Here is a 72089-nt window from a genome sequence, read left to right on the forward strand (position 1 = left end):
TAAAAGATAGTGTAATAGGAACTCTATATTTATAATAAGTTTTTAAAAAATCATATGTAGCATTTCATCTAGTATCACATTATTCAGGCATCAATATCGGTGCAAGTCTATTTTGTTCACATTTAAGTTTAAAGTCCCTAATTCTTGATCTTCAATTATTTCCTTGAATTAAACCAACGGTAAATCGGATTTTTTCAATATGAAACTCAAAAAACTCAAGACCGTCTCTTACAATTAAATTATATATATGACAAGCACACTTAACATGAAAAATTTCAGGTAACAACGGAGATAACTTAGATTTTAACTTTGTTATAGCAGTCTTGTTGTTAGAAGTATTATCAGAAGCAATACATAAGATTTTATTTTCGATACCATAAAATTCAGCAACTTTAGTAATCGAATCAGCAATAAAATCTCCAGTATGTTTACGATCTTTATCATATAAAAAAGTAAGAATATATTTTTGCATAAAAAAATTACTATCTATCCAGTAGCAAGTAACGGTTAAATAATTATTTTTATTTACAGCACGACCAAGATCAAAAGTTAGGGACATTCTACATTGAATATTTTTTTAACAATGTTGATAAATAAAAATAATATTGTGAATGAAATCTAAAAATATCGGCCCGACAAGTACTTCTAGGAATACCATTAAACATAGGATTATAAATTATTTGAATATAATGAATAAAGGCATCAGAAGAAGGAAAACTAAAAGGTAAACAACCCACAGCTACCATTTTAGCTATTTCTTCCCGATTCCTCAATTTATTATACTTCTTCATTACCTGACCGGTTGCTGGGTCCATTCTAGTTTGTGTTGGCCCACCAATATCCGCACCACCTTTTGCAATTTTTAACTCTCTATCGTGATTATCACTTATACGTCTCATTAATGTACATGTACCCTCTTGCTTGCCTCCTCTTTTATGTTTATATATTTGTTGACAAATATTGTATTGCACCTCAATATCTGATATACGTTCAAAAAATTATTATGCAATACTAGTTGGTTTACGAGCTCTTGGGGCACGGTGAGGACGATGAGGGAGATTAACCTATTCAGATCTAATGTTAGCATTTTCTACTGCAGGTGTCTCACCAGTATTTTCATCCTGTTCGTCTAAATTAACCGCATCTACTTCATTTTCTTCTTCTATATCGTAATTTTTTTGAGCTTCTACATAATCCATAGCGTGAGCACTACACATATTTCTTCCACAAAAGGTGGACTAAGCGGTACCGTAGGCGGAGGCACACGGGTATATCTAGTACTTGAAGTACCTCTACTGCTAGTAATTCATTTTTTAATACCACTACCACTTTTGGGATAAAATTTTTTAACACATTTAGTCGCAAGTATTCTTAATTTATCCATAATATAAATTAAACTAAAAAAATTCAAAATACACAAATATAATAAAATTAAATATTCAACAATTAATACACTAATTAAGATTTAAACATAAGAGATAGAACGATAATACCAAATTTTGGAAGTATCCGAAGATTGCGACTTTAGAAACTTCCACTCGTACTTTGTAATCGCAAAATTAAAAAAATTAAAGTGAGCACTTTAGAAATATATAGAATATTTGAGATTTGAGAGAGAATGAGATTTGAGAAAATAAAAAATTTTGTGAAAAATGATTTGAAAGTGTAGGGTATTTATAGAAATTTTTTTAGGTTTAAAAAAATAATTTAATTGAAAAAAAGTTTTTTTTTTTAATAAAAAGGGGATTTTAGCCGTTTTGGGCTCCCAACGACTATATTACCGTTGGGCACAACGATCTTTTTTTATTAAATCCAATTATTTTTTTTAAAAAAAATTAACTGGGTCGGGCTGGGCCGGGTTAATCGGGTCCAACTCAAAAAATAATTTGGCCCGATACCCGGGACCCTATAGCCCATGGACTGATCGGGTCGAGTCAAACCGAGATGGTTTTCTTAAGAGGGTCGGTTCGGGCTGGGTCAACCCGACCCGTTTGACAGGTTTACCTATGTACAACCATAACTCAGTAATGGATTCTGGGGTTACTTGAATAATTTTGGGGAACAAATAGACATGGTTGGACGTCCATTCTCAAGAAGGGCACATTGTGGATTGATAAGTTGGGAATATAGACTATTAATCAATAATAATAATATAATAATAATAATCTATCTATAATATATTAAAAGTGTGAAGACCTTAGAAAAGTGATTTGAACTTTTTTCCCCAGTTTTAGTAACAACATATGAGACAACAGAACGAGAAGGAAAATGCTGCACCTATGAGGCCACCATTTACCAGCAAACTTTTTGCTCCAAAGATTTATGATGAAAATAAGTATCCACTTAATATTACTCGACCACTTACTGAGAACAATTCCCACAAACTCCCGGTGGCTGCTGCTGCTGTGGATTGTCCTGTGAAGCACAATGACCTGACAGAAAAAGAAAATAAGGAAAATAAGTCGGATATTGATGAACAACCAATTGTTACAAAGAGGATGGGTAGAGATTCTATGTGCACTACTGCACAGAGGATTCTGCCTACACCTGCTCCACGCCGTAACTCTCTAATCCCTATGCGCACTATATCAGCTGTACCCAAGTTTCCGCCTCCATTTTTTCCATTGAGGCCAATTCAATCAGAGGAGGTAGAGGAGGATAGTAATCGGGATGGTTCAAAATGCTTACCTAAACTAACAGCACAGGATAGTCCGAAAGAGCTTAAGACAGCAAGTAAGAAGCTCAGCAGTGTCTTGAGAAGGAGTCTTCAGAAGAAAATATAGTTCAAGTCCCATATGCAGCAGCACGTCAGAAGAGTTGACGTTAACGTAGGAATGGAGAAAGTTAGAATCTCCATTGGTAGCAGGGGGAGGATGGCTTAATGAGTCCTTGGTAGTCCTAGAAGAGTTCCAAAAGAGAATCAACAGAAGCAAGATGGGATATTGGAAGAGCCAACAAAGTTGTTTTATGATTCTGTTTATTTATTTCTTGCTTGCACGCATTGTAACGACCCGTGAACCTATCCCGAGATATCACATGGTGCATAAGACCACATGTGGTCTCAAGCTAACCCTCTAAGCCTGTCATTACTTTCATAACTTACTATGACGAAAATCAAGCTAGAGTAAGAAGGAATAATCATTCAATGAACATACTAGAATATGAAGAGATACTGTCCTGTACAATTAAAATACTAAAGTTCTGCACATACTGGTACTCTAGTCTGACAAAGCCTCTACTACATAAGACTGAGGAGCCATTGGGACAGATCCCCCAACTGACTCGTACTGATCTGAAAGGAAACAACCATTTATTAACAAGACAGAATTAGGGACATAGGCCCTCGAACCATGAGGACTCACCAACTGTAGAAATGTAGATGAAGGTACTCGAAGATCACTGTCGCTACTGAGACTGGGCACCTGAACCTATATCACGAGGAAATATAGAACACAGAAGAGTATGAGAATCAGTACTTGGGAATGTACTGAGTATGTGGGGGTATATGCAATATTTTTCAATAATATCATAAATGTTTAAGAAAATCATGCATGCTGACAATAATGACTCTCTTCGCTTGAATTACCTAAAACGTAATTTCCATAAATCATCAATAGTAGTGGATGCTTCATAAATCTCATAAATCATTGGTCTCAACTCAAATTCTTTTACTCATGACTTAGAGTGAGTCGATAACTCATGAAACTTAGACTATTATGGACTTGGGAGTTTTTTATAACCGACATAAATCATGTGAGTCGCATGGAGTCCAACGTTTTGCCTTTCTAAGGAGAGAACCCCACATTGGCGGGAACGTCGTACTATTGCCAAGGAGTACAACCTCAACTTTGTGATCACAAGCTCATACTCGGCCTCTGGCCCACAATTATCAATATCAATCCTACAGTGGCACGTAGTTCTGGGGAAATATCATATTTCCCATTCGGTGCTAATTACTCCTCCCAGACTCAGCTCAGAACGCATTAGGAGATCCACCTTAATCAATATCAACTCATGGGTCTATCATAAAGACTAAAACATAAATATATCCCATCTGTAAATCATATACAACTGTGGATTCCTACCTCAACTCAAAATCAAAACAGTCTTTCTCAACACCAAGTACGCTTGCTTATCAAATCATTTCAAATATCAAAAACTTCAAGGAAACATCATAGAACTCATTCTTAACTCTCAAGCTCAATATCGATATATGTATATATATATATATATATATATATGTATATTCAATAATCAACTTCTCATGGAAAATCTTAAAATCATGACTCTTATCATCTATCTCCTGAAAATCGTCAATTTATAGTTGCACTATACCATTCATAGCATAAATTCTCAATTTAAGAAATAAAACAACGAAATAGTCATGTATATCAATCTTGAATAGCTTTATTCGCATAAATCAATGATAAAGTAATTTGGATATAAACCCGCTTGTAAAATTATGAAATTCCAATAGTAAAAATCAATTCTTTGGGCACAAGAATGAAAGAATATTCTTGTTCAAGCCCCACATACCTTAGATTATGAATTTGAGATGAAGAGACTTGATTGAAACTTCTTTCTCGCACTTTTGAGCTAAGTTTCTTGATGCCTTTGGCATGGAGAACTTAATTCTTGTACAACTTGGTGAAATCTTTAGAAGATTCTTGAGTTTCTTGGAGATGATTTGATTTAGGATTTTGGAAGAAACCCTAGTTTCTATAGGGTTATGGAAGAGAAAGGAGAAAAAATGAACTTTTCTTCTCTACTTGGATATATATATATACAAGACCAAAATGGGCAGAAAATATCAAAATGCCCTTTTAAAAAAGTTGAAAATTATTGATTGGGGTCTGTGACGGTCGAACTGATGGTCCGTCAGAGGAACTGACGGTCCAACAGATCGTTCGTCACTTGAGTGCCAAAACTGGGACATTCTGCCTCGACGTGACGGTCGAAGTGACGATCTGTCAGGAAACTGATGGTCCACCAGATCGCCCGTCACTTGGGGGCCAGAAATGGGACATTCTGCCTCGACTTGATGGTCTGTCAAATTTTTGGCGGCCCACCATTTCGGCCGTCGCACAATGGCCAGAAAAAGGGGTTACTGCCTTGGCTTGACGGGATAATTGACGGTCCACCAAGGACTTGGCGGTCCTTCAGGTCTACCGTCAGGCTTGGGCGATTCCGACATCGCTTAGTAAAATGGGCATAACTTCCTTGTTCGAGTCGGATTTTGATGAAATTGGTATCGATGGAAAGCTTATTCAATGCTATACATAACAAAAAGTAGAAATTAGAGAAATACAACATAATATAAACATCAATCACTTTGGAAGCTACCTCTATTCACTTAAAAGATAGATTTAGGCTTAAGGAACGATCGGGGTATTACAATATCTCCCCCTTGGAAACATTCGTCCTAGAATGTTGCTAGTTAGGCTCAATACCAAAGAGAAAATTAGAATAACTTTATGGGAACAATTTGCTCAATCGACTTACTTCACTCTAGATTTCTGAATACTTCATAGAATGCACGAATCATAGAATAGACATTTCTATAATTGAATACGCTGGATTAGTAGGGAACTGAATTTAAGAAGAATGGTACCTTTGACTTGATTCGAACTTGCGGAGAAGAGATAGGGGTACTTAACTCGCATATCTGCTTCTGCTTCCCAAGTAGCACTCTCAACTGATTGATTTCGCTACAAAACTTTAACCAAGGGAACTTCTTTGCTCCTTAGTCTAAGAACTTGATAATCTAAGATCTCGACCGGAACTTCATCATAAGAAAGGCTACCCTGAACATCAGAGCTTTCTGACAAATCAACAATAACAGAATCACCAATATGTTTCTGGAGCATAGAAATGTGAAAGACAGGATGGACAGCTGATAACTCTGCAGGCAAATCAATCTCATAAGCTGCTTTCCCAACACGTTCCAAAACTCTATAAGGGCCAACATATCAGGGACTAAGCTTTCGTTTCTTGCTAAACCTTCTCACCCCTTTCATGGGTGAAATTTTCAAGTCACCAAATCATCAACTTCAAACTCAAGAGCTCGTCTCCTCACATCTGCATACAACTTTTGACGACTTTGGGTTGTCTTCAAACTCTCCTTAATCAGCTTAACTTTTTCCATGGCCTCGAACACAGCATCAGGTCCAATTACAGCAACGTCACCCACTTCGAACCAACCTATGGGTGATCTACATCTCCTCCCATACAAAGCTTGAAACAGAGCCATTCCAATGCTAGCATGAAAGCTGTTGTTATACGCAAATTCAATTAATGGCAAATGTTCATCCCAACTTTCTCTGAAATCAAGAACACATGCCCTCAACATATCCTTCAAAGTCTGGATAGTCCTCTCAGCTTGACCGTCGGTCTGCGGAAAAAAAGCGGAGCTAAGATGAACTTAGGTACCGAGACCCTTCAAAAAGCCCTTCAAAACTGAGAAGTAAATTGGATCATGATGACGATGAGAAAGAGGTAAACTGGTTACGAAATCCATGTTCACCTCTTCCCACTTTCATGTAGGAATGCTAAATTCTTGCATCATCCCACCGGGTCTTTGGTGCTTTAGCTTAACTTGTTGGTAAGTTGAACACTTCTCTACGAACTTCACTATATCCTTTTTTATACCATTCCACCAATAAATTTCTCGCAAATTGCGGTACATCTTGGTAGCATCGGGATGAATAAAATATCGCGTGCCATGCGCTTCAGCCATAACTCTCTACCTTAAATTGTCAACATCAAGCACACATAATCTATTCTAAAATCTCAATACACCATCTCCCCCTTGGGAGAAAACCTCCACCTTTTGGTCTTTGACGGACCCTTTCAGTTCAACCAAACCAGAATCCATATCCTGCTTTTCCTTCACTTCCGAAACTAGAGAAGATTCAAAACCACTCTGAGCCCAAACATTACCCTCAGCTGAGTCAAGCAATGTAACACCTAACCTAGCCAAATGATGCATTTTGCAGGCCAACTCCTTCTTATCTTCTTCTATATGCGCTACACTCCCCATGAAAGATGTGCTAAGGGCATCTGCCACTACATTGGCCTTACCTGGATGATACAACACATTTATATCATAGTCTTTTAGCAATTCCAACCACCGCCTCTGCCGAAGGTTCAACTCTCTCTGAGTAAACACATACTATAAACTCTTGTGATCCGTAAAGACATCAACATGAACACCGTACAGGTAGTGTCTCCAAATTTTCAAGGCAAAAACCACTGCAGCTAATTTGAGATTATGGGTCGGATAATTCTTTACATGAGGTTTCAACTGTTGGGAGGCATAGGCTATAAACTTACCCTTCTGCATCAACGCGTACCCCAAACCAACTCTCGAAGCATCATAATACACCACAAAATTATCTACACCATTAGGCAGGGTCATCACAGGGGCTGAATTGAGTCGAGTCTTCAACTCTTGAAAACTCTTCTCACAGGAATCTGACCACATGAATTTAACTTTCTTTTGGGTTAACCGGGTCAAAGGAGCAGCAATGGAAGAGAAACCTTCCACAAAACAATGATAGTAACCAGCTAGGCCCAAGAAACTCCTAATATCAGATAGAGAGATAGGTCTAGGTTAATTTTTCACATCTTCTACCTTTTGAGGATCAACTCGAATACCTTCAGAAGAAATAATATGACCCAGGAAGGCAACTAACCTGAGCCAAAATCACACTTGCTAAATTTGGCGAACAACTAATGATCTCTAAGGGTCTGCAAGACAATTCGAAGATGATCTGCATGGTCGTTTTCATTTTGGGAGTACAAAAGAATATTATCTATGAATACAATAACAAACATATCCAGGTACTGTCTGAACACCCGATTTATAAGGTCCATAAAAGCTGTTGGGGTATTTGTTAACCCGAAGGACATGACCAGGAATTCAAAATGACCATGACGGGTGCAGAAAGCTGTCTTTAGAATATCATACTCTCTGACTTTAAGTTGGTGATATCCGGATCTCAAATCTATTTTTGAGAAATAACTGGTACCTTACAGCTGATCAAACAGGCCATCAATTCTAGGAAGAGGGTACTTGTTCTTAACTGTGACCTTATTGAGTTGATGATAGTCAATGCACATACACAATGAATCGTCTTTATTTCGCACGAATAGAATAGGTGTTCCCCACGGAGATACACTAGGCCTTATGAAACCCTTATCAAAAAGATCTTTGAGTTGCTCTTTCAACTTCTTAAGTTCTACGGGGGCCATACGATATGGAGGAAAAGAAAAAGGCTGCGTATCAGGAAAAAGATCAATCTCAAATTCTATCTCTCTATCGGGAAGTACTCCTGGGAGATCTTCTGGGAAAATATCAAGAAATTCATTGACAATGCTAATAAACTAAATAGTCAGAGCCTCGGACTTAATGTCTTTAACTCGAACCAAATGATAGACACAACCCTTGAATATCAATTTCCTGACTTTAAGGTAGGATATAAAATGACCCTTGGGAGCTACAGAATTTATGGACCACTTAAAAATTGGCTCGTTGGGAAACTAAAATTTAACCACATGGGTACGACAGTCTATAGACACATAGCAAGATGAAGCCAATCCATACCTAGAATAATGTCAAAATCAACCATATCTAGCTCAATCAAATCTGCAAACATGATTCTGTTAAGAAAAGTGATAGGACACTTCTTAAACACTTACTTAGCAACAACAGATTCACCCACTGGTGTAGAAACTAGAAAAGGCTCAAGAATCTTTTCAGCACAAATTTCAAAATTCACAGCCACCAACGGAGTCATATAAGAAAGACTTGACCCAGGGTCCATCAATACATACACATCGAAATAAAATACACGAAGCGTACCAGTAACAACATCTGGTGAATCCTTCTGCTCTTGGACAAACTAAAGGGGATGGAGCACTAATAGCCTGACTCTGGGGACGAACATCACGACTCCCTTGTCTGGCATATGGGCAATTCCTGAATCTGTGGCCCAACTTACCGCAACCAAAACAACCCCTTCGATCGACAAAGCACTCACCAGGATGGTCCCTACCGCACTTTAGACATATGGAAGGACGAGGTCTGTTACTCACACTGTCTTGGGACCTGGACATAGTAGGCCTATTACCCTGCTCCTGCCTAATTTTGAATGCAGGAGTACTAGCTGATGAAGGTGCTGACATAAGTGAATGACTTTGGAACTGAGGGAGGATCCCTCTCGAAAATCTAGTTTGACTATACCCCTGCTGGTCTGATCTAACCCTCTTATTTGCCCTTACTCTTTCTCTCTCCTTCACCTTGTCCGCTTCAATCTGCTGAGCATGTATCATTAGTTTAGAAAGGTCCATGTCCCTTTTAAGCATAGCGTACCTACACTCTCTCACAACATAACCAGATACACCAGCTAGAAACTTACTCATACTAGTTCTAGAATCAACCATCATACCGGGAGCATACTTAGATAACTGGTTGAACTTATGACAATTCTCCTTAACTGTCATAGAGCCCTGTCTCAAGTTCATAAATTCTTCTAATTTCACTTCCCTTAGTTCTGGGGGAAAGAATCTGTCTAAGAACGCGTCCTGGAACAACTGCCAAGTCATGAGGGCGGCATCTTCCGCTCTACTCTTCCTCCACATTTCCAACCAATCATAAGCAATATCTTTCAAGCGATAGTAAGCTAGCTCCACATTCTCTTCCTTCACTATATGCATAATTTTGGTGATATTTCTCACTTCATCTAAGTATATCTGTGGGTCTTCACCTACCTTCGACCCATATAACTCAGGCGATTTCATCCGCATAAAGTCACGAACCTGAGCTGCAGCAAAATTATTCCCTTGCGGAGGCGGAACAGTAGCCTAGGTGTTGGCTTGAGCATTGGCGGTAACTGCCTGGGCTAGCACCTGAAAAGCTGCCTGTAATTCTGCATGTGACACATGCTCGTTCAGGGGATCAATGGGTTGAGGTTGCTCATTGTTTCTACGAGCTCGACGAGGAGGCATTTCCTGTCATAAAAGAGCATGAATTAACAGCAGAAAGAAACAGTCATAGGCATAATAGATTTTTAGAAAAAAAAAATAGCTTTTCTAAAATGTCCTGTAGCCTCTTGCTCATAGATGTGGCACGCTACACAACGATGATCAAGACTCTACGTAACGTGGCTTGTCAGACTCCCTATGACTCTTTGAACCTTAGGAGCTCTGATACCAAGCTTGTAACGACTCGAGAAACTATTTTGAGATGTCACATGGTGCTTAAGGCCAAACGTGGCCTTAAGCTAACCCTCTAAGCCTGTCATCACTTTCAGAACTCATTACAATGAAAATCAAGCTAGAGTAAGAAGGAATAATCATTCAATGAACATACTAGAATATGAAGAGATACTGTCCTGTACAATTAAAATACTAAAGTTCTGCACATACTGGTACTCTAGTCTGACAAAGCCTCTACTACATAAGACTGAAGAGCCATTGGGACAGATCCCCCATTTGATTCGTACTGATCTGAAAGGAAACAACAATTTATTAACAAGACAAAATTAAGGACATAGGTCCTCGAACCATGAGGACTCACCAACTGTAGAAATGTAGATGAAGGTACTCAAATATCACTATCGCTGCTGAGACTGAGCACCTGAACCTACATCACGAGGAAATATAGAACACAGAAGAGTATGGGAATCAGTACTTGGGAATGTACTGAGTATATGGGGGTGTATGCAATATTTTTCAATAATATCTTACAATGCAACATTTTTCAATAATATCATAAATGTGTAAGAAAATCATGCATGCTGATAATAATGACTCTCTTCACTTGAATTACGTGAAACGTAATTTCCATAAATCATCAATAGTAGAACATGCTTCATAAATATCATAAATCATTGGTCTCAACTCAAACTCTTTGACTCATGAATTAGAGTGACTTGGTAACTCATGAAACTTAGACTATTATGGACTTGGGAGTTTCTTATAACCGACATAAACCATGTGAGCTGTATGGATTCCAACGTTTTGCCATCCTAAGGAGAGAACCCCACACTGGCGGGAGCATCGTACTCTTGCTAGGGAGTACAACCTCAACTTCATGATCACAAGCTCATACTCAACCTCTTGCCTACAATTATCAATATCAATCCTATGGTGGCATGTAGTTCTGAGAAAATACCACATTTCCCACTCGGTGCTAAATACTCTTCCCAGACTCAGCTCAGAATGCGTTAGAAGATCCACCTTAATCAATATCAACTCATGGGTTATCATAAAGACTAAAACATAAATATATCTCATCTATAATTATATACAACTGTGGATTCCTAACTCGACTCAAAATCAAAACAATATTTCTCAACACCAAGTACGCTTGCTTATCAAATCATTTCAAATATCAAAAGCTTCAAGGAAACATCATAGGACTCATTCCCGACTCTCAAGCTCAATATCGATATATATATATATATATATATATATATATATATTCAATAATCAACTTCTCATGGAAAATCTTAAAATTATGACTCTTATCATCTATCTCCTGGAAATTATCAATTCATAGTTGCAATATATAATTCATAGCATAAATTCTCAATTTAAGAAATAAAATAATGAAATAGTCATGTATATCAATCTTGAATAACTTGATTCTCATAAATCAATGATAAAGTAATTTGGATATAAACCCTTTTGTAAAATCATGAAATTCTAATAGTAAAAATCAATTCTTTGGGCACAAGAATGAAAGGATATTCTTGTTCAAGCCCCACATACCTTGGATTATGAATTTGAGATGAAGAGACTTGATTGGAACTTCTTTCTCGCACTTTTGAGCTAAGCTTCTTGATGCCTTTGGCATGAAGAACTTAATTCTTGAACAACTTGGTGAAATATTTGGAAGATTCTTGAATTTCTTGGAGATGATTTGATTTAGGATTTTGGAAGAAACCCTAGTTTCTAAAAGGTTATGTAAGATAAAGGGTAAAAAATAAACTTCTTTTCTCTACTTGGATATATATATACAAGACCAAAATGGATGGAAAAAAACAAAATGCCCTTTTAAAAAAGTTGAAAATTATTGATCGGGGTCTGTGATGGTTGAACTGACAGTCTGTCAGAGGAACTGATGGTCCACCAGATCGTCCGTCACTTGAGTTCCAAAACTGGGACATTCTGCCTCGACGTGATGGTCGAAGTAACGATCCGTCAGAAAACTGATGGTCCACCAGTGTAGTACCCCGAGACTTTAACCAATAGTGCAACCATGAATCAAGCTCATGAGAAATAAATTATAGGTTTTTGGTTGTTTTCTGGTCAAGGGTGATGTGTATTAAGGCTTTAAAGATGTCCTAATGATTGGGCGAATCAAAACATTCTTTACCGATTGAATTCTTAAGAAGGATTTTGGCATAGTTAACTTCAAATAATCATATCTCCTGTTGTACTATGAATTATTGAGCTCATGACCTACCAAAAGATATATAATTGAATTAGATTTCCAACGATACCTATTTCATCAAAATCCGATATCGGAGCAAAGAGTTATTCTTATTTTACTCCAGCGTGTCAGCCTGGAAAATCCGTGACGACCTTTTGTGACGACTCGTCACAAGCTTGATGGCCCATCACAAGATGTCATCACCTTAAGGAAGAAAGTCAAAAAATCCACCCCTTTTGTGATGACAATTCGTGACGGCCTATCACGGGCCCGAGGCTTGTCACGGATGTCGTCAACTATTTTTTCAGCTATTTAGAGATATTTTTGAAAGGGTATTTTGATCTTTTTTCATCTTTTGAAGGCCTCTATATATATGATAATCCTCATCCAAACACTAATTCCATCATTCTATCTTCCAATTCTCTTGAGCTAATATATCTAGAGTTTTATCAAGAATATAAATCTTCCAAGAATCATCCATAAATCTTTCAAATTTCTTCAAGGACCAAGTTCCTCATAGTGTGGGCTTCAAGAATTATTTATTTCAAGTGTGGAAAAATTTTCAAGCACTAAAGTTCATCCAATTTCAACGATTAAGGTATTTGGGATTTTGAACAAGAACACTTCTTTTGTTCTTGTGTCCAAAGATTTAATTTCTATTGAATTTCATGATTTTTGCAAAGTGGGTTTACACCCAAATTAATTTATCAAGGATTTATGAGATTTGAGCTATACAAGATTGACATATATGACTACTTCATTGTCTTATTTCTTAAATTAAGAATTTATTCCATGAGTTGCATATTGTTATCATGAAATGATGATTTCTAAGCGATTTATGATAAGTGTCATGATTTATGTTTTTCTATGAGAAGTTTGTCTATTGAACATATATTGATATTGAGCTTGAGAGTCAAGAACGAGTTCTATGATGTTTTCTTGAAGATTTTGATACTTGATATGATTTGATAAGCAAGTGTACTTGATGATGAGAAAGATTATTTTGAGATTGAGTTGAGTTAGGAATCCACAAGTTGATTATGATTTACAAATGAGATATTTATTTATATTTTGGTCCTAATGATAGACCCTTGAGTTGATTAAGGTGAATTTTCTAACGCGTTCTGAGCTTAAGTTTGGGAGTAGTATTTATCACCGAGCGGGAAGTATAGGTTCAACGCATCCTACTTCCCCAGAACTACGTGCCACCATAGGATTAAGATTAAGGGCCAAAGGCCAAGACAGTGATTACTAAAGTTAAGGTTCTACTCCTATGGCAAGGATAGAACGCTCTTCCCAACGTGGGCAAGACGTTGGACTCCATGTAAGCTCACATGGTTTATGTCGGTTATAAGAAACTCCCAAGTCCATAATAGTCCAAGTTCCATGAGTTACTAAGTCACTCTAAGTCATGAGTCAAAGAGTTTGAGTTGAGTCTAATGGTTTATGAGATTTATGAAGCATGTGTTATTATTAATGATTTATGGAAAATATGTTTCAGGTAACTCAAGAGATGAGAGTCATTATTATCAGCATGCATGATTTTCTTATACATTTATGATATTATTTAAATGTTTCCTGCACCCCCACATACTCACTACATTCCCAAGTACTGATTCCCATACTCTTCTGTGTTCTACATTTTCTCATGATGTAGGTTCAGGTGCTCAGTCTCAGCAGCGACAGTGATCTTTGAGTACCTCTATCTATATTCGTACAGTTGGTGAGTCCTCATGGTTTGAGAACCTATGTCCCTGATTTTTGTCTTGATAGTAGATGGTGATTTATTTCCAGTTCAGTACGAGTCAGTTGGGGATCTGTCCCAATGGCTCCTCAGTCTTACATAGTAGAGGCTTTGTCAGACTAGAGGACTAGTATGTACAGAACTTCGGTATTTTGATTGTACAGGATAGTATTTCTTCATACTCCAGTATGTTCATGACATGATTATTCTTCCTTATTACAGCTTGATTATTGTCATAGTGAGTTATAGAAGTGAAGATAGGCTCAGAGGGTTAGCTTGAGGCCGCGTGTGGCCTTAAGCACCGTGTGACGTCTTGGGATGGGATCTTGGGGAGTTACAACCAGATTGTCCGTCACTTGGGGGCCAGAAATGGAACATTCTGCCTCGACTTGACGGTCCGTTAAATTTTTGGCGGCCCACTATTTTGGCCGTCACACAATGGCCAGAAAAAGGGGTTACTGTCTTGGCTTGATGGGATAATTGACGGTCCACCAAAGACTTGGCGGTCCTTCAGGTCTACCGTCAGGCCTGGGCGATTCCGACATCGCTTAGTAAAACAGCCATAACTTCCTCGTTCGATGTCGGATTCCGACATCAATCACTTTGGAAGCCACCCCTATCCACTCAAAAGACATATTTAGGCTTAAGTAACGATCGGGGTATTACACGCATGCAGCAAGCACCGGAAAACTGAAAATTAAAACATAAAAATTTGAAGAAAAAAGATGGTTTGTGAATTATTTGTATGATGCTTATCATCTGCTGAAAGAATTGTAATTGTTTGATGTACTCGGTATTGATTGATGTAAATGCTTGAGCGATTTGTTGATTTGTGTGTTGATAAAAAAAAATATAAAACAAATTAAATTCAGAAGGTTTTCTATCATGACTTTTTTTCCCAAAAATAAAAACCATCGGTTGACTTTTCCAAATAACAAGTTTTTGTTTTTGTATTTGGTTACAATACTATACTTTTCCCCCAAAAAAGGTTTTGTTTTGGTATTTGGTTACAATACTGTACTTTTCCAAAAAAAGAAAAGGTTTTGTTTTTGTTTAGGTTTTGTTTTGTAACTTTTATCCTTCATTAAAACTCTGTGCAATAGATAAAATAATTTTTTTAATTCTTTTTTTAATTTATTAAATATTAACTATAATAAATATATAAAAAAATTAAATTTAGAAGGTTTTCTACTTATAACCGAATTCTTAAATTTATGGTAATATTTTGGTGTGTGCTTGACTTTTATTCCAAAAAAGAAAAACAATCGGTTGATTTTTTCAAAATAACATATTTTATTTTTGTATTTGGCCTTACTATTTCAACGTGTGTTTTCTCTTAGTTGATAGTTTTACATATTATATATGAATTATTCATAATCAACAATTTCGAATGGATTCACTGTGCTTTTTTTTTCAAAAGAAAATTTCTGATAAAAAAATTAGATGAAACAAACTTGTTGTTGGTGAATGAAATAGCCTGAAAAATTTAAGGTTTATCTCTTTCTCTCTTTCTTTTTTGTTTAGATTAAAATTTTGTAGAACCTTTTATTATAAGAACAATACAAAGCTCTTTTTATGTAATTATGTTCATCTGCATATTAATTATTTATAAAGATGTAACTTTATGGTTTCTAAGCTTAAGAAGCTATCTTCCAGAGCCCAACTCAACAAGACAACGACAGGCTCAAGTTTAAGTGAACAAAACTAGTGTTTCTAATATTTTTTAGCCCATTCACATTGTTCAATATATATTTTCTTGGTAATTGGGATAGAAGTATTACGCGGAGGAAAATCCAAGATTTATATGTAAGTGGAAACCTAATTACATAGGATCTCATTTATTAGTATTTGATGAAGGTCTTAATCATAATCATTCAGATTTCTATCTTTTTTTTTGTTTAGATTAAAATTTTGTAGAACCTTTATTATAAGAACAATACATAGCTCTTTTTAAGGGTGTCAAGTGTGCCGGGTTACCCGACCCGAATTGGCCCACCTAAAGAAATCATCTTGGTTTGACCTGGCCCAGTAAGCCCAAGGGCTTTAGGGTATCGGGTAACGGGCCATTTTTTTTATTTGGGCCCGATTAGCTCGGCCCGGACCAAGCCCGGTCCAGGCCCGCCGGTTAATCGACCCGGCCCAATTTTTTTTATTATTTTTTTTTAAAAAAATTTTGAATTTTGGGCCAAACTAGCCGCTTTTGGGTCCAAACGGCTAGTTTGGGCCCATCAGTTAAATTTTTTTTTTTTTACTTTTAAAATAATTTTTTAATCTCAAAAAAATTCTATAAATACCCTACACCTTCAAATCATTTTTCACATAATTTTTCACTCTTTCAAATCTCATTCTCTCTCAAATCTCAATTCTCGATTCTCAAATATTCAATATATTTAATTTCCTAAAGTTCTCACCTTAATTTTTTAATTTTATGTTTACAAAGTACGAGTGGAAGTTTCTAAATTCGCAACCTTCGGATACTTCTAAAATTTTGTATTGTTGTTTCATCTCTTACATTTAATTTTTATTTATTGTATTAATTGTTAAATATTTAATTTTATTATATTTGTGTATTTTGAATTTTTTTAGTTTAATTTAATTTATACTATGGATAAATTTAAAAACCTCGCTACTAAAGGTGTTAAATTTTTTTGAATCAAAAATGGTAGTGGTAGTAAAAAGTGAATTACTAGTGGTAGAGGCACTTTAAGTAGTAGATATACCCGTGTGCCTTCGCCTTCGGTACCACTTGGTACACCTTTTGAGGAAGAAATAGGTGTAGGTGCTCACGATATGAATTATGTAGAAGCTCAGGAAAATTATGATATAGAAAAAGAAAATGAAGTAGATACGGTTAATTTAGACGAAGATGACGAAAATATTGATGAGACACCCGCAGTAGAAAATGCTAACGTTAGATATGAATTGGTTAATCTCCCTTTCCGTTCTCCCCGTGTCCCCAAGACCTCGTAAAACAACTAGTATTGCATGACAATTTTTTGAACGTATATCAGATACTGAGGTGAAATGCAATATTTGTCAACAAATATATAAGCATAAAAGTGGAGGCAAGCAAGAGGGTACGGGTACGTTAATGAGACATATAGGTGATGCTCACAAAAGAGAGTTAGAAATTGCATGAGGTGGTGGGGATGTTGATGGGCCAACGCAAACTAGAATGGATCCAGAAACCGGTCAGGTAATGAAGAAGTATAATAAATTGAGGGACCAGGAAGAAATAGCTAAAATGGTAGCTGTGGGTTGTTTGCCTTTTAGTTTTCCTTCTTCTGATGCCTTTATTCATTATATTCAAGCTATTTATAATCCTATGTTTAATGGTGTTCCTAGAATTACTTGTCGATCTGATATTTTTAGACTTCATTCACAATATTATTTTTATTTATCAACATTGTTAAAAAATATTCAATGTAGATTGTCCCTAACTTCTGATCTTGGTTGTGCTGTAAATAAAAATGATTATTTAACCGTTACTTGTCACTGGATAGATAATAATTTTGTGATGCAAAAACGTATTCTTGCTTTTTTATATGATGAAGATCATAAACATACTGGAGATTTTATTGCTGATTCTATTGTTAAAGTTGTCGGATTTTATGGTATCAATAATAAAATCTTATGTATTGCTTTTGATAATGTTTCTAACAACAAGACTGCTATAAAAAATTAAAATCTAACCTATCTCCGTCGTAGCCTGAAATTTTTCATATTAAGTGTGCATGTCATATATATAATTTAATTGTAAAAGATGGTCTTGAGTTTTTTGAGCTTTATATTGAAAAAATCCGTCTTGCTGTTGGATTTATTCAAGAAAATAATCGAAGAAAAAGAATTAGAGAATTTAAAATTAAATGTCAAGAAAATGAACTTGCACCAATATTGATGCCTGAGGAAATTGATATTAGATGGAATTCTATGTATGATTTTTTAAAACTTGTTATTAATATAGAGTTCCTATTACACTAGCTTTGAACCAACATTGTGGTTCATTTACTGATTCTGCTGATTGCATGCTACATGATTCTTATTGGGTTGTAATTAATGATCTTATTAAGTTTTTAGAAAAATTTTATGTAGCTACGGTTGAATTTTTTTGGTGCGTATTATCCTACTGTTTGTAATATTTTGGGATATATAGCCAATATTTCTGATTTGCTTAAAGAATATAAAAATAAAGATGGTTTTAAAGAAGCTGTTGGTGCCATGTTTACTAAATTTAAAAAATATTTTTTTTCGATTCCCCCTATTTACTTGGTTGGTGCTATGTTAAATTCGTGCATGAAATATAATACTATGTGCCACTTTAGTACTATTATTTATGCTAACTTAGAAATAAATACTAACAATGATTCTGAATCTGAATAAGTACAACCTGATTTGTGGACGACTATGAGTGATGCGAATGAATACATAGAAAAATTATATAATCACTATTTTGATTTATTTGACTTAGCCGTACCTACAAATATCATTCCAACTGTCGCTCCTCATCCTCCCGAGGAGCCATCATCTTCTAAAAGGCCAGCACATAGTGATTTTTCCGATTTCTTTTATGATTTACCTTGTTGGAACAGTGTTGATGAGAGAACTTACACCTCAAGTTATCGGGAGGAGCTGAAATATTATCTTTGGTCGCCGCCAGAGGATCGCAGACGATAGATCAACACGTTGGATTGGTGGAGGAGTAATGAAACACAATATCCTGTGCTTTCAAGATTAGCAAGAGATATCTTGAATGCTCCAATATTAACCATTGCATCAGAGAACGCCTTTAGTCAGGGACGACAGCAGCTTGGAGACAACCGACACTCATTGGGAAGCAATGCAATGAATATTCTAGTTTTCCTCAGGGATTGGATCAGAGCGGAAAGAAGAAATCAAGGAATGGAGCCGGAGCCGAGCGACGAGCTGAAACTTGAAGAAATTATGTCTTCACAGGATAACTCAGCAGAATCAAGTCCAATGCATGATTTTGCCCCTGTTACTTTGACTATCCTATGCAATTTCCCGTTAATATTAATATGAATGAGTTGGAAAAAATGATGCATAATTTGTAGATTTTTCATTCATGTAAATTATAAATTTTGGATCATTTCACAATTCGCAGTCAATAATATTCAACATTCATTCACTCCTTAGTCCTTACTTTATAATTTTTTTCATTTAATGATTTAAAATGAATTTCTAGTTTAAATATAAAACTTACTTCTAATATATTATTAATTTACTACCAAGTATTATTAATAATTTATTATATTAAGTAGCATATGTTTTGTATATTTATGTATATATCTTCTATAGATGTGTATATTTAATGTATACATGTGTATATGTTTTATAAATTAGTATATAACTCTATAATATATATATATATATATATATATATATATATATATATACTTATATATATTGTAGTATATATATGTTGTATTATGTATTTTATTTAAAGTAGTACGTATAGTCGTATATATTGAATGGTGCGTATATATGTGTAATTGTGTATGTGTGTATATATTTTTTAAATTCTAATGTAGTATATACTATATATATAGTGTATATATATTGTTTAACGTATTTAAAATGTATATAGGTGGCTATATGTTGTGTATATTGAAAAAGAGTTTTTTTTTTATCGGGTTTGAACGGATTTTTAATTGGGTTTGACTGGGTTTAGGTGGTTTGACCAGGTTGGGTTAAGTGGGCCGGGTTAGGGTGGTTTTTGAAATTTTTACTATTGAACCCGGCCCAGCCCAACCCACTTAACCCCAATCCAGATCCGGCCCAGTTCACAACCTGATTAATTTTAACGGGCCGGTTTCGGGTTGGTCCGGGCCGGCCCACTTGACACCCCTAGCTCTTTTTATGTAAATATGTTCATCTGCATATTAATTATGTATGGAGAAGTAACTTTACGGTTTGTAAGCTTAACAAACTATCTTGCAGAGCTCAATTCAACAAGACAATGACAGGCTCGGGTTTAAGTGAACAAAACTGGTGTTTCTAATATTTTTTAGCCCATTCACTTTGTTCAATAGATATTTTCTTGGTAATTAGGATGGAAGTATTACACGAAGGAGAATCCAAGATTTATATGTAAGCGAAAACCTAATTACATAGGATCTCATTTATTTGTATTTGATGATGGTCTTAATCTTAATCATTCAGATTTTTATTTAGCTATTGCAATCAAAATTTTGACTGGCAACGACAAGTATGAGAAGGTGTATGTCTTGACAAGACACCTCAACGACAAGGTTGCTACCCTTCACCTTAGAGATCTCTAGAGCCAAGCTTATCGAACTTTTCAAAGATCAAGCTGACTATATTAGCATACCAGTTGTGTGTCCTTACAAGCTTGCTCACTATAGGTACTGAGCGAAGAAAAATTCACAGTGGCTAATTTATTTTTACTTGATATATTAATTTATGTATTGGAGTTTTTCTTCTAATGTTTCGTGTGACGGGTATCAATGATCAAATGGTAAACACAAGGTATGTTAGTCATGTGTGAAAAGTAGGGCTGCATTTAGATAATGTCTTGAAAAGGATAAACATCGAGAATGCAATTATAGTAAACCAAAAGATATTATAAGGATATATGGAGTTATTCTTTCTCTTTCTTTTTTCTTTTTTTAAAAAAACTTATGGAGTAATCATGTGTGTGTTTTTCTTTTGGTTTAAATTTTTACAAGGATCAAACTGTTTTTATTTTATACCATAAAAAAGGAGTACATTTCAAGAAATATATGAGTCCTAAAATATATGATTTGCAAAATATATATATGAAAAAAAAATTAAGAATCCTAAAATATATGGAGACATGGAGCATAACCCATAATTTGAACTAGCTCTTACTACTTACATAAAGCAACAACTTGTTCCTTATTGCATTTCACAACAACACATATTGTCCTACAAGTAATTAATTTAACTTCTTTCATAAATTAGTTCTATTATTTATCTATCTCAAATTAAAAATAAACTATACTCCGATATTGCTTTAGTTATGTCCTTCCATTCTTGTTTTTTACTTTTTTGGCATAAGTTGAAATACGTTGCATTTTTATCATAATGAAATATATGTAATAACTTTACTCTCGTGTTTTTTCTATTTGAGGAAGAGATATGGTTGTAATTAGCCATTGGAGTTCACAATTCCCAACTATTTTTGTTTTACTTAAACTAAATTTTGCAATCAAATACCTCGACAAGTTTTTTTTCTTCATGCAGTTGGAGTAAACTGCTCTGAATTCATGAATTTATTACTCATCATCGACGTACACGTGCAACGCACGTAATAATAATATATTAAAAGTGTGAAAGGCCCTAAAAATCTTGTTTGAACTTTTTGCCCTAATTAAAATCCTTGCTTTATACAAAATCATTTTTTCACTATTTTTATAATATTTAAGAGTTGAAAATTAATTAAATATATTTATGAAAAAATCTTTCCTTATTAGAAGTTATCAAAATTTTAATTTTTTTTTTCTAATTTAACAGTTAAAAATTAATTAAATATATTTATGGTAAAAAAATCTTTCCTTACTAAAAGTCATCAAAATTAATGACAATTTATACTTTTTTCATTAGTTTAAGAATTCTAAATCAAATAAATTTGATTTTAAGAAGATTTGAAAATCTAAAAATAAATATTAAACTATTAGAATAAGAAAAATTTAAGAAGTACTAGATTTTTAAAAGTTTTAAGTGCGTAATAAGAATGTAACCAACGATTTTGTAAAGATTTGACTTTTAAAATAAGAAAAAATTTTAAATTATAAAAAAAATATAATAATCGTAACACAAATATGGTTCAAATTGATACGTCTCTCTTAATATATGGCAACAAAGGAAAGAGGTACTACATGACAAACACAAAAGTGATGATCCATTAACCACTTAAAACTTCTGGTGGTAAAATATATATGTGTATATATTTATGTTTACATTATTATATTAAACTGTGAAATATTTTTGAAAAGTGATTTGAATTTTTCCGCTTTATAAAAATCTCCGTAATAAATAAAATTATTTAATTTTAAATATTCAAACGTTATACGTGTAAGGTACGCGCGGTTAAATTAGTCTTTAATAAGAGGCCAAATATATATATTTGTCAGTCTATTTTATTTAGATATTAGACTCGAGCCAAATATATAATTAAACATATTTTGCCCATATGACAAAAGATTGTATTTTTTTCCCCACTCTTTTGAGCGCGTTTAGCATCTCAAAAAGAGGCTAATATGTTTTTTCTTTTGGTTTCTCTATTTTTTGTTTCCCTGATTTGCTTGAGGAAAGCAACTATTTTTCTGGAAATTTTAATGCCGATGGCAAGATATTTCTTGTTGGGAAACAATGACAAAACATAATAATAGAAATATAACTTATTATTATTAGCAAAATAGTAATACAGAAAATTTATTATAATATATTTTAAGTAATATATAAATTATATTTAAGTTGTGGTGAACATTATTCTATGAAACTATTCTAGTAATGTAAAATGTTTCTCCAAAACAAGTTTCTTTAATTAAATAGAGGATACAAAGATTCAACAAAAACTAGTTAATAATACCAGCAAGTTAGACTAAGAAAATAAATAAGAGAATATAAAGAAATAAGTAATTTATTTGGTACTTTTTCCATTTCATTTTAATAAACTACTTTACTATAAATACATGTCTTAAATTACTTATTCATTTACCATATCAAGACAATTTTTTTATTTTTTATTTTATTTTACATCTTCAATTAATATTCTTTGAAAGCGTAAATAAATTTATACGAGCAAATTTTTCATAAATAATTTTTATATCCATCAATTTGAATGAAGAGTAAATTAGTAAAATTAATTATGTTATTTATAATTTAAAAAATTAAAAATGACCTAACTAAAATGATGTAGCCAGTGAATAAAAAATCAAATAATGGAGGGGCGTTGGGCGTTGGTTGGTGATAATTTTTCAAGATAATGAGAGCATTTATTTGTAGACCCAAATGACCACTTCAATCTTGACAAGTGTAAGATAGAATTGACAAGTGGAAGAGAGATTTTGACAAGTGCCAGAATTACTTAGCAAATGGTTTGGTGTCAGCATGTTCTCCAAGTAATGTCATTAGTTGGCTTGTCGAGTACATATGAATAATGACTTTTCAAATACAGAATCAGTTGTTAGTTTTGATTTTTCAAATACACTTTAAAATAATTCTTTTTAAATCAAGGAAAAGGATAAAAAATATTCCTCTACAATGATTAATTGGCTAAATTTATCCTTCATTATACTTTGTGGTTATTTATATTTTCGCTGTCACAAAAATTAACACATGTACCCTCAAAACAAATGATATGCCCCAAATTGATCAAAATTAGCTGATTTCAATTTTAACCCGACCCGGTTCATAATCTATCGATCCAACACCATCCAATTTCTTCCCTTCTTCACCTCCCCCACCTTTCCATTTCAACTTTCAAATAGACAAGCCATGGAAGGAAAATACAGAGCAAATGACTAGTAATGTTAGGCAGAGGCGGAGCCAGCCCTCTTTAGGGGTTCATCCGAACCTCCTTCGATGAAAAAATATACTATTAATACATGATTAAAATTATTTTTTATGTGGTTATAATATGTATTGAACCCCCCTTTAACTTAGTTTTCTTTGAATATTAAACCCCCTAACTTGAAATCCTGACTCCGTCTCTATGTTAGGCCTAATATAATCTACAGCAATATATATTCCTTGGTTGAGCAGAATTGAGACCCGTGCAAACATTGTAGCCAAAAGAAATCTAGTCGTTCCAGAAAGACCCACTTCTTTGGCGAAAGTTTGGTCACTGAACTACAGAGTTAAAAAACATGTTACTAAACCAATACATTTTCTCCTTCATAAGTCAGAAAAAGCAAACACCAGATTTTGTGCCGAATATGCCATGTAAAACATGCAAGTTGAAACAACTTAAGTGCTTCAGAGAAGTGACTGGATTAGCACTGACCATCTAACCCAATTGAAGACTTTTAAGATAGCGGGTGTGACATCCCGTGGCCCTTCCAAAACTGCAGATATAGGCAATGTTGTGAGAAAGAAATATTACAAAATATTGATATAAAGTGAACTCTTTTGGAATGTGGGATAATCATTGATAAAAAAACTGTTGTTAAGCATAATTGAATACTTAGTTCTTTAATTTATACAGAAGTAGAGTGTAAACTTTATAATTTAGTGAAGTAGTTGAAGGCAAGATCGACACATATATGATCTCTCTCTCTTGAAATTCACTCGAGGAACCAGCAAATGAGTGTTTCACACATTGATGACATAAAATCAGCAATTTTCAGGAAATTGACTCGAAAATGCCAACGTAGAAATAGAACAGATAAAACACTTCATCCAGGGGCGGATCTAATGGGGTTCAGGGTGGTATGAGACCCGCAAACTTCGATAAAAAAATTATGTGTGTATATATATTTTGAAGAAAATTGGTATATTATTTAAGTGCCACCCGATGCAGCAGTTGAGGAAATAGTGTTAGTGGCAAATGAGCTGAAATTTCACATAGTATACTAGAGTTCAAATCCAGACGCTAACATTATTTTGTTACTTTTTAATCGTTGTTCTATTTTCTATAAGTTTTTTTCCTCTTGACTTAATCTTTGTTTGACTATTTTTTTTTTGGATAATCTTTGTTCCTTCAAATTTATAATTAACCTCTCCTCGTAAATCATAATAATTGCTTGGCTTGATGTTATAATTTCTTAACAATAGAATTGGAAATATCCATTGAATGTTGACAACTATTTTGTACTTTCACGCTGACTGATAAGTTGAATTTAACTCTTGTTTACACAATTTGTAGTAATAACAACAACAACAACAACAAATTCAGTGTATTCCCACATAGTGAAGTCTGAGGAGGGTAAAATATATACAGTCCATACACTACCTCCGAAAAAGTAGAAAGATTGTTTCGATAGTTTTTATAATAATAATCACATTTTTATTATTTGATCTATTTATCTATACAAATTAAAAAGACAAATATTCAAATCGAAACCCAAAGTCTGTAAAATCGACAAAATATTTGTTTTATTTGGAGCAGTGTAAATAGCAAAATGTAAAGCAAAAAATTAACTGAATTCGTAAAAATTAGGTTATTCGATAATGTTTCAATAAAATTTTACTTCAAAAATCTCTTACTAACAAACCAAATTTCAGTGGAACGTCCATAAAAAGTATCCTTTTTAAGTAGTAGCTCTAACGTTAAAAGTGACATGACATTCGCAACTTCAAAATCCTAGATCCGCCTTTGACTTCATCAATAACACGGTGAAGAAATATTTACTCTTTTTATTTGAAATGAGGAGCTACCAAGCGTTCACTTCACCTGCTTTACCATGGTATATTGGTGTATTCAGAATTGTCCCTGCTAGTTCCTTGGACAGAAAAGGGTGAAATGACAAAAAGTATAGCTCCACCCAGAATTTGGGCTTCTTGATGCCCGACAAGCATATGCATATCAATAAAAAAAAATTAAGCCTCTACTCCCTATTCAATGCTACTTTTCTCATGGCTTCCAATAGTTATTAACTACTGCCTCTGGTAAGCAGTTAGATCCAATTTAGATCAACAACAGCAGGACTCTAATTCAGATTAATAACTGCAAGATTAAGCCTCTAGCACAAACCTACAACAAGCAACATCACTAGATTGCGGTTCAAACATCCATAATCCATTAATCAGCATTCGTGTGTGTAAAATCAAAAACTAAAATAACACAAAAGTCGGATAGCTAAGTATATCTCTTAACTTGATTGATGAAAGGGTTGTTAGAACATAAATTTACTATCTTGGCAATTCGTTTCTTTTATTTGATTAACGAATAGTCATTTGCTCTGTATTTTCCTTCTATGGCTGGTCTATTTGAAAGTTGAAACGGAAAGGTGGAGGAGGTGAAGAAGGGAAGGGAAAAAAAGAGAATTATGACGGAAAGGGGTTAAATTGGACGGTGTTGGGTCGGTGGATTGTGAACTAAGTTGGGTTAAAATTGAAATCAGTTAATTTTGATCAATTTAGGGCACACTATTTGTTTTGAGGGTACATGTGTTAACTTTCGTGACAACGAAGATATAAATGATCACAAAATATAACAAAGAACAAACTTGGCCAATTAATCAAAGTAGAAGGGTATTTTTAACCCTTTTCCCTTGAATCAATAATTTGCTTGCATTTCTCACTTCTTTGTATCAGCCTTATCCACAATTTTTAAAAAAGTTTACCTATTTAGATCATTGTCTCCTTTATTGAGAGATATCCATGTTTTCAAATACTCGACAAGAAACAACTCAAGAAAAAATTTCAACAATTCAGTATAACCATTGTAATATTTCACTAGCGAGTTAATAGACAAAAGCTATTCAGTAGTATTTAAATTGAACATGTCAATGAGATGTGAAGTCGAGAATCATCATCAATTGTAACTTTATTTGGACCTTGATATTTATTCAGAATATCAAGATTAACTGTAAGATGGTGCATAACGTCACTGTCCATTAACTATGCTGATTTTCCAACAGTCATAAGCTTTTCTCAAATCAATGTACTGCCTTTAAAATTCATAACACAAGTTTGGAGCATATTCTCGAGAACCTGAATAATCCCTTCTTATCAAACAATTCTTTATAGTATCCTTCCTGTTATGTATGTCACCAGATCTTGATAAGTCAAGCATTTTGTACAATTGTTCTACCAGCTACAAGAGAATTTGATTTTCAAATATTGTAGTAGTCAATTCTTTTTCAATTCTCTGATAAAGCATTTTGAATACAATTATTTTTGTATATTATATCACAACAAGAAATTGACCTATAATCTGTCACACTATTGACATACTAAATGAAAGAACCCGCGCCAGCGTGGGCCTAATAATCCAAGTGAAGAACATACATTGGTTTTATGACAAATATTGAGATCGTTCTAATAGTGCAAGGGAAAAAATGATATACATCACAATTAGCACACGAGTTTATAAGTGTTATAACGATGCTAACCGAAGCTCGCACACAACATAGCTAATAAGCATCTTGAGTTTACTTCCACCTTCAGAAGTCAAGGTATCCATGTTACTGCCACACTGTAGCATCATATACAAAGCTTTCAATTAAACCATCCATACAACTAAATCATATATACTAACACAGTTTTTTGTTTGCAAGAATTTTCAATTTCAATTTGAGATAATTTGAAACTCTTGAATAATTACGGCTGAATCTTAACTAACTAAAAACACTTATTATTTTGATGCATAAATCATGATTATTATGCAGATTTAGGCATGACTATTTCCATGTGCTGAACAATGACAACACACACTGAGAGATGTATGCCATAGGTGGTACTACTGTTTCTACAATTAAAAGCCAGGGTAACAGATATCTTGCACCAGTGAATCCTTTTGCCAAAGAGGTGTCAACAACTTAGTACAACCAAATAACTCGGACAAATCTTTTCGAAAAAAAATAAAACTCGAACATAATACTGTGAGTACTTAAAAAAAGATGGAGTGGTCTTTTAACAAGAAGGGCCAAACTTAATCTTACAAAATTATTGATCTTTATGCAAATGGGGGTAATAGGTGACGAAAAGAGTGAAACCATGGGAAGGATCATGGAGGAACTGGAGCTGGAGATCAAAGGGACACCTTATGTTGAATGAAGCATATTTTACTGCATCTGGACGTGCTGCTCCAGGCAGAGCTATGCAAGAGCCTCAAGCTTAACATCATATAATGAAAGAGGTTGGAAGAAACTTAAAAGAAAGAAGCATATTTCGTTACCCATTAGAACCTGAATAATCGATTAGGCATTAACTATGATACTAAATCCTCCCAACTTCCTAGGGTTTGATGATTGGTACCAGAACTTGCACCAACTGAGAATCCAAAAAATCTTTTCTTTTCCAATAAGCAGAAGTGACAAAAATAATGAAGGCGTTTCCTGTATGTAGACAACATAAAAAGGGTCAAAAATAATATAAAAGTTGTATTATACTGCAATTGTGGTAATATAATATATATAGATAACTCTAGCCATCAAGGACCAGATAAAAGAAGAAATCACCTAAAGATTTTTTGGTGAATTGTTATATAATAAATCTCACCCCAAAACCAAGTGCTCCTTTGGTGACCAAGTTAAAAGTAGAGTAAGATAAAGTGCTCATAATTCTTTCTTTCCAAATTGTTTTTTTTCAAGAATATATAAATTTTATTTAAAAATAAAATTAGCGATAGAAAAATTGTGTTCTAATCCTCAGATTTCTACATTGGATTTGGACTTCCTTTTAATGACTTGCTGATTGAAATATGCAGGTTATGTTTGAGAGATTGAAGTTGGAGAACGAAGAAAGCAGAGGTAGATATAAAATCAACAGTACACAAAGCAATTTATGGGTGGAGTCTGTATTGGATCCTACCGGGACAAAGATAATGTTAGACAACAACTATTAATCGACAGAAAAGGCTCCACAGTAGTCTATGAGGTAGTGAAGCCCCGATTAGTGAAATAGAGCTAGAAGCTTAAGAAGTTGAGCTCATATTAAACTGATGTGAAACTGATGGCATAACGACAATAAGTGCAAATATATTATCAAGTGAGAGCCATTATCATCTGGTGTTCTTGACATTTACCGAACAAACTAAATCGAACAAAGTCATCAATTTCATGAACTGATATGATATTGATGGTGTAGCGGCAGTAAGTGTAGATATAGATGATGATCTGAAATTAATGGCGTAGCAACAGTAAGTGCAAATATAGATGCATAAACATTGAAGTGTTAACATCAGCAACATCAAGTTTTTGTACTACATATAAAAGTATAAAATTATTCCAAATACTAACAATCCATAGAGACTCTAATTGAGGAGCTGTTTTTGAACAACCAAATATTGAAAATTGAAGAACTATTACTAAGCTAGGATCATTTGTGTAATACAACTTTTAATGGTGACAACACATAAAAAGTTATACCAGAGAAGCAACATTGGCTGACCTTTTACACTTTTTTTGACTGGTGTGATTGGGTCAACTTTTACCTCCGTACTTGAAGAACCAATTGCAACAACTATTGCTTGCATCCTTTTCTCACGTAGGCTAGTGGCTTGATCTTTTTGGGACTCCTCTTAATAATACTTTCTGGAGGAATTTGTTCTTCTCTACGTAGGACAAAACGACAGAGTTATGTGTCTGACATTAGAATTGATCCAAGTTGACTTCATAAGTTGAGTCCGAGATAATCTGTTCAACAGTATCTCATGGACATGATTAAAAGGAAGCAATTGGTCCTGCAAACAAAAAGGGGAAAATCAATTTTAAAAGTTCCTTATCAAGGTGGTAAAATGATGTGATGGTACCTTAGGACATGTTGTGTCAAATATGTCTTTGGCTGTACAGAGACAATAATGTTGTTAGTCGAAGACATTTTGGACAATTGAACTCTTTTACGGTCTTCATGCACAAAATTATTGAATCAAATTAATGCACTTAAACTGAAACAAATCGAACTCGGGATCAATGAAATGCCTATAACAAAGGCAAATGTGGCCCTTTGTCAATGGGTTTATGAAGTTCATAAACGAAACATCAGGAAACTACAGCGCAGAGTTGGAATCCAAAGAGACAGTTTTGATGGAGAATTATCACAAACAGATAGAGAGCAAAAGTTGGCTAACCTCACAATATGTTTTCCCTTAAATCATTTAGACATTCAAACAATAATTTGCAAATACAAGTAAAATAAGCACAACAATTTAAATAAGAAGCAGAGAAAATAAAGAATGAACCATAACTTTTTCACCCGCAATTCGCATAAAGAAACAACGTTTCACTGAATAAGATGAAATTCAAATTAAAGGAATCATAATTAAGCACATAAAGAGAATAAACGAACCTGAAAATGAAAAAAAACAGTTGAGAAAATGCCGGAAAAGCTGAGAAGATGAAGATATGGCCAGCGATGGGGCACACGTATTACTACGAAGAAGCCACCAAGAATAACCAAGTGAAAATCCTATATTGCCCCCCAGTTGAAGCATGAAAATAATGAAATAGCCCTGTGAGAAAGCACACATGGCGGCAGTCACCTGTGCTAACTCATGCTTCTATATGTTAGTAATGTAGTAGTACAATATAGAAGTGTGAAGATCCAGGCACACTTCGTCAATATACCTACTTCCTTACCTTTATCACCGCTTCAACTGTTTTAATCCGCCATTTTACTTTATCATTACTATTTAATTATTATAAGTTATTTATATATTAAAAATTAATACTTCTTCCGTCTTAAATTATCTATCATCATTTTCTTTTTAATTCATTCCAAAATAAGTATCGCCTTTTCTTATTAAGCAACTTTTTAAAGACATAATTACCTTTTCACCTTTATTGGTTCCATTTAATTAAAAAAAATATTGACATATTTTTTATAAAGGATAATTTGATAAACTTTACCAAATCTTCCCTTTTTTCTTAAATTCTGTGCTCTATCAAATGGCGACACATAAAATAGAACGGAGGGAGTAATATTTAATTAAAAAATAAATAAATATTTATGATATTTTTATTTCAGCTGTTTCAACACGTGATTTTACTATATCATCCCTAATTAATTATTATAAGTCATTTACATATTAAAAAATTAATAATATTTAATTTAAAAATAGATAAATATTTATAAAATGTCTGTTTCAATTGCTTCAACCATGATTTTACTATATCACCCTTAATTAACTATTAAAAGTCATCTACGTATCAGCAAATTAATAATATTTAATTTTTAAAAAACAAAATAGACATTTATGACATGTATGTTTCAGCTGTTTCAACAATTATTTTACTATATCACCGGAAATTATTAATTATTATAAGTCATCTAAGTATTTAAAAATTAATAATATTTAATAAAAAAAAGTAAAATAAACATAAGATTATAAAATTAACTCATGATATTTTAAATTAACTTGACGTCTTATATGAGGCCCAATTAAAATTTTTTCACAAGTATTTTTTATAGTTATTTTGTTATATCACTTCTAATTAGTTATTATAAGTAATTTAAGACATGTCTGCTTTTCTTTAATCGTGATTTTACTATATCACCCTTAATTAATTATTATAGCCATCTAAACATTGTGTCATTTAAATTGAAATAGAAATTTTTCTTATAAATTACAATAATTAAAAACTTAAATTATGTTGAAAATATAAATAACTATCTTTTTTTTTGGTTGAAGAAATATAATTAACTATCAATGCAATAAAAGTTTGGACAAGGAGAATAGCATATATTATTTGAAAATTGCATAAAACATGTTATAAATTTTAATTGTTAACTTAAAATATCTAAATAAAAAAATTTAATCTATTCTATATTTTAAAAAATACGTAAAAAATAATATAAATCGCAATATTTAATAACTTAAAAAATTTAAAATATATAAAATATTTAGCTGACTCTCAAAATTATATCAGTGTCACTTAAATTGAAATAGAAGAAAAAGTATTATAAATCATAATAATTAAAAACTTAAATTATTTTTAAAATATAATTGACAATCAATGCTGCAAAAATTTGGACAAAAAGAGTAATATATATTATTAAAAATTAACTAAAAAGTATTATAAATTACAAATAGTTAACAACTCAAAATTTTTAAAAATATATTATAAATATGATTAATTATCTAAATACTATTTGTGTCACATAAATTGAGACAAAAAAATAACATATATTGAGCCCGTGCTAGCACGGGCCGCTCGGTAACTAGTCTTAGGAATAAGAGTAATTATAGTTGATTTTACTCCTTTTAGCATGTTATCAGTTCTAAAGAATTCGTGTGCATCCTCCAGCAGATCATTGCAAACAATCTCTCATGTATCTTTAGACTTCCATAACTCCTTTTAGCATGTTATCAGTTTTAAAGAATTCGCGTGCATCCTCCAACAAATCATTGCAAAAAATCTCTCATGTATCTGTAAAGAGTTAGACTTTCATAACTATCTGCTCAAGAGATTTGTTCCTTTCAACATCCCATGCAACTACTTTTACATCTGTTCGGTTTGTGATGAAAGTGAATAGAAAATGAAGGAAAAATGAATGTGTATTTATTTTATGGAAGAAGTGTTCTTCCACATTGATGGGAGAAATAAACCTTTTCAAGATTAAATATAGAAACATTTCTTCATGTGGATAGTGAGGTAAAAAGAAGACAAGTATCGCATTATCATCGTCGCTCGCTCGGATTGGCTTCAGACCAAGAGATATATTCTTGGACAAACTTTATTTTAAACTTGAGATGTAATGATTCAAAAATCTAATATGAAATTTCTTCTTTTGGGGATGCACATTAGAATGTGCGGACACATGTTAAAACACACCTTAAAGGCACGCAAGGCGAAAAGTGACTTGCGGGCGCAGGTCATCATCTACGGATGCAGTAAGGTACACAAAAGAGACAAAAGTTTATGTTTCGGGCAAAACAACAACCTATGGACGCATGTCCCTACCTGCGGCCACAGTGGGGTCCGTAGGTCGTACCGACATTACAAATAGTTATACCTTTTCATGAATATTATTTCTTTTTAGAAGCAACACCTTTTTGCTATAAATACTTAATTTTTCCTTAGGAATTGACACAAAATTTTGAAGTAAAAAATATCTTTTTCGTCTTAATAATCAAGTGTGATTTACAAATCGTTGAGTGAGTTCGTAGTTCAGCAAATTTTAGGTACCATTATTTGCTAAAGTGATACATGCCAAATTGCCTTCGAACCTTTGGATGGGATATGTATGATGTTTGAGGTGATTGACAACTCCTTAGTGCTATTAAAAGATATCACATGGATCAAGATTAACATTAAGAAGGGTCAAAGGACTTTGACGAGGTCGGAGAGTGCAAAACGGGGCTCGAAAGCCCCTTGGAAGGGACATGCGCCCAAGGCGCTTTGGAACTGCCTTTTATCCGCTTTAGCATTTCAAAAGCGGGTCAAAACAGCCCCTAGTGGGCCTTTTCTTGCATTTGGGTCACTTTTGGGCCCTAATTGTGTAATAATTAGCCAAACTATAAATACTTGGGAGCTAACTTATTTCCTTAGTTTTGTTATTGATGACGAATGTATGAAAACACTTGAGAGAGTGATTGAGAGATTGTAAAAGCGTTTGTTGACATTTATTTAGAAATGATGGTTGTAAGGGCGTTTCAATTCCCTTGAGGTCAACCTAAGAGATTAGGTTCTTTGTTTGGTCTAATTGATTGAGGATTAGGGGTTTAATATTTTTGTTTTCTTTCAGTTCCTTTCATTGTGTCAATCTATCTATTCTTCTATATCTATCCTTTTATTTTTTTTCTATTTGTATTTTGATTTCATCATTTCTTTAGTTTTTTGGTTGTTCTCTTCTTTGTAGGTTACTCTTGTATCATTTGGTATCAGATTCGAGCTTGTTTGTTCCTACGAAGTCAATCTTCAGTCTAGTCGTCTTGAAAAATTAAAAATCACACAGAAGTTACTATTCATGTTTTAGGTCTTAGGTCACATTTTGAGTTTTTAATTTTTGAGTTTTCTTGGGTTTCTATTGTTATATTTGCATTTTCTAACACTATTAGAGTCCATATATCAAATTCGAGTCAAATTGGAGGTTATTTGAGTGTTGTATCCTTATTGAACGCTTGGGTTTGAAGAAGTTTAAAGTGGATTGAAGATTTTGAAGTTGATTGCATGATTTGAAGTGTTGGGTGAGAAATTTGAGCAAAATAATGTTTGCAATGAGTTTAGAATAATGAAAAGTGCATAAGTTCAAAATTTCAACTCATTCTGAGCTAAGGTGTTCTTGAGGAAATTGTTACATTCATATTGAAAGTTCATCCAAAAGAGGGTGTTTGATCCAAAAGAAAGAAAGAAAAAAGAGTGAAAAGTGTTGGTACTAGGAAATCTACCAAGATTCCAAGGATATTCCAAGAAAAGAGGACACAAAGAACCATTTGCGGGGTATTGTTGGCCTTGGAACAAGCAAGCGGAGGCCAACTTTCCCTTGACCTGCGCCCAAGGGGCACTGCAACTACTCCTAACCTGCTGTTGCACCTCAAGGCAGTGTCTAAGGCATTTTCTACTGTCAACCTGCGTTGCACTGGAACTGTTGGAACCCTGGGTGTTGCACCACACAGTAAGGGACCAGGTCCCTCATAATCAATCACAGGCAAAAACATAGTAAATGAACCAGGAACTCAACACAGTGCAGGAAACTTAAAGAACACAAGATTTAACATGGAAACCCCCTTGCTCAAGGGAGGAAAAATCACAGCTTGCCCTCTCAAGCAACCAAAACTCCACTACAATCAAACTCTCGATTACAGACTCCACTAAACCTAACTCTAGGTTCCTCCTACTTATAATAACTCTACTACAAGCCTATCTTGACAACTCTTCCAAGAATACACCATGATATTGATTATCTCTAACCAATATCCACCTTAGGTAATTCTACCTAAGCTCTCTCAAAGCAAGAAGAAAAGAACATTTCTCTTATAACACGAGTAGTTCAATTATAATTCAGGACTCAACTCAAGAACGCTCACTCTTTTTATGCATAAAAAATAAAAACTTCAAGATATACTTGAGCAATAAAGCTAGATTGAGATTTTGCCTCTCTCAATTTCTTCAAATTTTAATTTTTGCAAAAAATGCTTGATAGAGAAGCATCCTTTTTCTTTTATAGTTGAGTGATGATTAAGGTTGAAATGCAATTGGACCAGGTGTCTTAAATAGTACAAGCAACACCCACACAATTTGTTATACAAGAGGACAAAACTGTGCAGATGTGTACCAGCTGTACTGTAGCCTTGAACATCTAGGGACCTGGTCCCTTGTAGTTAGCTGCTCATCATCAAAACAAGATACAACAATTTTCTCATTTTTCATGATAACAAATCAATCACTGAGTTTTTGAGCATAAATACACATTAATCATATTTAATTAGTGTGATTACCACTATAGAAGATGAATGTTCACCTTATCATGCAATACCATGCTTCCATAATCATACAACTTAGGGACCTGGTCCCTTGTTGTCAATTGATAATAAAACTGGTCCCTTGTTCTCAATTGATAATAAAAACTCAACTTATTGATGCAATTTCAATGTTTTCCCCTGTCAATATGCACCATTATTTCTTCCCCCTATCAATATGCCATACGCACATCTGCTATTCAATATTTACACACCCGATACTTGGTTACCTATTTCCCCCTACAACATGAAGTCAATATTCCCTTTTTTGGCATTATTGAAAAGTGAAAATAGTAAACCAGGACCAAAATAAGCACAGGTTAGTTAACTCATGGACACTGGAGCAACACTAACATGAAGAACATCTTTAATATAAAGAGGAAATACATACAACATATAAATAAAGATTCATTCATATGTAGAGAATAAGTATAATTGCAGTACATAATTTAAATGTTCCAAAGAAAAAACAACATGAATCAAGAAAGGTTAAATAGGGGAGGGACTTGGAAGGATGGTTTGAAGGAGTAGGGTCAGGTTATTGTTTTATGTAGCATGATAGTGCAATAATTCCTTGGTTAAATACCTTATATCTGCATTTAAGCTGAGAACCTCATCTATCAAAGTGGATACCTTTTTGTTTAGGTCAACATTCTCAGTTTTAAGCTCATCAGTGTCACTTAGACCCTCAACAGTCAGATGCTGAATTGTCATATTCAGTTTGCTTATCCCTGCATCCTTAGCAACTATATTGAGCTGTAACACCTCTATTTCTTTGTTGAATTTCCTTTGGAAGTTGGTGCTTTATATATTCTTTACACCTTTAATTTTGACCAGTGTCTTTCTTCCCGGTATTTGCAATACAGTTCCAGGAGTTCCATTCTCACACATAATACTAAAGTGATCAAACACTTTATTTAAACGGTAACCACAAGGCATGCCATGTTTGCCATTTTTTTAAGAACTACTTTGTGTATGTGTTCCATCATCAATGCAGGCAAACTAATGAACTCAAAACTTCTAAGACATTCCATGACATACCAGTCAGTAGCTGAAGCAATGTTCCTTTTTGTGATCTGGGCAAAACTACTTTGTTTACAAAATCAAAGACCAATTGCTACTCATTCTTAAGTGATTTCCTATTTACTGTAGCCACTGATTTTTCCTTAACCTTTGATGCAGTAGCCAAAAACTCTATTGATGGTTGTTTCCTTGAGACAATCGTCACACCACATATAGGAACATCCAAAATTCTCCCAAGTAAAACAACATCAATATTCAGATTCTTTCCTTGAACTAATGCTATCATCTTTATTTTTTCTTTAGAAAGATCCAATATGGAGTTGAATTCCCTAACCACTTCATCTAAGATTATGGGAATAGGTCCTTCCATGAGATGCATCCAACTTTAATATTTTACCAGCTCAACTAACTCCATTATTCCAGGTTCTATTAACACACTTATGTCAAAAATCCTTTCAGTTAATACCTTTTGATTTCTCAAGAACCTATTTCTCACTTCTTTAGAAACAACCTTACTTCTCTCTCCATTTTTCCTTCTAGTATAGGTGATCATAGATTCCTTGACAACCACTTTTCTCTTTTTAGAACTAGGTACCTCAAGAGTTTTTTTTTTTCAGTAAAACTTTTAGACTTTTCCCCATAATATCTTAATGCCTTACTAACATATTGATTTTTGAGACCAAGAATACCATTTTCTTGGCTATTTGACAGCGAGATGAGATTTTCAGCAACCTAGGAATCATCCGTCAATGTATTATAAATATTTTTAAGGGTTCAGGGATGATTCTTCATCAACAATTTAAGTGAAGAAAGGGTTTGGCTTTGGAAGAATAGGAGACGAAGGGTGTTTTTTTAGAGGATTTGAGAAAGGACTTCTAATAATGCTAACTCAATTTGTTTTATCCTTTTCGGACTTCATTTGGTGAGAGAATGGTTTTGACCTTCTTAAAACTATTTCAAAAATTCAAGAGAATTTCAAAATAATTTTTGAGAAATTCACAAAGTCGTCACTAAAAATTATTTCAAAGGTTCAAAAATAGAAATAAACCTTTAAAATGAGAAACTGGGTAAGGGTTCAATTAACACCCTAAGAAGGTTTTTAAGGCACTTAGGAGCGTCCATTTATCAAAAAGAACTAACTTGACTAATTTTGCAAAAGGTTGATTTTTGTAAACACTTGATTTTATAGAGAATGTTAAAACTATTTATTTATTTATTGGTACATTTTGAAGAAAAATCTAAAATGACTTTTATTTGTCCGGGAGAAAACATTTCAAATAAAGGAAAATCCTTTTAAACTAAAATGAAAATTTTGAATTTAAGAGAAAATGAATTCTTGCTTTTGTAAAAGAAAAAGATTATATAATTATTTTTTATTATAATTATTATAGAAGAGTCCATTTTTGTTATAAATAATACTTTTTTGGAAAAAAAGATAAGTGCGTATCAAATTAAAAGTATCATATTAATCATGAAAAGTTAGAATTTACAAGAAAAATTAGTTTCTTAAGTTTGACGAAGGTTACTTTAACCTAAAATAAACTATTGGTTATATGAACAAAACAAATGTCATTTTGAAATAAAATACTTAATCTCTAAAGACTTGTTTTAAAGAGAAAATTGAAGAAACTAATTTAATCCGTTTCAAACAATATAAATTAGGTGAAGAAATTGTGAATTAAGTAAAACAAAACCAATATAAATTACCAGAAGTCAACTTGTCTTTCAACTTCTCAAAACTTCCCTCACAGGCATCAGACAGCAAAAACTTTACCTTTTTTGAGTCAACTTAGACAACAAAGTAGCAATAGATGAGAAGCTTTCCAAAAACCTCCTATAATAACCAGCTAACCCAAGAAGATCCAAATATCAGTTGGAGTCGTGGGTCAAGACCAGTTCTTAACCACTGTAACTTTTTGTGGATCCACCATTATCCGTTCACTAGAAATAACATGACATAGAAAAGTAACAATATTCAACAAGAATTCATACTTTGAGAACTTCATATACAAATTTTGATCCTTAAGCGTCTACAATAATATACAGAAGTAATTTATATGATCCTCCTACCTCTTTAAATATACCAAAATATTATTAATGAACACAACGATAAATAAGTCCAAAAGCTGACTGAATGCCCGATATATAAGATCCATAAATACCGCTGACACATTAGTAAAACCAAAATACATCACCGAAAACTCAAAATGACCATACCTTGTTTAGAAAAGAGTCTTATAGATATTGATCTGAGGTGTATTTATGCACCTCAGTATTGCTATTCTGGCTTATTTAGCTTTGTTTTGAGGACTTATCTAGTTCTTAATGAGTAAATATTAATCTAATTATGAATACAAGTGTTTAAATACTTGATTAAAATGTTTAAGGTATGATTCAAACAAGTTTGGAATTAGTTTGGTCACTTAGAGTTTAGACGAGAAAACTAGTGTTACTAGATTGAGCTATGTGTTATTCTAGTTGATCTCGATGGATTCTAGTATGAGTAATGAGTCCTAAGGGTATGATTGTGTAATTATATGAGGAATAGAATGATTGATGTGTTTAATTTTCAATTTAAACAAGCCAAGAGACAAAAAATTAGTTATATATCAAAAGGACAAAACTAGTATTCTTAGCTTAAATTTCTAGTTTATCGTCTTGGATTGTATGTGGTTTTGAGCTTTAATTCGTGCTGTTTGATGATATAGGATTATTGGTTAGTTTATAATGATGATATATGGATGATAAAATATCTGGAAATCAATTTAAAACATCACCACAAGGCTTGGAATGGATGGACAAAAGCACGGGATAAGATTTGAATAAAAATGAAGGTTATGGAGTCATTGGCATGCCACGGACCTTATCCACCGCGTTAGGGTCCGTGACATTACCTTGGGGAATTAATAAATAACCAAATACAGTGTGTCAACATGATATTGGTATTCCATTAACCCCAGGCACCGCGATAAGGTCCATGGCACATTGGTGTGTCAAAATCGGCAACTTTGGTCCTACTATAAATAGGATACTTAAACATTATGTTACATACCTTGGACGACCTTTAAACTTTGAGGGAGGCCCGAGAACACTTAAATTAGGGTTTATATTCCATTACTATGGTTTTTTTTTTATGGATTTTAGCATGTATTCAATCATTGCAATTACTGTTATGTCCATGAGCGGCTAAACACCCTTTTCTGGGGTTAAGGCCAAGAACATGATTACTTTTGTTATAAATTAATCTTTTTTTAATTATTTATCATATTTGGTTGTTTATTTATACTTTTTTTTAAAACTATTTTAAGGATTATATACCCTTAAAATACATCCATAGTCATCTTATGAGCCCGAAATGAGGAATAATAGCATAGTACGTGGGGGTAAATAGAATAGGATTGTAATCTTCTATAGAATGAAATTATAATTTGGATTTAGAATAGTAATATACCCAAGTGCCCTATTTGGTTCACTTATGAGATGAAATAAAAATACATTTAACTTAGTTGCCACATCCCCGCTCAACGATGTAGTTGTGGGGCTAAGTTAGATAGGTTATTAGAGGATCGGAAGACCATAGTCATAATATCAAACCCCATGAATCAACAACCAAGATAAGTAACCTAACTAATGAAGTTTAATAGCATAGTATGATTGTTCGCAGAGCCTTAACCCTGGGTTTCTCTCCATTGATTGTCCAAGACCTTTAATTTGCCGCATTGTTAAGTTACTTTAGTTTTAAACTTACAACTCTTTTGGTTACCTTTGAACTAATTTAATCTCAATAGTTAAACTTGAATTAGATAGTTGTTAACAGAAGGCCACATGGGATCAATAGTTTTCTTGTAAAAGGCCTCTTTACTACTTGGTGTGACCACGTACACTTGCGTGTACGCTTGAGCGCAAAAAGTATTTGGAGTTGTTGCTGGGGACTTTTAATTTGGTAAATACTTTAGTTTTAGTTTTACTTTTTGTATTTCTTTGGTGCTTGTCACTCATGTTTTTGACTTTGTAGGAAACAGGTTACAGGCTAGTAAGATGGCAAGATTTGGAAATTAGTTGAACTAAACCCCGAGCCCAAACAATACTTACACCAATAGAGGCAAGAAGCAGTCCTTCTCTATAGTATCCCGAAAATCCATGAGTAAAAAAACATTTCTGCTCCCATGGCTGAATATCCACCAGCCCTTAGGACAGTTCGCAAAGTGGCAATCCTACTTGCAACTAATGTGACCTCCGCTATTAAAAAATTGGCTCTTGGAGGAAGATTTGAATTAAAACAGAACATGGGGTAGATTTTATTTAGTAGTGGAAAATTTACCATGCTTTCACATAAAGCTCCACAAGTCCACTTGCAGAACCTTTGGGAGATCAGTGATACATTCATCCCTACGGGTTTGTCAACTGACTATGTGAGGCTGACATATTTCCCTTTTTCACTATTAGGGGAAGTGAAGAAGTGGTTGAATACTGAGCCGGTAGGTGTAATCACAACTTTGGATAACTTATTTTAGAAGTTCCTCATTCACTTCTTTCCATCCAAAGAGACTGCAAGACTTTATAGTGATATTTTAAACTTCGAACAGAGGCCATATAAAAATCTATATCATGATCGGGAGAGATTCAAAGCTATTGTTAGGGTCTGTCCACATCATCAATAGTCTAATGAGGTACTAGATCAGACCTTAGTTGAGGAACTTGACCATAACATGAAAATTTTTCTAGATTCAGCTGTAGGTGTTCAAGTATTGGAAAAAACATATGATGAACTATACACCTTGTTAAACCAGATTGAACAAAGAAATCTGGATTGACATGGTGATGCCTCAAGAGGATCAATGAAAAATGATACAGGCATGATTGAAGTTGACAGAATTACAGCCTTAGCTGCCTAACTATCAGCTCTGCAGAACTAAATGATGACACAATTCAGCAAGTTGGGTATGAAGCAGTCTCAGGCTTAGATGAATGTAGTGTTGCAGACTTTGACATGGAGTGAGGTTTGTAGCAACATATGTGTGGTGCAAATCCTGAATCAATTAATTTCATGGGCAATGCTCAAAGGTCAAATTATGCTAGTGCCTATAACCAAAAGTGGCTGATTCAGGCATAGAATTATTTATGGAACAATAATAAAAAATATCAATAGCTGTAAAACACACAGTCCAGTAACAGAGAGGAAATAATAAAGAAGATTATGGCCACCCAAAAATAGATGGCTGTTGAACTCAAATATCAACAAGTACTTCAAAAATAGTTAGAGCATCAATTGGGGCAACTACTGTAGGCATAAAATACCATGCCTAAAGGTGGTTTTCCATGTGATAATGATATTTCTAAACATGTAACAACAATTATGTTGAGGGGTGGTAAAGAGTTGATTGACAGACCTTTAAAGACAAATAAGGAGGTAGATCTAGAGTTGATTCCTTAACTGGTTACAAATAAAGTTGTTGATCATCTGGGGAAGTCTGAGTACCCAAAAACAAAAGTTTCTAAGAAGGAGAGACCACCATCACCATTTCCATAGAGGCTAAGAAAAAAAAAGGAGGATGCATGCTTCAAGAAGTTTTTTGACACGTTTAGAGAACTTCATATTATGCTTCCTCTTTTAGATATTTTACAGGGAATGACCAAGTATTCTATGTACTTAAAGGATGTGGTAACTAATAAAATTAAGATGCAGGATGTTGAGATACTGGCACTCACTAAAGAGTTGTAGAGATGCAGAAAATTCCTAAAAAGCTTAAGAATCTTGGGAGATTCACTCTCTCCATTCATATTGGTAGCAGCAAGATGGTCCATGCAATGAGTGATTTAGGGGAAAGTATTAATTTGATACCCCTATCAATGTTCAACACCTTTCATTTGGGAAAGCTGAGACTGTGATCTGTGCTACTCCAAATAACACCTGAAGGAATTATTGAAGACATTCTCTCCAAGTTGGTAAGTTTATTATGCCTTTTGACTTTATTATTTTGGATTATAAGGTAGATGACAAAGTTCTAATTATCTTGGGATGTCCATTCTTAGCGATGGAAGGAGTAGTAATAGATGTGAGAGAGAGCACACTCACAGTGAGGTTGGTTAATAAAGAGGTGGTCTTAAAGGTTTATATACCACTCAAAACTATCCCATTATAAATATTTATGCATGATTATAGTGATGGAAGTGGATGATTATGGGGTGGTGGAACCCGATCTACCAAAAACCTCTTCAAACTTTCTTATTGAGCTTCCCAAGCCACCAATACCTAAGCCTAAAGTGATGATGATTGATGAGCCTAAAAATCTATGGTTGAAAGAGCTATTAACCTTGAGAGTACACACTCAAGAAGTCAGAAATGAGTTCAAAGATAGACTTCAAGCATGAGAAAGAGGATGAAAGGAAATAGATGAAAAGTGATGTTAGGTCATGCCGTGACACTAAATTAGGCACTGCTTGGGAAGAAACCCAAGTTAAGTTAGGTATTTATTTTTAGTATTTTTATATTTTAATCCACTTAGTTTTTATTTTTGTTAAGTCACAAGTTGATAGGAAGTCTGAGTACTGGAGACCGGAGCTAAGGAGCTTGGTGAAGACTAAGTATGGGGTTTCTGAACCCTCTTGATGTATGAAGATACTACTAGCTAGTCCTAGAGACCTCAGGGTGTATTTCTATCTCTACTTTTAAGTATACTTTGGGGACAAAGTAGATTTTTAAGTGTGGGGTGGGAAAATTCCCATTGTTTTGTGTGAAGTGATGCGGTAGTTCTTGAGTCATAGTTTTTTTTTTCTAGTTTTTGGGTAAATTTGAAACGATTACAAAAATATTTTCCCTTTTTAGTTATTTGGGTTAGTTTGGTAGGCATAAACTTTACCCACCCTGTGGTTGTTCTTTTCAGTTCTTTTACATGGGGGCGTCCTTTGAACCCATTATCCTTTTATTAGGAGTAATTTTAAAATTTTTGTGATTAGGTAAGTGAGATATTCTTGTTGGTACTGTATATGATTGCATGATACAAGTGAGCTATGTATGTGATAGCATGTTGTTACGATGAAATACTATTTTTGAGACTCTTAGGCTCTAGTTTATGACTCTTGTACTTTTTGGCTAAATGTTAAATTCATGCTATTGTTTAATTGAGAGTCTATGATGATCCTACTTGAGTTGAGCATGTGCCATCTGTGTGTGAGGCATTTTTATATTCCTTGTTGCATGTGATGTCTAGAACTTACCTGGTGTGTGTGCAAAGTTAAATAAAATGTGTGGGTTTAGGAGATGATATAGGCATTTTTGTACTAGCCATGTTTCAAACCTTTTGTGACATACCCTTGTGCATAATCCTAGTTATCCCCATTGAGCCTTTAGCTTGTTTTCTTTGGTAGCCTCGTATATAACCTAATTCCATTCTTTAATTGACTTTAATTTGATCCAAAGCTCCTAAGTACTTTAGCAAAAACTTTAGAAAGTTATGGATTTTGAAAAATAAGAGGAGAAAAGGTGAAAGTAAAGCCCCCAAGAAATATCTATTGTTGTTAAAAATTAATATGCATGGTGAGTGGGAGTTGAATAATGAAAAGAATGAAGATTGTTCAAAATTGAATAACGTTTGTAGGGATAACACTTCCACTATATTGTATGTGAATTAGATTAATGAGATGGGGCAAAAAAATATATGGGTAGATAAAAGTAGTGGAAATTGATTGTTAATAGAGAGATCTCAATGTTTATGTGATGTATTAAAGTGCTTAGGGAAGATAGTCACTAATACTGGTCAAAATAGTTCCTACTTATTCCTTAGACTACATTACAATCCTTAAAGACCTATTTGATCCTAAGTCTTAATATTTTGGTATTAGGGGAGTACTACACTAAGGGAAATCCTATGGTTCATCTTGTATAACTTGTGAATTCTTTGTGAGAGTGAGCATAATTTGATTCTTGTACCCATTTTGTAATAAATTGTATCTATGTGAGTGAGAATAGGTAACTCTCTTGTAGTGAGAAACATGTATGATAATAGGTCAATGATTTTTATGATGTATTTGATTGAGCAATATAAATGAGTTTGAAAAATTGGTGAGTCAATTCTTGAGGCTAGGATGTTTTGGCGTAGCGTTCTTGAGTTTTCAATTATGTATAACATGCTTAGTGTAAAAACTTGCATTCTGTGTAGTCATTGTAGTGCTAGCTTTAATGTATTGCTTGTAGTAGAAGTGTGGAGTCTCCTTATATTTTGATGCTTAAATTAAAGATTTGTTTGAGGATGAGCAAGGCTTTAAGTGTGGGGTTATGATCTAAGGTGGATTTATACACCTCAGTGTTTCTATCTGAGTTTAGTTAGCCTTGTTTTGAGGACTTATCTTATTCTTAATGAGTAAATCTTTCTATAATTGAGAATATAAGTGTTAAACTACTTGATTACTATTTTTAAGGTGTGTTTCAAACAAGTTTGGAATAAATTTTGTCACTTAGAGTTTAAACGAGTTGTTACTAGCTTAAGCTATGTCTTATTCTAGTTGATCTCGATGGATTCAAGTGTGAGTAATGAGTTCCTAAGGGTATTATTATCTAATTATGTGTGGAATAACTTGTTTATAGTGTTTAAAATTCAATTTAAACAGGCCAAGACACGAAACAATTAGTTAAAGATCAAAAGGATAAGTAAGATGAGTAATCTAACCAATAAGTTCAATAGAATAGTATGATTGTTCGCATAGCCTTAACCCTGGGTTTCTCCCCATCGATTGTCAAGGAACTTTAATTTACCACATTGTTAAGTTACTTTAGTTTTAAATTTCCTACTCTTTTAATTTACCCCATCGAATTAATACTTGTCTTATAAAAGGCCACTATACTACTTGGTAAGACCACTTACACTTACGTGTGTGCCTTGGGCATAACAGATATTCACCTTTCTAATCTTTAACTGATGATAACCTGACCGAAGTTCAATCTTAAAAAAGTAACTTGCACCCTGCAGCTGCTTAATTAGGTCATCAATCCTAGGAAGAGGATACTGATCACACTCACCTATACCATTTAAATTGGTAGAGGACGATCGTTGTTAATAGCTCAACTTATGTTGAGCTCAAATCCATGAGGAGCGAAATTATCTTCCTAGTCCTATGGTGTTAATAGTTACTAAAAAGATACCCGTAATGTAAACAAAGTAAAATTCATGATTTAAAATGGGGGGTTTGATATGGAACAAGGATTTATCAATGTCTTCTCAAGTCAACAAACTAAAGGCAACAAATATGATTGAAAATCCAAGATGAGAAAGGTCTCGGGATCATGTCTACCTACGGGCAAGTTATGCATAGGTTCATGATGATTTAGTGCAAATTCTAGTTATTAACGATATGGTAAGCAAGGTTAAAAGTCATTAAGGCTAGTTTGTCAACACAACCTCAAGAATATCACTCATTGACCCTTTTGAGTACCTAACGAGTGTGTAAAATAAAATCACCTAATATCTCAATTGGGACTCCCTATTTCAAGAAATATTTCGAATACATAGCTAACTTTATACTCACCCTAATTTCTAAGATGACAAAAAGACAATAGACTACATCCATTATTGTCCACTATTGCTTTGTCACCCATATCCCTCTTTCAAGGATGATATGGGTTCCAAAAGTTCACCCACATTCCTCTTTCAAGGATTATGTAATCTTTTAAGAATTTGGGGTTTTCACCCACAAATCCATTTTGGGAATTTGGGGTCTTCACCCACAAACCCCAACTAATTCAAACAAACAATAGTGAATCCCATCTTCAACAAACTAGAATCTACACACATAATTGCACCTTAGTTCAAAATAATCCCAAGATAAGAAAGTTTAGCTACTCATGGAGTTAAGGACAATAAATATACCCAAAGGTTCATTCAAAGCATCCACGGCAATGGAAAATTAAAAGGTTCTTCAATTTAACTTCAATTTCACTAACTCCAAATTGAAAAATTTAAACACAAAAGTTTCCCTAATTAGCAGGTTTACAAATTCTCTAAAATTTTACTGTTTAAAGTGTAAAATACTAAATAGGAAAAGGTTTTAGCATTATAAGAGATTTGAGGTCTTCTGGGTAAAATGACAGAATTTCCCCTGGGCATAAACTTTCCTAGCCGCAATCGCGGCTACTGCGACCACGATCAGGTCCTTACGATCGTGGAAGATGATTAATCTTGACTGGCTGTGATCGTTGCCCCCAGACCATGATCACGGTAACTAAGCCTTATTACATGCAGGGTCTTCAGCTATGCACTTTTCTTCTCATTTTGATTCCTTTTTAGCCCTAATCCACATCTTTCTATCTCATCACCTGTGTACCTGCGAAATATGGAAATTAGTACATTCAACTAACAAACTTGTCTCATTCATACCTTTAAATCATAGTAGTGTGCATGAATTTTGAATGTAAATGAGTGTTAAATATACCACAAGTATATCTTCAAGCATGAGCAAAGCTATTCTCACGTCACCCCTCATCATGAAATACAATCTCAAATATGCAAAGGACTTTAAAGAGCAATAATGCAACAACCGTTAATACTTTAAAAGTGACTCTCTATTGACCTCAACTCCACTATACTCCTTTTGCCTTATTATTTGGAAGATGACAAAATCACCCACCTCAATTTGCTTACATGCCTCCCCACAAGAAAGGAAATCCTCCCCCACCAAATTATCAAATATGGAGCACGAGATTTAAGTGCAAAACTCTCTATCTCACAAAGACTCTCGATGCTAACAAGTACCATGCCATAGGCTTGCCCTTATTTTCAATTGCCACTACAATGACTACACTTTGTTGGAGATCTCGAAGGGATTTTTGAAATTGTAACGTAGGTTCGAGCAAGGGTAGGATATAATTTAGGAAAAAGTGTCTACACCCTCCTTGAATATCTACATAACACTATACCATCCATCCAACTTTTTGACCATGGACTGCTTCTTTTGTTTTCACACTTTACACATGCCTATTTTAGCTACCAAGATTTACCCAACTTTTTAAAGGCGTCTTTCATTTGCTTATTTCTTTTGCAATCTATGCCTCATTCTTATTTTCCTCATTTCTTTATTTTTCAAGGTCATATCTTCCAAACTTACCACCCCTAACTTGGGCATTTAGCCTCAATTTTTATTTTTTATGTTCAAGAAGGGTAGGGTTCAAGAGAGGGAAAACTTTGAATGGTTCAAGGCTTGTAATGTGGTTGCCAAAGAAAGGCTTGAAGGCTTGAATTGGGTAAATAAGGGTACTATCCTAAGCATGGGTAGGCTATTTAGGCTAAAGTGGATTTCTATGTTCACAAAGAAAGCCTAGTATCATTTAACCAACCAAGAAAAAATCAAAATTAGCCTTGAGAGACTAACGGGGCAAGTTCTAGATGGTACAAGTATGCATGAGATTTAGAAATATATGCTTACCGAACATGGCATGCAAACTCCTCAAGGGTCTTAATTACCCTTCCCACTAGAGGAAAAATAGAGTATCTACCAATTTATCAATTTCTACAAGCCAAAATTTTGGAGTCACAAAAAGAGGTAAAGTATTGTTACCAGGTCGCTGATGTCAGTGTCCTTGATTTTTGAAATTTTTTTAGACGGAAGAGTGTATTTTCTTTGCATTTGTACCACACATAATTTTCTATTTATGGCACCAAAACAGGCTGATGTCTCACATTTAGGCTTTCATACGGGCAAACCATATGGCTACTCAGACTTTGCCATAGGTATAAGTGTGATCCTAAATAAAAAATGCTACATGTACTTAGATTTTCCCTACATTTGTAACTCTGATGCTACTGGTACTCAGACTTCCTATCTATCCAGGGCTCAAAACCCCAATCATGATGATTTTTCCTTAAGAATGTCACCACTCAATCTATCATAGGGAAAGGCACATCCTATGTAACCATAAACAAAATAAAGATAAATTAAAAATCTAAAAATTAAACAAATAACTAATCCATGAAAATGTGGGCACCATCAGAGTGCTCGAATATTGCAACCCTACAACAATAAAAGTCATCAAAAATGTCATCAAAACATCCAAAATTATCTAAATAATATAGGACAAATGAAATGAATACGGGGACAGGCACCTCCAACTAGGAAATCTAAAGTGTCTGCAATTCATAAACAATAAAGTATATATATAGATATAAGGGTGATCCTTGAAACTGCATAAAGATTAGCTCTCTCCATCGGACTCTGCATCATCTGTAACATTATCAAAATCAGACCACTCAGCTGAGGCCTTATCATCACTCTCCACTCTAGAAGACGGTAATCTATCTCGGGGTTTTAGGACTTTCGATAGGCCCTTTACCCTCTTCTACACTTGCTAGAGAACTTGTCTCTTTTCTTCTCCGTTTTCTTCATCTTCTCATTAGAGTCCCAAAGCTCTCTATGAGACTCTGTCAATGATGAGTAGGCCCTCTTAAGCCTAGCAATGGTGGATCCCTACTTCTGTTGATCCACCATATACTTCTCATAATCAGAGCGGGATCTATATGAATGAGGGTGGTGGAGGGCGCTCCAGGCCCCTGAGGAAATCCCGACACAAGCTCCCTAATGGACCTCAAATCAACACCGATCTTCTAAATAGGCCCAGCTATGGATGGTCTAAAAAACTCTGTCTCCTCATATGTCGACTTACCTAAGTCGATCTCCCATTTCTTTTTTTTGCTCGGTGCACCCTCACCCTAAATTTTGAGATGATAGATTTGGGTTCCAGGGTGCACCCAAGTGTCTCCGGCGTATACCTAAACCTTGACTCTCTCGCAATGCTCAGTAATTACAGAGGGGAATAAGAGATGCATACTACTATAAATCTTGAATAACTTCATGTATGAGACCACAAGATGACTAATATTTACAAGAATGCCCTTTAGTATGCAAGTAACCATTCGGGCCCACAATTCAGGAACCCCTGCCATATGGGTTCAAGGAGATACTCAGCTACAGATGATGTTCAACCATTTATGGGCCTCAATAGTGAAATCATTCGTTGATATGTTTCTCTTGGTAGATGCCCGAGAGACCTCCTTTCTCGGAAATAACTTCTCCTCCATCCAACTACTCGGCTCACTCTACTTTGCTTCTAATTCATCCATATCCATATTTGGGAGCCTATATATGTCATTTATATGTTCGTCCTCAAATTTTACCTATTTCCCTCATATCCTGATGACCAGGTCCGAGAAAGACACTACACGAAGATTAGCATAGAACTCTCTTACCCACTGCTCATTTACCTTGCATAGATTCAGGGCAAAACATGTCTACCCGGTGGCAATCGGTCTATCATGGAATGCCAAAAGCTTTTCCAGCACCTTGTCCAAACAAATACCCCTCTTTAGAAGTAGCTTGGTTTTTTACAGATCACGATAGTATAAATTGTGGAACTCTTGAGCCATGAATCAAACTTGATCGTAGTCTCCGTTGATATCAATCTAAAACACATGAGAAAAACACAACAACCTTATTCATTGATATTGTCATGCACATACTATGCTATATTTTCCAATAAAGCTCATGGGATGGTTACGTGGTGGTATTAAGACAAGAATTAGATGTGTAGGAATTTTGGCCAAGGCTAAAATTCAGCCTCAGATGTGGTGATGCAGGCCACTGAGAGGGCCAAACAATGATCATAATCGTGGTATCTGAGGCCAGACCGGGCAAAATTTTCATTAGTTCAAATTCCAGTTTTAAGGCCAAATTTTGTTCGAAAATAGTAAATTATCACTAAGAACATTGAACAATCTTCCTAAGCACTCGATTATGCCTTGAGAATGTGAAACAACTAGTTATGACTTTGTTTTAGCATTTTATCATGCACTTGGTGTGCACACTATATTTTATCTCAATTTCAAACATAATTTGGGTACTCAAGACTTTCCCACAGGTGTTCACACCATTTTAAATAGCTAACCACTACACAAGAATGATTCAACAAAGATTTAGCAATACAAAGCATAGTTTTAGGACTTTCAAATAATATGCATTATATGGCCTACTAAAAACAATTAAAGCACTTACTGGAGTGATGATGCAAAGGGGAATACTAAGATGCTTTTGGATGTCCAAAATGTGACCAGGAGTGGGTACAATTTGAGAGAGGATTTAGAGAGTGAGTGTGAGCAAATGGGCAATAGGGTTCGAGGTTTGAGATCGCAAACAAACGGCGACCATAATCACAAAGGCACAGGTCCTGCGATCGAAGTAACTGAGGGAATTTTTGCACCTCTTTTCCCCTATTCAACCTTTTATTCCAATTTGACACACTTTCCCCTATTCAGTTCAACATTCAAGAATTTCACACTTTCCACTTCTGAACTTAGTAAAAAAACTCCAACGTGACAAAAATGCATGGATTAATCAATAAAAAATTAAAATCTACTCTACTAGAACAAAAATAAAGGATACGAGCCACTTTCATGGCATTTGTGGGTTTCCTCCCATGCAGTGCCTTAGTTATCATTGTGGCACAATGTCCTTCATCTTTTTCAAGTTGGATCCTCAAAGAACCCCTCATTCACTTCCTTATCTTTAACATTTATAACTGACATCACTTGAAGCTCCGTGGGTTATTTCTTCATTTTACATATCTGGAAGGACACTTCGCTATCATGCACTCTAAACTTCGTTTCCCTAAGATCCAAATCAATAATGACATTTTTGGTAACAAGTAAAGGTCGACCAAGGATAATAGGCACCTCTTGGTCCATCTCACAATCTAGCAACACTAAATTCACTGAAAGGATAAATCCATCCACTTTCACTAACACGTCGAACAAAACACCAACTGATTTCTTGATAGAATAGTTTGCCATTAAAAGCCTCATCGACATTGGAGTAGCGGTAATCAAGCCAAGACTCCGATATATTACAAAGGGTATGAGATTTTCACTCACAGTAAGGTCACATAAAGTATTTTCAAACCTATGTGTCCTGATGGTGCATGGAATTATAAAAGCCCTAGGGTCCTCATTCTTTTATGCTATTGTGCTTCTTATAATAATGCTACACCCATGGGTTAATTAAATAGTGTCACATTAAATAAGTTTCTTCTTTGATGTCAATTTTATCATAATCTTAACATACCTAGGAATCTCTTGGACCGCCTTAAGTAGTGGGATATTAATAGAGAGGTAGCTAAGCTTAGCAAGGAATGATTTGAATTTAGCATTATCCTCTTTCTTTTTCAGCCTTAGAGGGAAAGGAGAGGGAACCTTCATGGTAGGCATTGGGTGACTTTGCACTTCATCATTCTCAACTACCTTCGGGTCTCCCTCTTTATCATCCACTTCTTCATTTAACACTGGTTCTTTTTTGCTCCCCTCTTGAGACTTTAGAGATCCCTCATTTGAATCATTCACCAACTTTTTATTTAAATTTTTTTGTTCAACATTGCTCTCTTTTTCAACCTTTACCACAAGATTACCAAGTGTTTTACCACTCTTAGTGACAATAACTAATACTTGGGCATCATTTTTTGGATTCACAATAGTGTCACTAGGAAGGCCCCTCTTTTGTTTAGCATTGAGTTGGGTAGAAATTTGGCCTATTTGTATTTCCAATTGTTTAATAAAAGTAGAGTGGGACAAAACTGTTTGGTTGATTTGCAAAAAGTCGCCTTTGAATAATGGACCATTTTGTCTGTTCTCTCTACTTTCATCAAAAGTCTTTCCAAGACATCTTCAGATTTGTATTTATCGAGGTCAAGAGGATTTCTTTTTTGTTCTTGCCCTGATCATAAGAGGGCACATAACGATCATTGGTCACGATCTCTATCCCTCTAATCACGATCATAATCCCTATCTCTTTCGTTCTAGCCTTGGTTCCCACCTTGCCTTTGATAGGCGGGGCAGGATCCCCTCGAATAATTTGCCAAATATCGGATCTCTTCATCAAGCTTCTTGGAATCTTTATCATCATAGGCCTTGTATACCACGACATTCACTATTTTTGTGGGTGCACCCATTACATGCTTAGTTAGAATCTCCAATTATGTCATCATTTTTTCCATGTTTTCCTCCTTTTCTTCATCTCTCTTCTTTTGCTCTTTATCAACAAAGAAGGTAGTAAGGGATCCTTTTGGTACCTTGGCATCATGGGTGTGCCACCTCTGATTTTGCTTGGTCACTTCCTCAAACAAGTTTGTAGCTGTATGATAAGTTAACTTCATAAAAGAGCCCCCTATCGCATTGTCTACCACGGTCTTGTTGGTTTGATCTAAGGCCTGGTAGAAGATATGGAGAAGTATATTCTTCAGAACCTCGGGGTTGGGACATTTTATGAGTTTCCCATTGAGTCTTTCCCACACCTCATAAAGAGGTTCTCCATTCAATTGACGAAATTTGATGATTTCATCATGCAATTATAGCAGCTTAGATGATGGAAAATATCGGTCAAAGAAGGAAATAATGAGTTCATCCCATAAAGTAATTGATCCTGCAAGAAGATATTGAAGCTACAATATCACCTCTCCCATTAAAGAAAATAGGAAGGGACACAACCTTATAGACTCTTGGGAGATGTGTGCAATATCAAATGGTGCACAAAGTTCTACAAAGTTCTTCAAATGCAAGTTGGGGTCTTCGTAAGTTTGCCCCCAAAAAAAGTCCCTTCATTTGTAGCATATGCAACATGACACTATGACGTGAAAGGCCCCATTCCTATGAGTAGGTGGGTTACGGATGACACTTGAACGTCCAATGTCATTGTGTTGCTCCTCATCATCAAGAGGACTATAAAAAACCTGTCATGACTTTCATTATCACTTATGATTTTGTGTATGCTATTGAGTTCACCTAAAGGAAAACAGAAACGATAGCCAAAATAAATACTCACCACTATGGGTATACCCTAGTAAAAATCAACACCGCATAAGTGAAAATTAAATTTCACTCTCTGGAAACGGTGCCATTTTGATCACGCTCATCTACATTGTTTAAATTGATAGTGGACAATTGTTGTCAATAGCTCAACTTATGTTGAGGTCAAATTATGAGGAGCACAATTAGCTTTCTAGTCCTATGGGTGTTAATAGTTACTAAAAAGATTCTCGTAATGTAAGCAAAGTAAAATTCATGATTTATGATAGGGGGTTTGATATAGAACAAGGATTTATCAATTTCTACTCAATTCAACAAACTAAAGGCAACAAATGTGATTGAAAATCCATGATCAGAAGGGTCTTGGGTTTATGTCCACCTAAGGATAAGTTATGCATGGGTGCATGATGATTTGGTGAAAATTATAGTCATTAACGATATGGTAGGCTAGGTTAAAAGTCCTTGAGGCTAGTTTTTGAACAAAGCCTCAAGAATATCACTCATTGACCCTTTCGAGTACCTAACAAGTGTGTAAATTAAAACCAACTAATACATTGGGAATCCCTATATCTAGGAAGATGCCTAACACATAACTAACTCTCTACTCACTTTTATTTCTAAGATGATGAAAAGATAGCAAACTACATCCATTATTGTCCACTATTGCTTTGTCTCTCATATCCCTCTTTCTAGGATGATATGGGTTTCAAAAGTTCACCCACATTTCTCTTTCAAGGATGATGTGGGCTCTCAAGAATTTTGGGTTTTCACCCACAAATCCCTTTTGAGCATTTGGGGTTTTCACACACAAACCCCAACTAATTCAAACAAGCAATAGTGAAATCCATCTTCAACAAATTAGAATCTTCACAAATACATCACAATCGACTAATAATTGCACCTTAGTTCAACATAATACCAAAACAAGATAGTTTAGCTACTAATAGAGTTAAGGATAAAAAATATACCAAAAGGTTCATTAGTAGGGTTACAAGTTATCCAAAATTTTATTGTTCAAGTGTAAGATACCAAACGGGAAGGGTTTTTAGCATTTTAAGGGATTTGGCGTCGGCTGGGAAAAATGACAAAATTTCCCCGGGCATAAATCCATCTAGACGCGATCGCTGCAGCTAGTCCATGATCGTGGCTGCCGCTACCGCGATTAGATCCTCACAGTCATAGAAGATGACCAATCTTGACTGGCCACGATCGTGATCCTCAGACCGCTATTGTGGTAACTAAGCCTGATTACATGCAAGGTCTTAAACTGTGCACTTTTCTTTTTCTTTCTAATCCACATCTTTTGATCTCATTACCTGTGTACCTGCAAAATATCGAAATTAGTGCATTCAACTAACAAACTTGTCTCATTCATACTGTCAAATCAAAGTAGTGTGCACAAATTTTTGATGTAAATGAGTGGTAAATTCACCACTCATCAGATACCTATTCTTCATAATCATCTTATTCAACTGGCGATAGTCTATGCACATACGAAGGACCCATCCTTCTTATGCATGAAAAGAACAAGAGCACCCTATAGAGAATAAAACCTTTGTCAAAAATATCTTTGAACTACTCCTTATGTTTTCTCAACTCAACTAGAGCCATTTTATAGGGAGGGATAGAGATAGGACAGGTATTTAGTAGAAGAGCGATCCCAAAATCTATCTCCCTGTTGGGAGGGAAACTGAGAAGATCATTAGGAAAAACCTCAGGAAATTCACTAACCATGAGATCGGATTGCAATAATGGGCCCTCCAAGTTTGGATCTTTAACCAGGACCAAATAATAAAGACACCCCTTGGAAATCAGTTTTCGGGTTCTAAGATATGAAATGAACCTTCCCTTAGGCACTACGGAATTCCCTTCCCATTCAATAACCGACTTATTAGGAAATATAAAAATGACCTTAAAGGTCCAACAGTCTAAAGAGTCATAGCACGAGTGCAACCAATCTATCCCCAAGATCACATCAAAGTCTAACATATCCATATCTATAAAATCTACCAAAGTCTCTCTACAACATATAGAAACCACACAACCCCTATACCTCATTCTTTCCACAACAGAGTTATCCATCAGGGTAGATAAAAAAAGGGATAAAAAATACACTTAGGATAAAAACTAAAATAAATACCCATATAAGGGGCCATATATGAAAGAGTAGACCCTAAATCAAGTAGATAATACACATCATGATAAGAGAGTTTTAGCATACCTGTGATAACTTTAGGAGAAGATTAGATTCCTGATGGATGGAAAGAGCATAAAGATGATTTTAACCAATGCCGAAGCCAGAAGTAGCACTCTTTAGTGTCGGAGTGGAAGAAGTAGCAGTAGGAACTTTGTTAGCTCTAGAAGTGACCCTTGAAAGATAATCCTACTGCATGTAACCGAGCTGACCATACTTAACACTTATTCCTCCCCTCATCACATACCCTACAATGCACCTAGCTATAGATACAACCAGGGGATAAAATAGAGCCAATTGAGCTCTGTTAGCTTGAGACTGGGCTCCCTGCACCCTAAATTTACTATTGCTCTAAAAATGATGGTCCCCAAATGATTGTTCAATATGGTAGTCTTTCTTTTTAAAACCAGATCGCAGGATAACCTAGAAGCAAGTTTCCTTATTTTAGCTCTTATGGTGACACTAGTTCAGGAGCATAACGCGACAGCTAATGAAATTTCAAGGCATACTTCTTCACTGTCATTTAGACTTATTTCAAATTTATGAAATCCTCCACCTTTGCCTCCCACAAATACTAAGGAAAGAAGTAATACAAAAAATCACTAGAAAAGTCATCTGACATAGCTGGCTCAACATTATCTCCCCTCTTCTTTTCCCACTTCTTATACCACTGATTTGCCATATTCTTTAGCTGGTATGCGATAAACTCAACTCTCTCAGAGTCAAAGGCATGAAATTCATGGAGAATTTTCTCCATCACATTAATGAAATTTAGAATCTTTCTTAACCTTCGAACCAGTGAAAGTTGGAGGACTCAACCTCATAAATTGGCCAACTCTAGTTACCTCAGAAGATAAAGTAATAGAAGCAACATGCTCATTATGAGAGGCCATCAACTGGGTAAGCAAATGGATCGACTGGCAATACTTAGCATTAGACATATCATCGTAAGGTATCCGAGGAGCGCTTGAGGGAATCAATGGAACTCCATGAGGGAAATCAGAAGCTGGACCTCTAGACCGGGTCTGAACTTTATAAGTAGGATGATCCGTATCCACATTGTCCCACAGAGGGACTGAAGAGATTCCACGAACATCAAATTTTCATGGAGGCATGATCTAAAATACAAAAAATACAATTAGAGGGGATTTCAACATCAAAGACTCTACAACCCGAAAATAAAACAACAAGAAAGGAAAATATTCCTAAATGTCTCGTAGCCTCTCCCTTATAAAGTATGAATCACTGTATACTTATAAAATAAACTCTACTTAACAAGTATTTATGGACACCTAATGATACCAAACCTGGGTTCTGATACTAACTTTGTCATAACCCGAACTAGGGCCTGGCCGTGATGGGTATCTCAAGACCATTGAGGATCGGAGACCACTTCTTTTTTCTAATTAAATAGAATGTGATACACTACTCAGCGAATGAAATCCAAACATATAACAAGATAAAGGATAATAAGCTCAAAAAAATCTAAGTGTATGAACAACCATTACCCAATCCACAATAATATCCATAAAGTCTCTACTAATCCAAAAATAATGTAAGTCGGGACATTCCTCTACCCTACTAATGATAATGACAATGTAAATGTGAAGTTTTCACTTCTAATTTAGGGAAGGGAAACACGTGGAATGATCAAGTCTTTTGGAGAATGAAAGCTCATCACTTTACTGTAAATGACTGACAAACTGAGCCTATCCACCTAATACTGCATAGAAAGAGTAGACTTGCCTTCGGACCCTACATTATGTGGGGATACAACATCTAAAGACGGTTAGTGGGTTGAGATCTAGCACGTAACTCAAGGATAAGGGTAAAGTAATGAAAATTAAAAATTTAATTTAGCTCAATGTATGTCTTCACGTATATGTATGCATATATATATATATATATACACTTATATAAGATGTTGGGATAGGGAAAAAGGATTAATATGATTTTTTTTCAAATATTAACCTGGGTTGTGTAGAATAACTGTCATACTAAGGCACCTACGAGATATATAGGTGTAGCTTTCTCCCAGCTAAAAGGGCCCTAGTGCGTGTAGTTGCATGAACCAGAGGATACTCATATATACATATGCACCATGGGGGACTCAAACTTCCTAGAATATATTAAAGGTAATTTGAGCATCGTGTTATTTAAAATAGGGGACTCGAACCTCCCAATCACATAATAAGGGGGACTCGAATCACCCTGTCATTTAGACCCCCACGTAGACAATTGCGGTTTCCAATATCAGTCCCTTAGGACCTCCACTTTTACTGCCTGACTACACATTCTTCTTTTAAGCCCAATTGAAACACTTTTCACACATTCTCATTCATTAAAATACAAACACACCTTAAGGAATACACTGTTAGTATCGTCATACCAACTACACTTGTAAGGTAACATCATCATGCCATTACAATTTCTATTAACTTGGTGAAAAAAATTCCCTTTGTTCATTAATACAAGGTAGGGAACACCGACTCCCTTTATCATGTAATTATTTTGAAAGTATTTCAATGCAATTATACTCATACTCAAAACCACTTTCAAAAAATAGGGCTAGGGGTTATTACCAATTCAATTGTCAATATTCACAAGATTTGGGGAAATCAGAATACCCTAGTTTATTCAGCATGCCCATGTACCCGACAAGTTTAAAACCATATATAAAGCATGAATAATGCATAATAAAATATGGAAAGACAAATTGAGAAACATTTATTCCAAAAATCTCAACCCATATCAAAACCCATGCTTAAATCCACATAAACAATCATATACTTTTATGCTTAAAGTAAAAAAATTTAAGGATAGAGTCATATGCCTAAAATATCATGAGTTATGGAGAGAATTTGCCCTTGGAAGCTCTAATTGTCCAACCACTTGAAAACCTTAATGTTCTTGCTTGAGAGAATCTGAGTGAGTTTTAAGAAGTTATTTTAATTTATTTTAGAGTGATAATGATTCCCTAAAGGGGTTTTAAGTCATGGGTTATGATTAAGGAAAGAGGAAATTATCCAAAATGCCCTTAGTAAAAAGACTGAATTTTATCACCCAGTCACTATGGGTAACCTTACGACTCATAGGTTACCCTATGACTCATGACACTGTCGTAGACTGGACAGTACCCTATGGGCACCCATACTAGTCTGGTTATAAGTCGTACCATATGAATCGTCAAGGGACCTTATGACTTATAAGGTCCTAATCATAGTTTTAGTAGAAGCTTTGGAATAAAAATTGGTTGCCCAATGATTTGGGCTATACAACTCGTCAAGTGTCTTAACGAATCATAAGGTACAAGTCATAGTCAAAAAATAATACTTGGGAAACACAGTGGGCACCTTATGACTTGGGGTCCTATGACCCATAATGACACCCTATGTCTCGTAGGATGAGTCATAATCTGGGCAATATATCCACAAGTGAAAAAATTTCAAGGACCAAAATTAGAGGTATTTCAATTATAAATATAGCCGTGATCAAGAGGTGTGATAATTAGGGCTACTATTTTGAAGAAAAATGTGAGGTGAATGATGATCCTTGTTTTTATAGTGAGTATGAAGATGGATGATGTGCATCTCCAAAGCCTAGGGATAATACATCTCAAGCTTCTTGTTCTAGTTCTCAAACATGTGGAAGTGGGAATTAAGGTGGATATAGAAGGCATAAGCAGATCTAGAATCTTCTATCTTAAAAAAGATTAGGATCTCAAAATTTATCTTGATTGGGAATGGAAATGCAAAAGGATCTTGAAGGATATTGATATGAGAAAAGTAGAACAACCTACATATGCCATTAAATACATTCAAGGTGCGACATCGAGATGGTGGGAATTTCAATAAAGTCCAATCAAACATGGAGTTCCTTGAAGGAATTTATGAGGTCTATTTTTGTACCAAAAGGGTATACAGAGCTCTACAACTTTGATCCAAGAAGACAAGTATGTGAAAGAAATATGGATATTTGTAGGGTCCCCGAATGCGTTCTTATCCTTAATGATTGGTGTTATTTAAATTACATCACTCCTTCTATGGTAGACTACAGGGATACCTTGAGAGTCCTTGTTCTTCCCATACTTTTTTGAAGGTTATAGAGTTACTGAGAGAGTGAATATTTCTTTTACCCAAGAAGAGTTCTATGAGGAGGTTTGGTGTGACATATTCCCCTTGTAATTTGGACATTTATGCTTGGGTGCCAATTAGTTTGCAAGAAATAAAGTTCTAAATAAGAATAATTGGCCTAAGATTGTAGTGGACCAATAGGTAATCATCTCTTTCCACCCATTCTTCCAAAACCTAAAAAAGATTTTACCATTTAATCCAAGCCTAATAAAAATGAGAGACAAAAGATTTAGACGAGTAAGAGAGTGCAAGGTGGAAATCTAAGAAAGGAAAAAATGAAGGTTGAGAGGAGTGAAGTAATGGGGTTGCCACCAAATCATTCTAGCATTATTTTTCCTTATTTTAGTAAGGACATGTGTATAGGTCCCAATGTGGAAAACGGAGAAAAAGAAGCACCAAAAGAGAAGATTCCCTTTGAATATTTGATTACGACACTTTTAGATACTTCCAAAGCTTTTGGAGGACCTTCATACCAAGGAAAAGAATAATATTCTCAAGAGCTTCGAGGTAGTATATCTAAATCTTGCACTTTAGTACATGTGAATGATGAATGTGTGGCTGGTATCCTATTGAGTGCGAGTAGTATCTTGCCTACATGTGAGTCTCATGATTTGTTACCTCTTGTTGATGATGTACCTGTTGAGAGTGTAGATACACTAGTTGATCATATTGATGACTAAATTGAATCTTCTAGTAAGATCAATTTGAGTCCACCTTGTGTTATAGCCCATGTGATAAATGATGGTGCGTTTACTTGTGAAAATTATGTTAATCATCTTGAGTGTGAAACTAGTCCACTATTTAAGGATGTTTGTGATATGATTAATGAGCTTTAAGTGAGTGATGATGTTAAAAATATTGGTCATTTAAATAGGAGTGATCCTTTAAGCATGTCTCTTAATGAAGATCCTATTGTTTGTTTTGCTTATAAGGATTATTATGTGTTTGAAACTTGTTCAAGACTTGATAATTGTCTTTTTGAGAGTGATCTTACATGTTCTAATTCTTCTTTGAGGATTTATCCTTCTATTTTTAAGTACAATATCTTATTTGAAGATGATAAAATCACTCCTAGTGAATTACCTAGTAGTGTGGATAATGTTAATGACGTAGCTCATCTTGAGGTCTATTTTCTATATAACAACCCACTATGATGTGATAACATTCCTCCTAAAGATTTTAATCTCTTCTTGGAAGATAAGAGTACTCTTAATGGAAAGAAATGTGAAGGATGAAAGGTGATCTTTGTGTACCCATTGACTGCTTTTCTTCGAGTGTTCCAATTCTTTAACATACCCTTGATATTGTTCTTGGGCATCACAGTGAGAATGTTCTTGTGGACACCTTAGATGAAATCATTTTGTATAATATGTTTCTTTAGTTTCTATTTTTTTAAATGCTTATGTTACTGAAGAGAGTATGTCTTTTGTTTTGGTGATACCTTTGGGGGAAAATGTAGTTTAGGAATCAATTTGCATAATACGTGTCTTTAGTCTCTATTTGTTTTTTAAAATGCTTATGTTACTGTAGAGAGTATGTCTTTTGTTTTGGTGATACCTTTGGGGGAAAAATGTAGTCTAGACCCTTGTCTATGGACACTCTATCTATTTGACCTCGATGACAAATTTAGATGTGGTGATTATTATACACCCAACTTGGTTCTGGGTCAAGATGATAAGCAATGTTCGAATAAGGATATTGGTATTCTTCCCTATGATAGAAAGTCTTTCTTGGGGTTCATAATCCACTTAATGGACCCATATTGCGTAAGGGAAAGATCTCCCACAAGATGAGAGCTCTTTAAAGAAAGGGAACAATGAAAGGATCAAAAAGAGTTCACTGTGGTGTTTTTCCCTTATTGACCAAGGTTTCATTACTTGTAGGTCAAAGATTAAGTCTTCTCTTGAAATAACTCTTGTTTAACCCCATTTATATGATACCCTTGTTCATCACTTGTGTAAAATTAATGACCCATTACTCAAAGAAAGTTCTTTGAAAGGGAAAGGTTCTGTGTGCTTAAATGTTTGATTCCATCCTTGCATGTATTATGTGCTAAATATTTTAAGCCAATTGGCATTATTATAGATAATAACATGTTGACTGATGAATTTATGCTTAATTCCTATTTATACTACCTCTTTTCTTATGATGATATCCGTACTAGTCTTGGAATTGTCTTATTGGGAGCTAGGAAACTAGTTGTTGGTCCACTTGATTGAATAATAATGCTTTATAGGTCACTCACATCTTTGACCCCATAAAATACTTGTGGCTTGTTGAATCATTGGTGGTACCATTTTTAATATGGTCTCTTGTAGAAATAATAAAACAACTGTGTCTAAGGCTCTTAAGATGAATATAGTCTTACCTCCTTGTTTTATTGATTCCATTATGACCTTTGAAAGGGGAATGCACCCAAGGCTCTTTGGAACTGTCTTTGATCCATCCTAGCATTTCAAGAGCGGGTCAAAATAGCCCCCAGTGGGCCTTTTCTTGCATTTGGGTCACTTTTGACCCTAATTGTGTAATAATTATCCAAACTATAAATACATGGAAGCTATATTATTTCCTTAGTTTTGTTTTTGACGATGAATGTATGAAAACTCTTGAGAGAGAGAGAGAGATTAAGAGCTTTAAAAAGCATTTGTTGACATTTGTTTAGAAATGGTGGTTGTAAAGACATTTCACTTCCCTTATGGTCAACGTAAGAAATTAGCTGTTTTGTTTGGTTCAATTGATTGAGGATTAATGTTTTAACATGCCATTTGATTTCTTTCAATTCTTTTCATTGTGTTAATCTATCTGTCCTTCTATTAGCTATCCTTTTTCTATTTGTAATTTGATTTTGTTGTTTCTTTAGAATTATTATGTTGTTCTCGTCTTCGTAGGTTACTCTTGTATCATAAAGTAAATCATTTTATCCTAGAAGGATATATTTCATTAACCTCGAGCACTTGAGGGGAATAAATTCCTTAAGGACATACTTTGGTGAACTTGATTCTTTCATTTTTTTCTTGATGGTTATTGTATTTTCCAGCAAATCGTTTGAACTTTATTTTGATAGTTCATAAGTTGTTTTTGAAGTTATTATTGTTAATACGGATTTTGTACCTGAAAAAACAATAATCTTAAGGAATTTAATCATTTGTATTTTTAATTGAGATTAAAACCTTTTTGTTTTCTACTCTATTTGAACTTGATAGTGATTTGAAGATATAAAAACATCATCACGAGTCAAAGATTCATTCGTTTGATGATTTAAAGAATATAAAAACTTCACATCAAACCAGAAATAAGTTGTTTATAATTTAAGACTTTATTGTTATTGTTTGTGATACTAAATTGGTTGTTATATTGTTAAACTAAAATGGCTAATAAATATCAATTCAATGATAGAATGATGAATGTTGCAACCACAAACACTACTACTTTGAGTCGTTCAATTGGTTCTCCTGCCATGGCACTATCAAAAAAGCCACAAAATTTTTTCGGTGTTGATTTCAAACGATGCCAATAGAAGCTGTTGTTTTACTTGACTACCTTATGTTTTCAAAGGTTCATCACGAAAAACGCCTGAATAACCGGAGGAAACTCTAAAAAGGGAACATTTCTTCGTAAATAAAGTTTGACCTCTTAGATTTTTTATGTAAGAATTACATTTTGTGTGGCCTACAAGATGATTTGTACAATGTGTACAACAATATGAGGACCTTGAAGGAACTCTGGGATGCTTTTAAAAAGAAGCATAACAAAGGCTGCCAGAATGAAAAAATTCATTATTGCAAAATTTCTGGACTTCAAGATGGTAGACAATAAATATGTAGTTACCCAAGACCAAGAGTTGCAAGTCATAATCCATGTTCTCCTTGATGAAGGTAGAATTTAATTTAATACCCTTTGTTAAACATTTTAAGAATGTTCTAAATATTCACTTAACCTTGGTTGTATGTTTGGTTATGGATAATGCTTTTAAGTGGTTGCAATAATCAAGAAGTTACCACCTTTGTTGAAGGACATCAAAAGCTACTTGAAGCATAAACATAAGGAGATGTATGTTGAAGATATCATTGTGAGGTTAAAGATGAAAAAGGATAATAAAGCAACTGAAAAGAGGTCTTGTGGGAATTGTACAATGAATGGAGCATATATTATGGAAGATGATGGTCACAAATTGATTTCACGAGTCATGATAGCACCTACTCTATCCCACTAGTATGTAAGCCAAATGGTAGCCCAGAACAACAAGTAATGGGCTTATTGGTGGAACATAGCATAAATGTCAAAAGTATGAAAGTAAATAAATTACAAGCCATAGAACATAAGAATAAAAACATAACTAAAGAGAAATAAAGAGAAGAGTAACAACATCCTACGACCTAGTAAGGTCGGTACAAAATCAACTAGCAAAGAATCAGAGTACTATTAATATCAAATAACAATAGTCTCAAAACAAAGATACCATCCAAAACTAAAAGATGAAGAGACGTTTAACTTTGGCTCTGATAGCTCACTCGATCTCCAAACTCTGACCAGTACTATCACAACATCAACGATGGATGCTATAACTCGGATCTGCACTAAAAAGGTATATAAGTGTAGTATGAGTACCAAAGTAATGGGTACTCAATAGGCATGATTGACCGATCGATTTAAATCACTATATAAATACAATAAAATGTGAGATAACAAGCTAAGTTAAGGGAAAAGGGAAAACCTGGAGTGATGCTCCAAATACTAAATGTAAACAATCAAAGTAATAGTAATACATAACTATTTCTTGCATAACTTGGTCCCCATAAGCCCAAAAGATGCAAATATAATTAAGCAACCCAATGCAATCCCCCATAAGCTCGGCGGATACAATCAAGAAGAAGTAATGACTTTATGATCATAGAACATCCTAGCCACAAAACAATAATTGTAGATCTTCTCATACCATAAACACCAAACTCAAATAGATTCCACAACCATCATAACTAACCTCTCAATACGGGACTTAAACCGGATAGTATCTCACATGCCAAAATTGAACCAAACATAATATCATGAATACTAGATTTGAATCAAAAGTAATATCACCATGTGCCTGACTTGAACCGGTCTTAATATCATACTTTGCTGGAATTGAATTAGTCTTAACATCTCTCAAGTGAAATCCTAGAATAAGCCATAATATATCTAATTCTCATCAGCCCAAAAATGTAAATAGTATAACGTATAAGGACCTATTGAGTCTATAATGAGCTAATAGTAATCTTAGGCTAAGGTGGGTGGAAGGGGCCCACTTCAAATCTCGAAAGTTCATTTTAAGAAAAATTCTATACTGAACTAAGCTAAGGTGTTAAATCCCACTACAAGGTGCTAAATAAGCGTCATTTCATCCTAAGATAGAAATTCTAACTAAGGAATGGGTGGTTAAGTAGAGTAAACCTAATTATGGTCCCTTAATCGGCTAAATAATCCTAGCCATACTAAATATGCTTCCAAGTCCTAATTTCTGACCCAAAACTAGCATAATATTATGTCGATACTATAATCAATCCCAATCTAAGAGAGAGGTAATCCTAGCCTACCTGAGCATTAAAGAAAGCCCGATAAAGTCTACTATATTAGCAATTTTTTCTTCCAAGATGCTTCCGCACGATGACACTCTTTCAAAATAGTAATCTATGTGTTAATACGAGAACAACAATATATCTATGGTATTTTTATGCTTTGAGTCTAAAATTAAGTTAAAATCCTATGTGGGTCTCGCTTGCAGAATTGCACTTTAAAAGCTGTCAACACGTACCTCTATGCTCAAGGATCATTTACTCTCAAGAATGGATAAATTCTGAGCCAAAATGATACCACAATTAACTTATCCAAGAAATAGGGATTCGTGACTAAATGTAACACCCCAAATTTGGTACCCAAAACGTTACACGGTGCTCATGACCCTAAAGGACCACAAGCTAACCCATGATTGATATCTATAAATGAGCATTGAAAAATATACTGTAAATATGCAGAATATAAGCTGTAAGGCCATAAGGTTCAAAACTAAACTAATACTGAATGTAGAATAATGTCAGAAATGGGGTATAAAAAAATACCCAAAAAAATTTGAAATAAACTGTCTGAAAACATGCTGTAGTCTGAAAGCCTTTAAACTGTGGAGTTGATGGGACATGTCCCCAACTAACTCTAATTACTAAAATAAACTGAAAACTGATCATCATGTCCTCGAAGGATGAGGACTCACTGGAAACTCTGATAGTTGAATTGGGATGCTACTGGTTCTCTGGAGCTCATGTTTCTAAACCTATGGTATAAGACACCATAAATCTAATGCGTTAGTACTTTGAATTTACTAGTATGCAAGTGAGGTAGGCTGAATGCAATAGGTTCATATGCATGAACAATACTAACTGACTAACTAACATGAACGTGAAAATACATGCATACATACGTAACTATAACTGAGATCATGATAGGACTGGATACTGAATTCTAACTACTGAGTCTACTGACATTGACATCTGGGTCATTGATGAGTGAGAAACTTATATTGTACTACTAAATACTGAGGGACTGATACTATGTTACTGATATATTGATAACTGTGTCTGACAGTTCTAATTATGAAGAACTGGTCTAGTTGACTGTATCTGATAGCCCTAAAGCTGAATGTTAATAACATAAGTTCTAATAACTGATATAACTAATAACATGAGTGACTATATGTGGTAGTCCTAAACCTGATGGAACTAGTTGAGTTCTGTACTGTATCTAAGTAACTGAATCAGACATCAGTCCTATCTAGCGGGTGATCTCTACATCTGATGATACTGATACTGATTGACCATAGTTGAGATCAGTCCTGTCCGGTGGATGATCCCGGGGTCTATTAATAATAATAGTAAGGATTGACTGTATCTGACAGTCCTAAATCTATACTACTGAGCAAAATTGACTGTATCTGGCAGTTCTAACTCTATAACTGAAACTGTGGGATGTATTCATCTAATCGACATGCTCAATACTAAGCTAACTGGGTCCAACCTTTAACCCCGGATGGAAGGGTGTTAGTACCGCGCCACTGATAATGACAACTGCTGTGGAGTCAGTCCTAATCTAGTGGGTGATCCTTGGATTAGTCCTATACATTTAAATGCGCTAACGAGTGATCCCTGAGTATGTCAGTCCTATCTAATGGGTGACATCTCATACCTACGCTGGCTACATAGTTTTAGAACTTAGGGATTACTTCTAAGGATGTCAGTCCTATATAGCCGGTGAGCCCCCATCCCTAGGCTCACTCGGTGCTGAATCCTACTCCCATCTAAAAGATACTGAACTGATTAATTGAACTGAGCTGATTAACTAACTGAACTAATACTAGTGGTATTGTATAGTGGAGCTAAACTGAATTTACTAAGTTCCATTGACTGACGGAATGTACCGAGTTCTGAGGACTGACTAAGAATACTGAAGTTACTAAGATTGACTGGGAATATTGAGGTTACTGAGATTATTAATAAAAGGTTGGTTAAGGACATTGCTTTCCAGTTATAGTCGATATAATGAAACCACTACTAATAGCCTTGGTTAATAATAAATGAAATAATGGTTTGGTTGGTTGGTAATGGTTTTAATTAGGCAATGGCATGGTGTGATAGCTAATCGTGAAGGTGTGAGTCCAGTGGACGAACACTAGGAATTGATATTTGCCTATATGAGGATTTGTCATGGTGACCATCTATGATACTTACGAGGTATACAAGAATCCTTTAAGTGCACAGTACATATATATCATAGAGAGCGAAGGGTACTCAAGAATCCCCTTCTCCTATGGTATCTCCAATTCGTGTGGCTACACACATCGAGGCCCGTTTAGAGGGTTACACAAGACCCATATAGCCCATGGTGGATTATTACGGTTAATCTACACATACCCAAGTTAATAGGTTTAAGTGTATGTTAAACCTGGTTCCTTCTTCCCAGCATGGTTATATATATGTATGTATGTTTGGTTCTGGATGGATATGGTTGGTTTACTTGGCTTTAAAAGTTGGCCTTATTTTATACTTATCCTGAGTACTTGCTAGCGTTCACCCGCTAACCCATTTTCAGGCGGCAGTATCCCCATGTGAAGTAGGAACTGACCATTCTACTCCCCCTTCTTAGTGATTGGATTCGGGATCAGTTATTGGATTGAAGTTGTAAGTTTCAATATTCTAAAAGACTCTATTGCAATTATGGACATCTTTACATACTTTGGTCATTGCATGGATATTGGTATTTTTCTATGGTTGGGGTCATGTCCCAACTAGATATTATTTTTATTTTAGTTAGAGACTTTGTGTGACTACTATAGGTTGGAATGGGTGGTGTCGGTATTGGTGTCATCCTTTGTATTGGCATTGTATTAGGACTGATATTGTTTGACTAAATTTATGATTGTTCCATCCTTTTATGTTATGTTATGGACATAAACTTGGTTTTTATACTGGTTTGGTTATGGTTGTATGTGGTACTGGATGGTTGGACTTGTTTAGGTTGGTCATGGTTATAGACCTATCCTCGGGTCTGGAATCATAATAAACACTATTTTGTTATATATTTGAAATTCATCCGACTTGGGGTATGGTATTTGGAGGTTGGGTTGGGTAACGGGGGTGGTCCCTAGTCCTGGATGGTCTTGGGATGCCTATTACGATAAAGCCCTAGTTTGGGTTATGTCATGTTTGTTTCTGATTGTTCACAACCAAAAGCATTTGAGTTGTTTTACTATTCTACTATTCACATCAAAATCTCCCCATTTAGTTTCTGTACAACCCGATGATTTTTATAAGTTTGAGAAATAGATCCACGTGTTCCCTATGGGTTCGAACCCAACCTAGTTGGATTACTATATTTTGCATCGACCTCTTTATTTTCAATTAGAGGTGTATCCTTGTGCAATATCAATATTTTGGTGCCATTGCCAGAGAATACGGTGTTGAGCTATTGATTGAAGTTGTTAAAGTTTTCAGGTTTGGTTTTCTATTTTTAGTTGGGTGTATGCCTGTATATGCCTATCACAAGGAGTAGATTCAGTCCTTTACTCTCACTTGATCTAGATACAAAGAGAATCCTATAGCTGACTCATTGGATGACTAAACACAAAAATGAAGTTAATCTTGATGGGGTTTGGAAAAACCCAAATGATTTGCCTCCTTCTCCTCCTAGTGTATTTAGGAGAGAATGGATAGAACCACTAACAGACTATTAGTAGAAGAAGCAACTAATTATAGGAGGGAAACAAAAGCTCATAGGGTAGCTTAGGAGGCAGAGCTAGCGAGATAGAGAACAAGAGTAGACTATTATAAGCAGACCTAAATGGAAATCGACATAGAGATAGAAGGGGTAGAGCACAAGTAATCTAAGCCTATCATTACTTACTGCCATATAATAATCCTTACAAGAACTTTGGTTATGTTGATCCTACTAAGATCGGAGTAATCATTCCTTCTGCTTGTCCATCGGGTATGAAGTTTAAGATTACTAGCGCTATGATCCACTGTTGAATTTGAAAGGTGTGTTTTCAGGCTTGACGACTAATGACGCAAACATGCCCATCTCACAGATTTTATTAGAATCTACATTTCATACACTATACCTTGGTTAGATTAGGAAGCACTAAGAGTCAGGCTGTTCCCTTTTTCTTTGACTGGTGAAGCTACATTATGGTTGGGGGAACTTTCTCGAGGATCAATTACTACTTAAAATGAGTTGCGAATGCAGTTTTTAGATTATTTCTTCCGTTCTTCCAGAATATTATAATTGAAAGATGAGATATATAACTTTAGGTAGTTACATTCTGAGTTGATGTATGAGGCATGGTTTTGTTTTAAGAAGTTAATGATGGTACCTAATCATAGAATATTAGGGATAAATTTTCTTAAAATATTTTATCGAGCCCTAAATTCCAATTTCGGAGGTATGAAAGATATAATTACTGGTGGAGCATTCATGCGTCTGCACTGGGAAGAAGCATCAGATATTTTAGACCAGATCTCTCTCACCAATCGAGGATGGCATACTTGGGAGGAAGAGAAAGGAGTTGCCCTTTACGCCATTAGGGCTTCTAGTTAGGACAAATTGGTAAATGATTCAGTGGCAAAAAAGGTTGCACAACTTAGAACTAAGATTGGGTTACTGACGAAGCAATTTGCGGAAATAAATTCAAAGAAGGTAAATGCAGCTGGCTCACAAATTAAGGCCTCTAGATCATATGATTCTGACATAAAAGAAGAAACAAAGTATCTACACAGAGTGTTGGTGAGTTTTCAAGCCAAGGTCCAAGGGTCTAACTAAGACACTTGGAACTCTAGGCAAAGTAATCAAGGTCGTAATTACTACAGGGATACGTACATAGATCAGAGTAGAGAGCGTGATGGTGACTGGATAAGAAAGGATGATTAGAAAGAGAAAGGTGGTGCATATGTTCCACTAGGCAGTTTTGGCACTAAGTTGAGGATGGAGGCTATGTTGTCTAAGCTAGTGAAGGGTCAGGAAAATTAGGAAATTAACTTAAAGAGATTAGGAAAGACATCTCAGGATTGACCCAGAAGGTTAGAGTGGCATGCTAATGTGATAAAGCAATTAGAGCAGTAGTTTGAACAAATTCCTACAACCCTAAATCTAAGGCATCTAGGTACCCTTCTGAGCAATATAATTCAGAATCCAAAAAATAATAGCCATTGTCTAGCCATCACCACTTAAAGTAGTAAGACAATAATTGATCCCCCTGTGCCTATTGTTGATGAGTTGAGGAATGATAGTGTTGTGAGTGATAAGATACCTAAATAAGAATTAGAAAAGTCAATAGATATTGATCATAGTGCTGAGAAGGACAAGGGTAAGGGTAAGGTCGATGAGCCTAAAGTAAAGACAATTCCATGACCTCCCCCATCTTTTTGTCAAAGGTTGAGAAATAAGAAATACTAAGGAAAATATCAAAAGTTCCTATTAATATTAAAGGAAATGTCAATATACATTCCTTTTGTAGAAGCTTTGGAGCAGATGCCTAGCTACATGAATTTTATGAAAAACTTGGTTACTAAGAAGCGGATGATGAGTTTGGAGCTCGCTAATAATGTGTACCATTGTAGCACTGTGGCTTTCTGATTGTTGGTGAATAAAAAGAAGGACCCCAGACCATTCACTCTTTCATGCACTATTGGGTCTTTCAACTTCTTTCGGGCTTTATGAGCATTGAGAGCCAGTATCAAACTCAAGTCATTCGTTGTTTACATGTAGTTGGAGTTGGGGGCAACAAAACCTACATTTATAAAGCTATTGATGGTTGATCGGACTTTAAGAAATCACTTGGTATTTTCTATGATGTATAGGTGAGGGTTGCATACTTTATATTTCCTATTGACTTAGTGGTATTGGACTGAGAGGTGGACTTTGAAGTCCCAATTATCTTGGGAAGGCCTTTCGTAACTATTGAAAGGCCTTGAATGGCATAAAGATGAGGCAGATACGTTTAGACTGAATAATTAGAAAGTTACTTTTAATGTGTGCTAGTCTATATTGCAAGTAAAGGAGTTAAGAGTGGTGTCAGTTATTGATGTTAATGAGGATAATATAGATACTATGCCTATTGTAGAGAGGCTTGGGGTTGAGGCATTAGCAACAGTCATTATAAATTTTAACAGCGATAACATCAAAGAACATGATGAGATGATTGATATATTACATGGTAGAGGTTCTTACAATTGTCCTACAAAAAAGCTAGACCTTGATTTGTAGAATATAACCACACCTCCTGCGTGACCATCCATTGAGGAGCCACAAGTTTTGGAATCAAAGGCACTCCTATCTCACTTATGGTATGCATTCTTGGGGGTTGGCAATACCTTACCAATTATTATTGATGCAGATTTGGTGTAGACATAGGTTGAAGAATTGATATCAGTGTTATAGAGGTTCAAGAGGGTCATTGGATGGACCATAAAATATACTATGGGAATTTTACCCGATATTTGCATACATAAGATACAACTTGAACCAGAGTGTATTCCCAGCATTAAGCATCAAGGTTTATTGAATCCTCATATATAAGAGGTTATAAAAAAGGAAATAATCAAGTTTTTATATGGCTGAATGGTTTACCCCATTGCGTACAGTAAGTGGATTAGCCTGGTTCAATGTGTGTCAGAGAAGGGTGTAATCACAGTGGTTGCCGCCAAGAAGAATAAACTAGTTCCCATGAGACTAGTCACTAGTTGGAGAGTTTGCATGGATTATAGAAATATGAATACTTAGACCCAAAAGGAACATTTCCCTATATTGTTCATGGATCAGATGCTCGATAGACTAGCAGAAAGGGGTTGGTATTATTTTCTTGGCGGGTACTCGAGATATAATTAGATCATTGTTGCACTTAAGGGCCAGGAAAAGATGACTTTTACTTGTCCCTATGGGAATTTTACATTTAAGAGAATGTCATTAGGATATGGAATGCTCTTTCCACCTTTCAACGATGCATGGTGTCTATATTCTCTAACATGGTGAATACAATTAAGGTATTCATAATGATTTTTGGATCATTGCAGGCATTTTTGATGATTGTTTGGCCTATCTGGTCAACATACTACAGAGATGTGAAGAGTTTAATCT

At 34.8% G+C, this 72089-nt stretch overlaps 1 protein-coding gene across 5 annotated transcripts; it reads right to left on the minus strand.

Annotated features, from left to right (window-relative positions):
- Nucleotides 1-26658: 26658 nt before the first annotated feature.
- LOC107868118 lies at nucleotides 26659-30478 on the minus strand. 5 transcript variants are annotated; one of them, XR_001673661.2, is made up of 4 exons: nucleotides 30141-30463; nucleotides 29244-29535; nucleotides 28030-28189; nucleotides 26659-27327 (listed from the first exon to the last, which is right to left on the minus strand). XR_001673661.2 is itself a non-coding variant. In XM_016714710.2 (3 exons), exons 1-3 carry the CDS (start codon nucleotides 30319-30321, stop codon nucleotides 29407-29409), a joined length of 342 nt encoding a protein of 113 aa, XP_016570196.1. In that variant the 5' UTR covers nucleotides 30322-30463; the 3' UTR covers nucleotides 28994-29406. The 5 variants fall into 5 exon arrangements, 1 of the variants encoding a protein (XP_016570196.1); XR_007054455.1 differs by lacking the exon at nucleotides 26659-27327 and adding an exon at nucleotides 29605-29636 and having other exon boundaries at nucleotides 27587-28189; XR_007054456.1 differs by lacking the exon at nucleotides 28030-28189.
- Between the last annotated feature and the right edge of the window lie 41611 nt (nucleotides 30479-72089).

The sequence above is a fragment of the Capsicum annuum genome, chromosome 4, assembly GCF_002878395.1.
Source record: "Capsicum annuum cultivar UCD-10X-F1 chromosome 4, UCD10Xv1.1, whole genome shotgun sequence".
In the NCBI taxonomy this organism is placed as follows: domain Eukaryota; kingdom Viridiplantae; phylum Streptophyta; class Magnoliopsida; order Solanales; family Solanaceae; genus Capsicum; species Capsicum annuum.

Bases quoted from the DNA above. Each gene is read 5' to 3' on its own strand.
- LOC107868118 (XM_016714710.2), bottom strand. From the start codon at position 30,321: ATGTGTGCTTTCTCACAGGGCTATTTCATTATTTTCATGCTTCAACTG. The intron at 29,637-30,140 runs GTTCGTTTATTC...GTCTCTGTACAG, and splicing joins CTGTTTTTTTTCATTTTCAG to CCAAAGACATATTTGACACA. The intron at 29,536-29,604 runs GTACCATCACAT...TTTTGTTTGCAG, and splicing joins TTGACACAACATGTCCTAAG to GACCAATTGCTTCCTTTTAA.